At 38.7% G+C, this 72,089-nt stretch overlaps 1 protein-coding gene across 1 annotated transcript; it reads right to left on the bottom strand.

Moving 5' to 3' along the window:
• Positions 1-12,698: 12,698 nt before the first annotated feature.
• On the bottom strand, positions 12,699-57,732 carry LOC149206207 (putative plastid-lipid-associated protein 14, chloroplastic). Its single transcript, XM_089393650.1, has 14 exons — positions 57,448-57,732; positions 57,214-57,257; positions 57,029-57,107; positions 56,830-56,946; positions 56,425-56,607; positions 56,238-56,324; positions 15,496-15,602; positions 15,312-15,399; positions 15,113-15,193; positions 14,595-14,671; positions 14,224-14,359; positions 13,731-13,793; positions 13,560-13,637; positions 12,699-13,465 (listed from the first exon to the last, which is right to left on the bottom strand). Exons 1-14 carry the CDS (start codon positions 57,691-57,693, stop codon positions 12,869-12,871), a joined length of 1,983 nt encoding a protein of 660 aa, XP_089249776.1. The 5' UTR covers positions 57,694-57,732; the 3' UTR covers positions 12,699-12,868.
• Between the last annotated feature and the right edge of the window lie 14,357 nt (positions 57,733-72,089).

The raw sequence follows: 72,089 nt of genomic DNA, 5'->3' as shown, positions 1-72,089 counted from the left end.
TGCAGAGAGGCAATAAGTGCCACAGAGAGACGGCACAGAGCCACGCAGAGGCAGCGCAATGCTTCAAAGGGGATTTTGTATTTTGCTAGGGACAAGCAGTGATTCAGTGTCAGAAGTCGGAGAGAGAGTCTGGAGGCCAAGAGGATCCATTTTCCAGACAATAGTTGATCAGATAGCGAGAGGGAAAGCAGTTCCGAGTTGTGAGGACGCAGTACTGCATAGGTTGACGCAGTGACTGCGCAGAGGCTGCAAAGAGCAGCTCAACTAAAGCCAAGGTCAATGTCGGATCCCCTGTAGGAGTCAGATTTTGCTCACTGGATTTTTTGTCAATCATTTCTCTGTATGGATTGCTAGATTTGAGCATCCATAGTCTTGCACTCACACTTACTACTACATAATATTAACACCCTCAGACACTACACTGGTTTTCCCGAGTTGGGTTTTTCCAGGGACTTGATCCAAAAATAACTGTGTATTTATGTGTGTGTGCATATATTCTTCCAGCATTTTTATTTCTTCTGCAGTATTTATTTTGTGAAGGTTGCAGTGTATTTAATTCGATATTTGTCGTAGCACACAACAAGTAAATTGTTTAATCAAATTAACAATTAGAAGAATTAACATCAGTTGTTGCAATAGGATTTGGGGTTTGCCAAATTTTCACATGGTATCAGAGCACAGATTGAAGCCGGAGAGCTCAATTGCAGGCGAGAAGAAGGAGCTTCGAAGCACTGCGTAAGAAGTTGTTTGAAACCCCAGGGATTGCACAATCCCTTTGGCCAAGAGGGTCAATTTTTTAGGAAAAGTTTATTTCTCTGAGAGAGTCAACGAAGAATAAATTTTCCAAATCAAAGATTACCAGAGGCAGAGGGAGAAGCAGTGTTTTCCTTGCAAATTAGATCTTCAGCTAGGACACAGTTATTTTGCAGTAGTTTGCTGGTGCAGAATTGCGTCAGGAGGAAGGAAGAGCACACACTGAGGGAATTCTTTCCTCAGGGACCTTCTGGTTCAGAAGTTCGATTTTTCACTGTAGAGAAGCAGTGGTTGTGAGAAAATTTTCCCACTCCAATAGGGAGTGTGTAGAGCTAGTCAACAGTTGCACAAAGGAGAAGAGGAGTTCAACTTTTTGTAGAGATGGCATCAGCAGGGCTAAGAGATCAAGATCGATTAGACAGAGCCTCCAACTACATCATCTGGAAGGCAAGAATTTCTTGTCTTCAAGATTAATATGATCTCAAAGCCTACATCGATAGCGTGGTAACTATACCCACAGATGCAGATCAGACGAAGACCTACAAGGAGATGGTGAAAGCAAAGAGGTTGATTCTCGATGGGGTTGGAGATCGCGTGGTGTCTCACATAGCCGGCAAAGATACTGCCAGACAGATGTGGGAATCTCTCATTATGCTATACCAAGGATCTTCCAAGCAACGCAAGATGTACCTTGAGGAGAAGTTGAGATGTACAAGGGTGCAGAAAGGGGAGCGCATAGGCCCCTTCCTCACTAGGCGTTATACCAAGGATCTTTTGAGCAACGCAAGATGTACCTTGAGGAGAAGTTGAGATGTACAAGGGTACAGAAAGGGCAGTGCATAGACCCCTTCCTCACTAGGATTCAAGGTGTCCGAGACTAGTTATCTGCAGTAGGGTCAGCGCCCCAGCTTATGTAATTGGTGCGGTTAGCTCTAAACAGTGTTTTCGAACACTGGCATGTCTTCATCCAAAGTATTCTTGGCAGAGACAAGTTGCTAGAGTGGGATCGAATGTGAGCTGATCTGCATCATGAGGAGATGAGACGAGATTTGGTGAAGAGCACCATAAGTGGCAACAGCAGCAGCAGTAGGAGGAAGCAAGTGAAGGAAGAGGAGAATGTAGCCCTCGCATCAAAGGGGCATCAGGAGCAGCGCAGGAGGAAGAAGGACCTTTCCAAGGTCAAATGATGCAGATGTGGTGAACTTGGTCACTACAGCACTCAATGTCCTCTCATAAACAAGGACAAAGAGGAGAAGTAGGATGAGCAAGCTGCATCTGCGAAGATCGACATGTTGTCCTCTAGATTGGAGGAAGAGTTTGCCATGATCACCGATATACCTCTAGGAGTGAGGTCGGGTGATTTGGTTTTGTAGCCCTAGGGAGCTACAAGATGGGCAGGATTCTTGGGGAGGTCCACCTCATGAATCAACACCTTGCTGCGGGAGCCCATAACATGCAGTAGCAGGACGAATTAGTGGCAGATGGTATAGTCAGATGCCAGAGTGACAGATGTAGTGGCTAGTAGCAACGAAATACTGGGCAGCGCAGTGTAGAGTTGGTAGCGGTGCAGTTAGCATAGAGCAGAGTCAACAACAACACAGAGGCTTCAGTGACAGCATAGAGGCTAGCAGCAGTCAGAGACTCGGGAGATAGATGCATCATATTTATCACAGTTGATTCAGTGTTTTGGATGCATTTCAGTGGCAACAGCAACAGATGGAGAGGGAGTTGCAGTGTTGGCAGCAACAACACATATGCAGCGTATATCAGAGTTGCAGCAGCAACTAGACATCAGCAGCGTGACAAGGGCTGGTGCAGAGACAAAGTGTTGCTTCAGTGGGTTGCAGCGCTAGAACACATTCCTCGCTAGGAGGGAGTGCTAGTTTTTGTAGCATCGGATGTATTCTAACCACGAAATTTGGTGGAGAGGCTAGAATACATGTATTCTCCAAAACCCAAAAATCATTTCTGGAAATTCCACCTATAGACGACTTAATTAAAATAATTAATCAGTTTTTTAATATTTCCTGTCTAAACTTAGGAAATATGATTAATTAAAGGTATTAATTAAGTGATGGTGAGAGTCTTCTAGAAAAAGACTTGGATCGAGTTCTAATTAATCTTAGCCATCGATTAAGTTTTAATCATGGTCGTTGATGTCTCAACGAGAGATTATAAGAAGAAACTCAATGGGGCTTGGAGAACACACACCAATAGTTCGATTTCACTGGCAGATCGATTTCCAGAGTAGTAGTGCTGAGTTGCCGGAGAGAGAGCTAGTGAGCTCGAAGCAGTGAGAGAGGGGCATGGATAGTAAGGTCAGAGGAAGTTTTTCCAGTTCTGGTGAGTGCACTGCAGAGAGGCAGTAAGTGCCACAGAGAGGTAGTGCAAAGCCACGCAGAGGCAACGCAGTGCTTTAGAGGGGATTCCGTATTTTGCTAGGGAGAAGCAGTGATTCAATGCCAAAAGCCAGAGAGAGAGTTTGAAGGCCAAGAGGATCCATCTTCTAGACAACAGTTGATCAGATAACGAGAGGGAAAGCAGTTCCGAATTGTGAGGACGCAGTACTGCGTAGGCTAACGCAGCGACTACGTGGAGGCAGCAAAGAGCAACTCAATTTGAGCCAAGGTCAGTGTCGGATTGCTTGTCAGAGTGAGATTTTTCTCACTAGATTTATTGTCAGTGATTTCTCTATATGGATCGCTAGATTTGAGCATCCACAGTCTTGTACTCAAATTTACTACTGCATAATATTAAAACCCTCCGTTGTTGAAGGAGTGTTCTCGACTTGGGTTTTTCCGTAGACTTAGTCCAAAAATAACTGTGTATTTATGTGTGTGTGCATCTATTCTTACAACATTTTTATTTCTTCCGCAGTGTTTATTTTGTGAAGGTTGCAGTGTATTTAATTCGATATTTGTCGTAGCACACAAGAAGTAAATTGTTTAATCAGATTAACAATTAGAAGAATTAACATCAGTTGTTGCAATAGGATTCGGGTTTGTTGCATTTTCACATGGTATCAGCGCACAGATTGAAGCCAGAGAGCTCAATTGCAGGCTGGAAGGAGCTTCGAAGCACTGCGTAAGCAGTTGTTCAAAACCCGAGGGGTTGTGCAGTCCCTTTGGCGAGAAGGGTCAGTTTTTGAGGAAAAGTTTATTTATCTAAGAGAGTCGACAAAGTATAAATTTTCCAGATCAAAGATTACCAGAGGTAGAGGGAGAAGCAATATTTTCCTTGCAGAGCAAATTCTTTAGCTAGGACGCAGCTACTTTGCAGCAGTTCACTAGTGTAGAATAGTGTTAGGAGGAAGCAAGAGCACACACTGAGGGAATCCTTTCCTCAAGGAACTTCTAGTTTAGAAGTTCGATTTTTCACTGCAGAGTGACAGTAGTTGTGAGCATATTTTCCCACTCCAATAGGGAGTACGTAGAGCCTATCAACAGTTGCGCAAAGGAGAAGAGGAGTTCAACCTTTTGCATAGATGGCATCAGCATGGCAGAGAAATTAGAATCGGTTGGACGGAGCCTCCAACTATGTGATCTGGAAGGCAATAATTTTTTGTCTTCTAGATGAATACAATCTCAAAGCCTACATCGATAAGGTGGTAGCTATACCCACAGATGCAGATCAAATGAAGACCTACAAGAAGGAGATGGTGAAAGAAAAGAGGCTAATTCTCGATGGGGTTCGAGGTCACGTGGTGTCTCACATAGCTAGCAAAGATACTCCCAGGTAGGATGTGGGAAGCTCTCGCTACGCTATACCAGGGATCTTCTAAGCAGCGGAAGATGTACCTTGAGGAGAAGCTGAGATGTACAAGGATGTAGAAAGGGTAGCGCATAGACCCCTTCCTCACTAGGATTCAGGATGTCCAAGACCAGTTGTCTGCAGTAGGGTCAGCGCCCTAGCCTACAGAATTGGTGCGGTTAGCTCTAAACAGTGTTTCCGAAGACTGGCAGGTCTTCGTCCAGAGTATTATGGGCAGAGACAAGTTGCTAGAGTGGGATCGAATGTGGGTTGATCTGCAGTAGGAGGAGATGAGGCAAGATTTGGTGAAGAGCACCATCAGTGGTAGTAGCAGTGGTGGTGAAGAGGAGAATGTAGACCTTGCATCAAAGGGGCAGCAAGAGCAGCGCAGGAGAAAGGACCTTTCTAAGGTCAAATGCTTCAGATCTGGTGAACTTGGTCACTATTGCACTCAATGTCCTCTCAGAAAGAAGGACAGAGGAGAAGCAGGATCAACAAGTTACATCTGCGGAGATTGACAGGTTGTCCTCCAGATTGGAGGAAGAGTTTGCCATGATCACCAATATACCTCCAGGAGTGAGGTGGGGTGATTTGGTTTTGTAGCCCCAGAGAGCTACAAGATGGGCAAGATTCTTGAGGAGGTCCCTCATGAATTAATACCTTGCTGCGGGAGCCCATAGCATACAGTAGCAGGATGGAACAGTGGCATATGGTGCAGTCAGATGCTAGAGTGACAGATGCAGTGGCTAGTAGCAGTCAGATATTGGGCAGCGCAGTGCAGAGTTGGCAACAATGCAGTTGCACAGAGCAGAGTCAGCAGTAGGGTAGAGGCTTCAGTGACAGTGCAGAGACTAGCATCAGTCAAAGACTCAGGAGAAAGATGCATCACACTGATCAAGGTTGATTCAGTATTTTGGATGCTTTTTAGTTGAAGTTATTGCAGTTGCAGCAGCAACAAATGGAGAGGGAGTTGCAGTGCAGATGTAGTGTTGGCAGCAACAACACAGATGTAGTGTATATCATAGTTGCGCAGTAGTTGGTGAGCAGCATCAGCCAAACATCAACATTGTGACAGGAGGTGGTGCAGAGACAGGGTGTTGCTTCAGTGGGTTGCAGCACTAGAACACATTTCTCGCTAAAAGGGAGTGTTAGTTTTTGTAGCATCGGATGTTTTCTAGCCACGAAATTTGGTGGAGAGGCTAGAATACATGTATTCTTCAAAACCCAAAAATCGTTTCTAGAAATTCCACCTAGAGACAAATTGATTAAAATAATTAATCAATTTTATAATATTTCCTAAGTCTAAACTCTGGAAATATGATTAATTAAAGGGTATTAATTAAGTCATGGTGAGAATCTTCTAGAAAAAGACTTGGATCAAGTTCTAGTTAATCTTAGCCATCGATTAAGTTTTAATCGTGGTCGTTGATGTCTCAACGAGATATTATAAGAAGAAACTCGATGGGGCTTGGAGAACACACACCAGCAGTTCAATTTCACTGGCAAATCGATTTCCTAAGTAGCAGCGCTGAGTTGCCGAAGAGAGAGCTAGTGAGCTCGAAGCAGTGAGAGAGGGGCAGGGATAGTAAGGTCGGAGGAAGTTTTCCCAGTTTCGGTGAGTGCATTGCAGAGAGGCAATAAGTGCCACAGAGAGGCAACGTAGAGGCAGTGCAGTGCTTCAGAGGGGATTCTGTATTTTGCTGGGGAGAAGCAGTGATTCAATGCCAGAAGCCGGAGAGAGAGTCTAGAGGCTAAGAGGATCCATCTTCCAGATAGTATTTGATCAGATAGCAAGAGGGAAAGTAGTTCCTGTTGGGTTGTGTTATTTTCTTTCCACGACTAGCTCACGTAGTTAACTGGGGGGGTTAGAGGGGGGGCGGAGGCCCCCCATTCGTTGCACCGATTGCGTAGCGGGAGGGTCACAGTGGGTTTGAGGAGTGCAAGTAACCCCTCTATGGGGTCCGGGGCAACGCCCCGGAATATTTTGTTTTTTGGAACCTATATATTAGGTTGGGTGGACCTACCTATGGTTTTGTGCATGTTTTTCACACATGGTTTTTGGACGCGATGGTTTTCGGTCCTTGGTATTGGATGCTTCGGCATGTATAAATATGTATTGTAACATTGAAAGAAACATAACGAAAAATCAAGCTGGTAGTCCCGGTTTTGGGATCTAGGAGAAAATCTCGATGTATATGTGTTTTATGTGTTATGCTCTTGCATTGTTTATTTTTTGTGTTTTAGAATTCATATGCAAGTAATTTCTGTACGGAGTTAAAACCTACATTTGGTATCAGAGTTGTTTTGGCTTCAAGGGGACAACTTTGTTACTGATGGATTTCGCTTGGGCCTGTGGTAGAACCTGTTCAGTGGAAGATCTGCGAGATCGAATCTGGTGGTGAAAGAAAATGGCAAACAATGGAAAGATAGAAATCGAGAAATTTAATGGTCAGAGTTTTGAGTTGTGGAAACTCAATATGGAAGATCTGTTGGTGGATAAAGATCAGTGGATCGCAGTAGATCTAGGTAATAAACCAACGGGAGTGTCCGATGAAGAATGGAAGAAGTTGGATTAGAAGGCAAAGAGCACAGTACGATTGTGTCTCAGATTCAGTATTGTTGAATGTATCAAGGGAAGTTAAGGCGAAGGCTTTGTGGAACAAGTTAGGGACTTTGTACCAATCTAAGTCTCTAGTGAATAAACTAATCCTGCGGAAAAAGTTGTATAACCTGAGGATGAAAGATGGAGACTCGGTGACAAAGCATCTGAACGCATTTAATACTGTGGTAAGTCAGTTATTATCTGTTGATATTAAAATTTCAAATGAAGATAAATGCATCAGTTTGTTGTGTTCTCTACCAAATTCGTGGGATAATCTGGTTATTGCAATAGGTAGCAATGCAATTGCCTTGCAGTGTGATGAAATAATCTCATCCTTGCTGACGGAAGAGATGAGACGAAAAAATATGGAAAGCCAGAACGGTGATGCCTTGTATGTACGAGGACAGTCCCAGAACAGAAACAAAAATAAGTCATCGAGTGGGAGATCTAAATCTAGAGGAAAATCTAAATCTCCAAGAAAACATGTAAAGGTGGTGTGCTGAAAATGTGAAAAGGAATGGCACTACAAAAGAGACTGTAAATCTAAAGCTCCTGATAAATGAAAGGGATCTGATGATGCTCTTTCTGCAGAAGCGAAAACCACCTCAGATGAAGGTGGGGATGTGTACTTGGTTTCTTCAAGTACACGTGTAGATCATGAGGCATGGTTGATTGACTCAGGTGCATCCTTTCATTTCACTCCCCATAGAAAGTGGTTCTGCAAGTATGAAAAATACAATGGTGGTGATGTCTTCTTGAAGGATGACAGGAAAGCTAGAATCGTTGGTCACGGAAAAGTAAAGTTGAAATTGCAAGGTGGAAAGGTTAGAACACTTTCGGGTGTTCTGCATATTCCTGCATTGGCCAGAAATCCAATTTCTGTAAGCAAGTTGGATGATGTAGGTGTAAAAACAATGTTCGAGAAGGATACCTGCAAAATGGTTCGGGGAGCACTGGTATTGATGCAGGGGGTTCGGATTGGAACTCTGTACAAGCTGCAAGGTAGCACTGTTGTTGATGGGTGCAACAGCTCTATCGTTCCTAAAAGTGGAGCAGAAAATCTAGTGGTCTCTGAAGAGAAGACCATGTTGTGGCATGAAAGGCTTGGACATATTGGAGAGAAGGGCTTTCAAATACTTCATGGTAAAAGTATGGCAGAAGGTATGAGTAATAACTCTTTGGATTTTGATTTCTGTGAAAATTGTATATATGGGAAGTAGAATCGGGTGAGTTTCCCCTCTGGTGGTACGAGGGCGCAATAGATATTAGAACTTGTGCACAGTAACGTGTTTGAACCTGTGAAAGTTCCATCACTGGGTAAGTCTGTGTACTATGTATCATTTATAGATGACTTCTCAAGGAATATATGGATATATTTCCTTAAGAAGAAATCTAAAGTCTTTGACGGGTTTAAAGAATTTAAGGCTCTGGTGGAAAACTAGACAAAGAAGAAAATAAAGGTGTTGAGGATAGATAACGGTGGAGAGTTTTGCAGTAAGGAATTTGAAGAATTTTGTAAAAACTGTGGTATAGCACGACAAAAGACTACTCCATACACACTTGAGCAAAATGGAGTTGCGGAAAGAAGGAACAAGACGTTGATGGAAAAGGCAAGAAGCATGCTCAGTGGTGCCGGGTTAAAACAGGAATTCTGCGCAGAGGCAATGGAGACAGCATGTTACTTGGTGAACATATCACCTTCATCAGCGTTGGAGGTTAAGACTCCACAAGAGGTATGGACTGGTAAGAAACCCTCTCTTTCACATCTGAGCGTATTTGGATGTGATGCATATGTACATGTTCCAAAGGAGAAACGAACCAATTTGGATAGTAAATCTGAAAAATGCATCTTTATTGGGTATAAGGATTGTTTAAAGGGTTATAAGCTTTGGAACAGTAACAAGGAAGGTTGTGTACAGTCGAGATGTGGTGTTCAGAGAGGTAAAAGATGTTATTAAACATAAAGTCCAACCAAAGGAACCTGAGAAGATAGAGTTTGAGCTTAAGGAGGAAGAATCAGACTCTACAACAGAAGAGGAATCAGAAGATGAAGAGCCACAAACTCTGGGTGTGAGAATATCAGTTTAAGAAAGAAGGCAGCCAGAAAGGTATAGTCCATCTGCTTTCGGTTCAAATTTTGTTTTATCTATCACTGACGATGATCCCAGAACTGTGAAGGAAGCAGTAGATTCAGAGAATGGAAAACTCTGGAAAGAGGCCACGATTGATGAAATGGCATCTTTGCACAAAAATTAGGCTTGGGATCTGGTGGAGTTGTCGGCTGGAAGAAAACCCATTGGCAGCAAATGGGTGTTCAAGAAGAAGATAAATGCAGAAGAAAAGGTGGAGAAATACAAAGCTCGGTTGGTAGCAAAAGGTTATTCCCAAGTGCCGGGAATTGATTTTGGTGATATTTTTTCTCCTGTTATCAAGGTAACTTCTATTAGATTACTTTTATCTGTTGTTGTTGCTTTTGATTTTGAGGTAGAACAGATGGATGTGAAGACAACATTTCTTCATGGGGATCTGGAAGAGGAAATCTACATGAAGCAACCTAAAGGCTTTGCAGTGAAGGGTTAAAAAAAACTGGTATGCAAGTTAAAGAAGACTTTGTATAGGTTAAAACAGTCACCAAGAATGTGGTATCAGAAATTTGATACATTTATATGGGGACTTGGCTTCACCAGAAGCAAAGCAGATCACTATGTGTATTTTAAATTAATTGGTGATCGTGTTATTTATCTGGTCTTGTATGTGGATGATATGTTGCTGGTTGGAAATTATAGAAATTATCCAGGATTTGAAGACTCAATTGTCCTCCAAATTCAACATGAAAGATCTTCGTGCTGCAAACTATATTTTGGGCATAGAAATTAAAAGAGACCGAGAAAAGAGGAAGCTCTAGTTAAACCAGAGGAAGTATGTCGAGACAATACTGCAGAAGTTTAATATGCAGGATAGTAAACCAGTGAAGGTTCCTATTCTTGTAGGTGTGAGGTTATCTGCTGAACAGTGTCCCAAGACACAAGAAGAGGAAGAGGACATGTCCCATGTTCCATATGCAAGTGCAATCGGTAGCCTGATGTATGCAATGGTCTCTACTAGACCAGACATTGCACATGCAGTGGGAGTATTGAGCAGGTTTATGTCAAAACCAGGGAATGAGCACTGGACAACAGTGAAGCGGGTTTTCAGGTATTTGCGTGGCACTAGTGATTATGGTTTGTGCTACCAAGGAAGACTAGGATTAGACAGAGTGTTGGATATCCGTGGCTTTGTTGATGCAGACTGGGCTGGAGATCTAGATCAGAAAAGATCTACAAGTGGGTATCTGTTTAACCTATTTGGAGGTGCAGTCAGTTGGATGAGTAAGAAACAATCTGTAGTGGCACTATCAACTACAGAAGCAGAATACATGGCAGCAACTCATGCAAGGAAGAAAGCAGTTTGGTTGCAGAGATTGTGTTCAAGTATGAGGTTAGTACAGGGAGCTATAAGGATAGACTGTGACAGTCAAAGTGCAATTTTCTTGGCAAAGAACCCTGCATATCATTCAAATACAAAGCACATTGATGTTCAGTATCACTTTGTGAGGGATATGATAGAAGACAAAAAGGTGTTGCTGGTAAAGGTGGACACTTTGAAGAATACCGCAGATGCATTGACAAAATCTGTGAGCTCTGAGAAGTTCTCTTGGTGCAGAGAAACAATGGGCGTTGCGGGGTTGGATAAATGACTAAGCTCTCTTGTGGCCCCCTGTGGAAAGAAAACAACAAGTGGGAGAATGTTGGGTTGTGTTTTATTCTTTCCACAACTAGCCCACGTAGTTAACCAGGCAATTAGAGGGGGGGCGGAGCCTCCCCCTTTGTTGCGCTGATTGCGTAGTAGGGGGGTCATAGGGGGTTTGAGGGGTGCAGGTAACCCCCCTCTATGGGGTCCGGGGCAGCGCCCCAGAAAATTTTGTTTTTTGGACCCTATATGTTAAGTTGGAAATTGGGCCGACATATCTATGATTTTGTGCATGTTTTTCGCAGATGGTTTTTGGACACGATGGTTTTTGGTCCATGGTATTGGATGCTTCGGCATGTATAAATATGTATTATAACATTGAAAAGAACATAATGAAAAATCAAGCTGGTAGTCCCGATTTTGGGATCCAGGGGAAAATCTCTATGTATATGTGTTTTATGTGTTATGCTCTCGCATTGTTTATTTTCTATGTTTTAGAATTCGTATGCAGATAATTTCTGTACGGGGTTAAAACCTACAGTTCCGAATTGTGAGGACACAGTGCTCCGTAGACTAATGCAGTGACTGCACAGAGACAACGAAGAGCAACTTAACTTGAGCCAAGGTCATTGTCAGATCGCTTGTAGGAGTGAGATTTTTCTCACTAGATTGATTTCTCTGTATGTATTGCTAGATTTGAGCATCCATAGTCTTGTACTCAGATTTACTACTGCATAATATTAAAACCCTCAGTGGTTGCACCAGTTTTCTTGAGTTGGGTTTTTCCAAAGACTTGGTCCAAAAATCACTGTGTATTTATGTGTGTGTGCATCTATTCTTCCAACATTTTTATTTCTTCCGTAGTATTTATTTTGTGAAGGTCGCCGTGTATTTAATTCGATATTTGTCGTAGCACACGACAAGTAGATTGTTTAATCGAATTAACAATTATACTGCAATAGGATTCGGGGTTTGCCGAATTTTCACAGAGGGTTTCAGCAATTCAAAGTGTTCCAGCGTTCGAGAAGGAGATATCGAGTGAGGATTAAATTTCCTCAGCTCAGACAGCCTTAGCGCAGCCTCCAGTTCACATGTGTGCCCAGGAAGAAAAACATGCACAGCCGTTCTATTCACACAGGGCGCAGATAGCCAGATCTGCGCAGGCCATACGGTAGATAGTGCGTGAGAGGGATATTGATTCATCTCAAAGCTGATCAGTTGTTTTTCCTGAGATAAAGAGGGAAATTTCTCCCTTCTTGTGCTTCTCAGAAGAAAATCCTTTGCTGAAGAAGAATAATAAAAGACACACATTGTTGCAGGTTTTTCCCAAAGTTGGGGTTCCCTCGGTAAATCTTGTGTTCTATGGTTGATGTGTTTGTCTTCTGATTTATTTTCCACTGTGCATGTTAGAAAACTCATTGTATTTGCAATTTATGTTTCCAGTGCAGCAGTTGTTTGTATTTCTGATTTTTAGACTTGGAAAATTGTAAATCAGTTGCTGGGTTTTAAGGAAATCTAACAGAGAATATATAGTTGAGTTCATTACACCTTCAAACCACTTGCCTGCTAGGTTTTTACATGAAAAAGTGTTAAAAGGGTGATATAAATGTTATTATTTGATCTCAGATTTAAAGGGTGATATAATGGACATGATTTCAATTTTAAAGTGCTCCTAGTTTTTGTTCAAACTTGTTTCTGTAAATTTGCAGTCTGATCCTGCTCATATGGTTGTTTTCACCTGATGCTACATTGGGTTGTATGATAAACAATCTGTCATATATGAAATAGAACTTACACAAGTGCACTAGCCTGACCAAGCATAACTTACACCAGATGACTTAAACACCAATTTTAATTTTCAATGGAGTGCAAAACAAGGCATTTATATACAGCATTCTTCCTTTTTAAAGAATGACGAATTTTAAATGTACAGCTCAACAAATGAAAGAATGCTTGACCAACATCAGAATGAGCGAAGAGATGCAGCTTCAAGCACATCTTCCTAACAATGACAGTGGGGTACATTTAAAGTAGTCAACTTTCAAAAGTGCGAGTGAAGAGGAGAGCAGAACCTGCGACACCTCGCAATATTAACATCCTTGAATCAACATATGTCCCACAGACCAACTTTGATAGGTCAAACATTTCCTGGGGAACCTGTAGGCGAACTTCAAGCAGAACCTTACTTGGCAAGGAAGTACCTTTGGTAGCGTAGTCAAGATTCATTGTTACCTCTACATCTGATGGGACCAACTTCACCACAGGAAGACTTGAAGGTGTTTCTTTTGGTAGGAACTGGCTTACTTTTCTCCATTGTCCATTTCTTGAACTTTTCCGTGTCATTGGCACTTGAGAGGTTGTGAGGATGCTCTCATTGCTCTCACTGTCCTTTTCCTGAATGGCTCCTTGGTCTGTAACCTGGGATTCAATTTGGTAAATTCTCTCTCCATTTGTCATCTCAACATTTGAAGTGATGTGTAGATTTCCTTCTTTGCCCCTTTTATCATGGGGCCAATGGGGATCAACCATGACTGTGAAATCAATATCAGCTGCCATAGAAAAGCTTCTTTTGCTGTCTTTGATTGGCAAAAAACTAAGATAAACATTTCCAATAAGAACTCTCGGGGAAGCCTACATGAAAAATGCAATTGCTGGAAGTTAACAGATTCATAAGGTACATGAGACACTAAAGGAAACCAAGAGACGCATCAGAAGTTGAGTTTACCTCACGAATTGTTAGGCCTATTTGCCTCCCTGTATGATACAATAAACGCCATTTTCCAGGCAGTAACGCATGCCAGCTCTGCAAGTTCAGGAATTGGTACAGAAAGTATTTCAGAAGAAGGGTGCAAGAAAAAACCTCAAAGTGTATACGCTATGAAGAAAACAATAGTACCTTCCAATCTGAATTAGGATTCAACCTCTCCATAAGGTCAATGTAGTGTGCCAACCTGTTACGCTACACGAAAGGCAATATACTATCTTTAGATGTGCTAGACAAAATGTTTCAATCCATTGAAAAGCATTGGCATCATAAGGTAAACATAAGAAATGTTCGGCAGAATTTAACCCTTTAAATTGTAAAACTTAATTAGCATAAGGTTTGGGTTCTTCGCAACTAAATTATTCTTAACATGTGAACATTCAGGCTATCCTAATCAGGTAAAGAAAATTCGTTAAATATCTATTAGGCTACATGTTAGCAACTTATACAAATGAGGAATGCTTAGCTCTAGGAACGTATATGTTTCACTTTTCAATGCCTCTACATTCCGAAAAAAAATCAATTTGATCAAAACACATTTTTTGGTACCCATTCACCAGAGAGGAACTGAAATAAGATTGGCGTAAGGCTATGAGCATAAGTATGTTTAAAGAAAACTGCATACCTGATGAGGACCATAAATGTACTCCTCGGCAATGCGTACAGCTGTTGAACCTAAACCCCAACGAATGATCCCAATAGAAGGCTCCACAGGCCATCTTGGTCCGCATAAAAAGGGATGTCTCAAAGCATCCAAGCAACTGTGAACAAGTTAAAGCAAATTCTAACCTAAGTCTAGAATTTAATCCCCCCTTGGTCTATTCTAGCAAAGCATTGGTCCCAAAGATGGTAAGACAGAATAAGAATAAGAAAAATTCAACAAGAAGATTTTGAAAATGATTTAAATGGACTTTTGTATGTAGGTATAATAAATTCAAGCATCAATTCAGGCATGGTTTTATATGTCTAGACAGAAAACTTCAATTTTTCAGCTACCTTATCCGGTCTGAAGGCTTTGTGGCAAGCATCAATGCCAAAAGATTCCAACCTGCACCCCAGTTCCTATCCAGTATCTGTCAACCAAATAAATACAAATTAATCCTAAATGATAAAGCTTGTGTTCATATAGATTATAGAGAAAAGGCTGATTTAAATATTTATATATCATTTTGTAGTTGTTGTTGTTTTCTCAATTACTAATTCTACCTTTTTAATATATGAGAACTATAAAATTTCCACTTTTTACCACTTTGAGTTAACATAAAAATAATTCCAACCCTTATATCCATATTATTATAACCTTACATCGAAAAAAGTTAAAATCACTTGAATACTCATCTCCTAATGAATACACCCTAGCTATATAATTTGGAACAAAAGCATGGTGGAAGAAAGTCCCTGTCTAGCAGAGGCAGGGCAGTTTCATATCAAATTGCAAAAACACTTGACAACCCTGCTAAATTTTCTAATTAATAAAGAAAAAGATCTGAAAGGCTATTAAAATGAACACATACCTGTACACCTATACTTCCAGCTGGAGACTTTTTGTAGAAAATTGGCAACAAAAACTCACGCAAGCATGAAGGATTGTTTTCCTGAATTCATACTTCCAATGTTTCAAAAAGTTCATAACAATGCAGACATGCAATACCAATTTATAAACACAAGAAATTGTCTGAAAGCTATGTTCTTCAAGAACTGATTGATGCACACCGTTGTTAAGAAGGACTTGAACTTCATGAATATGGAGGGATCCATGAGCTCCCGCAACACCATTTTAGCCATCATGAAGCCCACGCACCTGAAGTCCATACAAGAGAAATGTCGAATCCAAGCACATTGGAGAGAAAATACAATTATTTTTATATTTTTAAAAATATGACAAATCCTAGACTACCTGATATCGAATGCAATCATAAGTTGTCGCCTGTCAATATTGCTATCAAGTGCACTAGACTTTAAGCTCCTATCATGGAAATCAGCTGCATGTCCAAGTATCCCCACCTGCAGAAATAAGGAGTATCTTGAAATTTTAATTAAAATCCAAATTTGGTGTTTTTACTGTATATTCATCAAGCTCCTTGCACAGTCCCAACTCCTGTAACTATTGTCATACACGAAATACTATTAATAAATTGCAGGAAGAGAACAGTAGTAGTTGAAAATTCAAAGTTGTCATGAATTTCAGTGTCAAGCAGTTGATAGTTAATATCGAATGAACAGACCAGATGCCCATTCTTGGTCTAATCACAGCAGCATTCGATCACCAAAAACATTCTGAATTGGATCTTTCTAAGGTGGTTATGGAAAATCACCATTAAGCAAGAAGTGAAATAGCCTGATTTCAAATGTCAAGGTTTATGCATTAATTGCAATCTAAAAGACTTGCTAAACTGACAACTAGATTGAAAAAGATTCAGAATAAGAAAAAGGGACTCTTTATCCAATATATCCTTAATGGGGCTCCATAACTTGAAAGTCCAAGCTCACAAGACAAGTACAGATTTGAATCAAGATAATATATAAGAAAGTACAGGCCTTTTAAAGTGGACTAAACATCAAACTAAAACAGAAAATATAGGATGGAATCATTAACTGAAAATGAATGTTTCAAGTACCTTTTGTTTGGAATGAATCAGATGTGCACAAATCGCTTATCAATCTCTGGGACTCTGGATTTTGTGGTCAAAATGAAGTCTGAAGCACCTCTTCTTTGAATGTATCTATGTTAACAAATTCTGGGTATATATATTAGTTTGTTGCCATTTGCTAATCAGAATGAATGTTGTGAACCAACATAATTTACCTGTCTGTTTGAGATGTTTAATGTGGGCATTATGAAATGAATTGGATATAGAATATTAATGGCTTTTAGGGAAAAGGTGGAATGAAGAATATTCTAAGATTGTGCAAAGGAGGCTCACTGACTTTGACCTGGAAGTCATAATTTGCAATGTGTTTTTGCAGGTTTCGTTTCAGCTTCAATTCAGGTACTTTTGTAATACAGGAGATCATCGTTCTATAGTTTGTCATGCACCTGGATCTGTTAAAAGAAACACAGATAATGCTGGAACAAGGGGTAGGTTTGACCCTTATTTTATTCAAGGCAGCAGCAGACAAAGAAGAAGGGAAGCCCATTCCCCTGTGAGAAAGAAATCCTATAATGATCCTGTTGGCTGGACAATGAACTTGTACAAGATCTCCCATGTGGTGATTACGGCTGGCCAATCCAATATATAGTGAATCAGGTTGGGAGATCGCTGAAGAAACAGAAGTATTAACCCTAAGCAAAGATCCAGATTACATCAATCCAACTCACATCAGTGTTGAGATATATATATTAAAGTAGCCTTATATTTTGCTAAAAATATCACATATTTGAAAACTAAATGGGCATTATCAGCTGCAAATTGGGTAGTACCCTGACTGTTTTAATTTTGTGTAAGAACTGATTGAAATGGTTTAGTCTTAGACAGGGAGGATTCAGCCTGTCCTTTGGCTGGTCTTCTCTCACCTTTCAGTTCTGAACTAGCATAAATTCATATTAGCCCTGGATCCATTAAGTGCTGAGAGGGATCAGAAACATCAAAGTGAACTTAACAGAACTGGGGTTAAGATGGATATATGCTAGTTTTTTTTTTTATTTTACTGGGCCAATGCCAATATGTGTGTTTGTGTGTACATGTTAAAGAGTTACATAAAAACATGAAGTAACAGGGATCTCCCCCACCTGGGCCATGAAGCACCTAGCTTCTCTCAGCGCAATTATCTTTAAATATGTTGAATTTTAGTGCCCAAATGTTTTAGGCCGGGATTTCTGGTTCTCTCCCCTTGGCATTTTTCAATCTTCAAGACTCTACTGTATTCCAATCATGCACTTGCACTTCATATGATGGACTGTTTGGTCATCAATCGCCTTACTTTTTGGGACCAGAGAAGCAGCTAATCAGATGATAAAGGATAACCCTAAGCGACAGGTTGAGGAAAACAATACATTTGATTAGTTGTTTATGGCTCTGATATTCTATAGTTCTAGATGATGACACACAGTGATATAATTGTGTAACTCGATCCCATTATGCTCTCTTTTCAGTCTTGGCAGTTATGCGCTCTTTCTTGCTGCTCAATTTCTGATATCAGCCACTATTTCCAGCTAGGAAGTGGCATAGCTTTTACTGTAAGTCTTTTTTCCAGTTGAAAAAAAAAAGAAAATGCAAACACATTTCTGATCAAAATGACATGCCACAGAAATTCATCTATCAACTAGGCCCCAGAAACAATGCCAGAAGACGTAAAATAGATGTATCAAATATCATGAAATGAATTGACTACTAAGGCTGAAACACATGTTAAATATATGCAGCAAATGTGCTTTTGAATGTCATGGCTGACTATGGAAAATTTATTAATTCTTCTATACATACCTCTCTCATTTGACACTCCAATCCCCACAAAATGTCATTATCAGGATTTGCTTGAACTACTGGTTGATCACATTAAGAAACAATTCTGGCTTGAAATTGAGGAGTTGGGTTATTTGCTTTGAAAAATTGTTTCTTGGAGACAGTTCAAAATGTTTGTTATTTGCATAAATAAAAATGGAAAACAAAGGAGAAAGCCCAGAAAGTATCTGATAGTAAGGTCACAAATTAAATGATTTGTGTACACATGTAAATCTCAAGTTACGCATGCAATTTGAGTTTAATCAGAATTCTGGTGTGTTTTATTATTCATACATTCCCTCAACATAGTTGAAACTTGGCCTTAATAGAGAAAAGCTGTTTCATTTTGAAACTGTAGTAATTCCTTGTACATTTTTCTTCCAGTTAAGCTCTTAGGGTTCAGTCTTCAGGTTTTAAGTTTATATCAGCACTTTACATTCTGTATCTTGCTTTGTATAGGAGCCATTGTTGTGCTTCCACAGTGCATCAGCACCATTGTACTCAGCACTCCAATCAACCTAGTTTTGTGGTCACTTGTACATTAATAAAATTATCTTATCTATCTTATCACATGATTTTACTGTTTGGTGTAGCAATGGTTTCAGTGGAGGTCATATTCACTTTCTTTTTGTCATAAAAAAAAAGCTCCAATAACATTACTACATTTGTCTTCCTAAAGACTAGCGATCAATAAACTTACTGATATGAGGCTTGGAAGGTTTCTTTATCCCTGTATCATGATTACATCATCCCTCTATGGCCAGCTGTTTTGGTGGAAACAGTTGCTTCCAAATTCCAAGATAACCTAATGACCATTCGATTCCAGTGGTACGGTATAGTGTCACTGTCCTTTGTTAGATTTACACCAAATGGCACCCACGCAACACTGCTGTGTTCCCATCTCAAAGGATCAACCTAGGTCAATTACTGTATATGCAGAAGAGGCTATCATAGATATCGGAAAGACTTTGCTCTGCAGCCTCCTAGATGGCTTGTTAAATTTGGATGTCCATTCTAAGTTTGAATAGTGGTGAAACTGATTAAAATTTTATTCAACCTCCATAGATCATGCACTCTGGTACCTTCTTCTTAATGGATGTGACACTCGTCACTTTTTGATGAGAGCTCCTAAATTAACTTGCTACTTGTCTAGGGCCTACAAGTAATTTGTGATCTTTCAACTATATAATCTCAACAGAAATTCTCAACAAGGGTCCAAAATCTTTTGTTTATCAAGTCATAAGTGAGATAAGGCTGTAAATAGCATCTCGATGGGTTATCTTGTGAAAATCATGTAGGATGTCATTAAGGATGTTTTGGTTTAAGATGAAACAGCAGGCTTTAGATGCAAGGGAACTAGTGGCAGAATGAATTCTATATAAAGCTTCTCTCTAAATGAAATAATAAGGAAAAGGATTCCAAATGGAGACCTGACACTTTGTTTAGTACCATATGCGATTATTGACAAATGCATTACAGCAAAGTTAAGGAAGATGAGATAAGATACTTTTTGATGTTTGTAGGGCGGGCAGGTATTTCTACGCAGGCCTAAGTGTCTAGGCATGCAAAAGTCATTCACAGATCTCCTTAGGACACTTGCACTAGTGTGAGCAAGTTGCTTTTGTAACTTAGCCTAAGTTTTGACTTAGGAAAGTACATAATTATTATGTTAGCTAATTGAGCTAAAGTAAACTTAGGAAAAGTGAAATAATTACTTTAATGATTATGTTTTAATCTCAGCCCTTGATCTCAAGTGAGACGAGATCTAATCTCGGCCATCAATCACTTTGGAGATTAGGTTTAGGGATTTAGCTCAATGTAAAGTTATAAAGGCAGGGTCATGGAGAGGGAGAAAGCACATCATACAACAGCACAAGAGATGGACATCTCAGTGACAGGGAGGAGAAGGACTTCCACTCAAATGTGTTAGGTCTGAGGAAGGTGCAAGGAGTAGCAAGGGAGACAGATCCACATCAACCGAGGAATATTGAAGGATAGATCTAGGGCTTGATTAGGTGGCCTATACCAAGCTTATAGTTATTTATGTAAACTCCTCAATTGGGCCATTATCCCAAGATGCGAGCCCAAGTAGGTTCAAATTAAGTTATCAATGAAGAATTGTTGATTGGGTAGAATTTGTATGTCACTTGTGATTGAGACTGGTATAAATATTTTGCGTCCTCTGAATATTTATGTTAAGAATCTAGCTATTCATTTATTCAGCAAATCTGTAATCTGCTAGGTCAATAAATTGTTAGGAGGTAGGTTCGCAAGAAAATTAACATGGTAATAGAGCGAGAAACTCTAAGAACCAATCTCTGAATCACACAAAAGCCAGGTTCATACAAGAATTGTTGAGGCCAAGTTCGGTCGTGATTGTACAAGGCACAATTTTTTTAGGTCGTACGTTGTATGGCGACCAAGGAAATTGATACAGTGGCCAAGCAAATTTTATGTTTGCCACTAAGTTAAAGTCGAAAATTTTTGGCTGAGTACTTTAAAGCTTCAAATAAAAAATAAATTTAAAAAAATGAGTTGGCAGCTATGATGGACGACAGGCCAACCGCCAGCCAACTTGAAACCAACCCACAGCCACCAAGAACCCACGCTCGTAGACAAACTATAGACGTGTTGTGGGTGGTCAGTGCATAATCCAGCAGCGCAGATGGGAGCGGCACAAAGGAAGTCCACGACCAGAACAAATGAGCAGCGGTGGCAGGAAATTGTTGGACAGAGGGGGAAGTCACTGTGGCCGAGGGTTGCGTGGACGCAGGATAGTCAGCATTGTTGACATGTGTAGCATCGGGAGGTATTCCCGCATGCCAAATAGGACTACCAAATTGACAAAATAAAATTATGAAAAATAAAATTAAAATTGTGATTGTTGGGGTTCATGTAGGCTCCAAATCATCAAGTTGATCCCACCATGAAAAGGTGTGACCCGTTATCAATCAGAAATTACCCTGTTTGTGGGGAGAAAAACTGAGGAAATATTCAAACCACTTTAGGATTGAAAGCTAGCCCTTCAATCTAGATAGGGATCTCTCTATGCCTCTGCTACTCGAGGTCACTACAGTAGCAAGTCACTAATACGCTCAATCGCTAGATTTAATTTGTAAAAATGATGGGCTTGGTTGGGAAAATGGTAACTTTAACCATTGGGCATAGAGTCATGGGATTGATCTTATGGAAATTCCCAAGAACTACGAGTAAGGCAGACAAGGATCAAAGGCATATACAATGTTTATTTAGATTTCGGGATATTCAGATGGTAAGCTAAAGGAAGAAAAAGCCCATTACACAAAGCAAATAAATGAAATTTGTGTAACTTTAGAGGATAAGATCGAACATTTCAAACTGAAAACAACAGATCATCAAATATGAATTCCACTGTTTTACAAACTGTGTTTCAAACAGGAAGACATAACAATCATGAGATTTACTAAGAAAGAACACATCACAAACAAATTGACTGATAAACACAGCAAAGGAATCTCAGATATGCAAGTCTAAAACTTTTGCCTTGGGAATTTTCATTAATATCGGAATAACAAATACACAATAGAGTCTTTTTTGTGCCAAAAAACAAACCCTTCTCTCTATTTTTCCATCTAATTTATACAAAAATTACATTAGTTTTGAGATCCACAATTTCTGGAAAGTTTAATTACAAAATTTGACAAAATATCAAAAAGAAATCACAGTCCAAAAGAAATGGATCTAAAAACCTCCTCATCCATCTTTAGTTTGTTGTTTGAAACAATAAAGAACATGGTAATATATGATACCCAAGTCAAATTGATGAGGTGGCTCATCAACAGTTGTCTATGAGCTTTTTCTAGCGAATTTCTAAAAAATAGGGTCCAAATATGCCTTCGTATCTCCCAAACCGTGATAGTTGTGTAAAAACTAAAAGAGGTTTTTGTAAATGAGCCCGTTCTTGACAAAAAATTCTTTCAGATTTAGAAAATTCATTTTCAACTTCTCAAAAACCGAGCCCAAAGTTGATGACTAAAACAGGAAATTATTTAATATTTAATCTGGAAAAATGGGCTGCAATGATTCCTTCGAATCTTCCAAACCATTACACCTGTGTAAAAGCCGAGAGACTTTTTTTGTTAATGAGTCTGTTCCCGCCAAAAACCTCTTTTGGTTTTCAAAAATTTATTTCCAACTGTTCAGAAATTGCATTTGAATACAGTAACTAAAACCAGGTTTTAAACTAAATCTGAAATATATTCATAAGAAAACAACTAATGTGTTAACATTGAATGATGATCTATGGCGAACTGTTGTAGCAAAAAGGTGGAGTTGTAGCTGGAAAGTATTGAAACTGTGGATATTCTTTGTTTTTTTTTGACGTGCTCATCATAACAGCTCTTCCTCGGGTCCCTGACTCGATTTAACAAAAAATGATATTTATTGTGTAAAAATGATCTCCAGAGAGCTTTATCCTAACCAATCTCTTTATCGCAGCCTCAAAATATGCATACTATTCAGGCGCTGACAGATCAACTGGGCATATGCTGTGGAGATGAAAACTGCAAAAGCAGTAACAAATAATATGTCCGTGCTTGCCAAAAATAGGGCAGATTCTGGCGCTAACAGATTAACTGGCAGCGTTTTGTCAAAACAGAGCAAAAATGTCGTTGACAAAACATTTGGCAGCGTCGTCTTGAAATATTTATTTTAGTGTTTTTGCTGCCTCTAGCAAGAGGTCCATATTGGTTGTTGGAGCTTGTTTTACCCTCTTGTTATTCTTGGTCTTGGGGCCCTAATTGAACTGTCCACCAAACTTTGAATGTGATAACATCTAGCTCCAATGGGGATGTTGTCACCTTGAGAGGCAGCAAAGGACCCCGTAGACCAGGTGCCTAGTCATTGGGAAGCTCCCAAACTCTGAAAATCAATTCATTTTCCAAATCTGAAACCTGTGACCTGACCTACAACCAACTCATTCTGCAACTGAACCAAACCCAAACTGAAAACTGAACGTTGAAAAACTTACTGAAAGAGATGCTTGCCTAGACAAGCTTATTGCATACCAGTTCCTACTCTAATCTGCTAGATGAATGCTCAATCAAGTGATACGGAATTTCCATTGTAACAATGAAATGAGATGGCTACTCACTGGAATTCTGTTCACACCTTCCTTGAGCAGACAGAAAAAGGTAGAAAGCAGCAACTCAAAACACAAATTGAATCCAATCCCTGTACTGGTGAATAACACAAACTCCCTTGATGATTCCAACTGGCTGGCCAGATGGTCTTCAAAAACATGAAACATAACCCCATCTTGAAGATCAACAAAAAGACAAGCACTCTCTTCATTTATTGCTACCGGTTGTTCTATGTCATCCAACTCAAAATCATTTTCAGAATGCAAGGGGGCATCTGTTCATATTTCACATCATCTATGGTAGGAAAAGGCTTTGTATACTCTTCAGCACATTCAAAAGGGACACCAATCTTATGTGTTTGGGAACAACCTGAAAATGCTCATTCACATATTTCAGCAAGAATGTCATATTGATCTTTAAAATTTTCTGAATATGTCAATTTAAGAGACAGAATTATGAACAGATTTTGCAGCATCCAAAAGATCTAAAACACCTTGCTCTCCTTTACTATTTTCTTTCAACTCAAGGTAGTTATCATCATGGACGGGATTACTGCTTAAGGTTTCCATGGATACAATTTCAAAAATCTGATTTTCACCGGTTTCTTCATGAGGCAAAAATTCAGTAGATGAATGATATGAAGGACAGCTTGAAAGACTGTCTTCATCCCAATCTCAGTCACATGAAAACTGACAAACCTGATCCTGAGTAACATGGAAGCTACTATCTACTAGTTCTTCCTGACGAGAAGACATTTCAAACATGGCTTCTTCAATTTCATCAACCATAAGGTCTTCATCATCAACATCTATTCCCATGTGTTGAAAAAAGATTTTGAAAATTTGAACAGAAATTTTCAACCAGCACTATAGAAGGGTATCTTTCTTTTTAGTTCATACGGAATCCTGAATAGAAATGTTCAAGGAAATATAGACTAGCAGATGGCAATCATTCATATCAAGATCGTGCATTTTCTTCTAAGGTTGCCATAAACATCTTCATCAAACAGTCTTCATGAAATTAAACCCCTAGCCTATGTATGTGCATGTGAAATTTAACCAAATGAAGAGCAGCATCATCCCCATTCTGATCTCTAAATCTTGGCAGATATGTCTGCCAATCTATGTGAGGAATACGATTTGGAAATCTAGGAATATGAGCATGATTCATAGGAGCATACCTTTCAGATTGTGGATTCATCTTGATCCAGTGGAGTCGCCAGTGATACTTTGATTTCTGGATCCTATTGAAAGTGGAGTCGCCAGGTGAATGATGTGCAGACTTTCTGTGTCTATCCTCTGTTCACCATCAGAGAGCAGATATGCTCATCGTTGTTCTTCCGGGATGTTGACTTGAAGCTTCGTGTCCCCGGCAACGGTGCCAAGGTGTTATCATTCAGAAATTACCCTGGCTGTGGGGAGAAAAATTGAGGGAAACCTTCAAACCACTTTAGGATTGAAAATTGGCCCTTCAACCTAGAGAGGGATCTCTCTATGGATCTGCTACTCAAGGTCACTACAATAGCAGGTCACTAATATGCTCAGTGGCCAAATTTAATTTGTAAAAATGATGGGCTTGGTTGGAAAAATGGTAACTTTAACCATTGGGCATGGAGCCATGGGATTGATCTTATGGAAATTTCCAAGAACTAGGAGTAAGGTAGACAGGGATCAAAGGCATATACAATGCTTATTTAGACTTCGGGATATTCAAACAGTAAGTAGAAGGAATAAACAGCCCATTACACAAAGCAAATAAATGAAATATATGTAACTTTAGAGGATAAGATCGAGCATTTGAAACTGAAAACAACAGAGCATCAAATATGAATACCACTGTTTTACAAACTGTGTTTCAAACATGAAGAGATAACAATCATGAGGTTTACTAAGAAAGAACACATCACAAAGAAACTAACTGATAAACACAGCAAAGGAATCTCAGATATGCAAGTCTAAAACTTCTGCCTTGGGAATTTTCATTAATATCAGAATAACAGGTACACAATAGAGCCTTTTTTGTGCCAAAAAACCAACCCTTCTCTCTACTTTTCCATCTAATTTATACAAAAATTACATCAGTTTTGAGATCCACAATTTCTAGAAAGTTTAATTACAAAATTTGACAAAATATCAAAAAGAAATCAAGATCCAAAAGAAATGGATCTAAAAACCATCTTTAGTTTGTTGTTTGAAACAATCAAGGAGATGGTAAGATCTGATCCCCAAGTCGAATTGATGAGGTGGCTCATTAACAGTTGTCTATGAGCTTTTTCAGGCGAATTTCTGAAAAATAGGGTCCAAATATGCCTTCGTATCTCCCAAACTGTGATAGTTGTGTAAAAACTAAAAGAGGTTTTTTGTAAATGAACCCGTTCTCAACAAAAGCCTCTTTCAGATTTGGAAAATTCATTTTCAACTTCTCGAAAATCACGCCCAAAGTTGATGACTAAAACAGGAAATTATTTAATATTTAAATCTAGAAAAATGGGCTGCAATGATTCCTTCGAATCTTCCAAACCATTACACTTGCATAATAACCGAGAGAGGTTTTTGTTAATAGGTTTGTTCCCGCTAAAAACCTCTTTTGGTTTTCAACAATTTATTTCCAACTGTTCTGAAACTGCAGTTGAATACAGTAACTACAACAGGGTTTTAAACTAAATCTGAAAATATATTCATATGAAAACAACTGACGTGTTAACATTGAATGATGATCTATGGCAAACTATTATAGTAAAAAGGTGGAGTTGTAGATGGAAATTTTGCTGAAACTGTGGAAATTCTTTGTTTTTCTTTTGACGTGCTCATCATTACAGCTCTTCCTCGGGTCCTTCATTTGATTTAACCAAAAATGATATTTACTGTGTAAAAATGATCTCTAGAGAGCTTTATCCTAACCAATCTCTTTGTCGCAACCTCAAAATATGCATACTATTCAGGTGTTGACAGATCAACTGGGCATACGCTATAGAGATGAAAACTGAAAAAGCGCTGACAAATAATCTGTCAACGCTTGCCAAAAACAAGGCAGATTTTGGCGATGACAGATTAACTGGCAGTGTTTTGTCAAAACAGAGCAAAAATGTTGTTGACGAAACATTTGGCAGCGCTGTCTTGAAATATTTAGTTTTAGTATTTTTGTTGCCTCTAGCAAGAGGTCCATATTGGTTACTGGAGCTTGTTTTACCTCTTGTTTTTCTTGGTCTTGGGGCCCTAATTGAACTGTCCACCAAACTTTGAATGTTATAACATGGCCCTTGGTCAAAAACCACTCATTTCACCAATATAAATACACAAGTCAATCTCCACATTTGAACCAATTCATCTTTTTTATTTTCTGATCCACACGTGAAGTCAAGAAAGGATAATCTGAAGTTTGATCGATTTGCTAGAGCGGGCATTTGAACGAATTTGACCTGCCCTATTTGACCAGAGATCTCGTTGTGATTGATTAAGAGTTTGACCAAGATTGACCAAAAAGAAAGGCTGACTTTGACCGCAGAATAAGAGGAGACTTTGACCGCAGAAAAATGAGACTTTTACTGCAAAAGAAGGCCGCAGTCAACCTCAGTTGACTGAAATTGACCACAGACTCTAACCATAGGTCCGAGTTAACCTCAGGCCGAATTTCAGTACAATTGAACATCTTTGAACAAGATTGATTTCTCTGATTTTTGGAGGTTTGACCAGCACTGACTAGCTGGCATTTGACCATGTTTCACTACTATCTTGGACTTGGTTTTCGGCACAGATTTCTAGAATATTCTTGGAATTGTAATTTTTGCTGAAAAACAATTTCTCCTTAGACCAAGTTTGTTGGGTTTTTCCCAAGGTTGGGTTTTTCCAAGGTAAATTTGTTGTCTCTTTGTTGCTTGGTTGTCTCTTTATGATCCTACAGTTATCATTGTATTACTGTTGAGATTTTCTATGTATAATTGCTTAATGGTACATGTGACATAAGTTAACTTGATCAAACAATAATTGAAAAGTAATTATCAGATTAGAAGATCAATTTCTCTTATAGAAAATCAACATGGTATCAGAGCCTGGTGAAAGAGCAGCCATTTGACTTCTGAGGTTGATGTTCATCCTCATTCTTATCATCAACTGCTGATGCATGTTGCTTCTTTTTTTCTTGCATAAGAGCTAGGGTTTCTTTATTATATGGATTCAAAGGCTCAACAACAAGCTAGCAATGAGCATCAATGCCAAGTCATCCTTATGCCATCAAATACTCTAGGTCTTGCTCTAGGGTTTCATTTCACAAACCCTAGGACTTTCTCATTTAAAACTTCAATACAAGTTGTAACTTCCAAGTCTTCTAGGGTTTACAAACCCTAAGTCTTCCAACTCTTGTACCACACAACCATAAAGACTTCACAAAAAGGCACATACTTTAATCAAGTACCCCTCAATCCAGTTATACACAATTTTTGTCTAACCATCTATTTGAGGATGATACCTAGTGTTAGGGGTTAATTCAATTCCCACTAGTCTGAAGAGCTCCTACGAAAATGCACCCCTAAACCTGTTGTCACGATCGTTGACTATTTCTTCGGCAATCCATGCAATCTAAAAACCTCTCTGAAAAGCAGTTTTGCTACTTGTTTGGTCGAATAATCAATTGAGATTGCAAAGAAGTGTGCAAATTTCGCTAATTTGTCCATCACGATATAGATACAATCTTTGCCCTGCGCTTTGGGTAGCCCATTGATGTTTTGGAATTGGTAGAGGTTGGAGAAGCCCTACAAGATGTGTGTGCTCGACCTTATTTTGTTGGCATGTCACGCATTCCTTGATGTATTTCATCACATCTTCCTTGAGACCTTTCCATGAAAATCGTTCCCTAATTTATCGGTAGGTTTTGAAGAACCCCTGATGTCTAGTTGAGGGAACATCATGCATAACCTTCAAAATCTTCTCCTTGAGGGCAGATTCGGGAACCAGGTATATGGCATATGCTATCTTTGTAGTAAATAATATCATTGACTATTTTGTACTTGTCATCTTGGATGAGTTTGTTGATTAGCGCACACGCAAATCGGTTCTTGGCATATTTTGCTAAGAGATGAGCCTTCAAATCTTCTGCAAGTTCTATGAGGGAACATGCTGCCGATTTCCTAGAAAGTGCATCAGCCACAACATTCCTTTTACCTTTTACATACTCAATATCAAAATCATAGGCTTGAACTTTACTTACCCACTTTTGTTGTCATTCATTCAGGTCTTCTTACTCCAAAAAAAACTTAAAACTATTGTGGTTTGTCCTAACTACGAACCTATTCCCACCAAATACTGTCTAAATTTAGCCAAAGTGTGCATGATAGTGAGCATCTCTTTATCATATATGGAATAAAGTTTCTTAGTATCCTGGAGCTTCTGACTTTTGAATGCAATGGATGGCCCTTTTACATTAAGGCAGCCCCAATCCCTTCTCTTGATGCATCACATTCTAATACAAAGGGCTGACTAAAGTCAGGAGGGCCAAAACTGGACATGAGCTCATTACTTCCTTGAGCTTGTTGAACCCAATCCCTTCTCTTGATGCATCACATTCTAATACAAAGGGCTGACTAAAGTTGGGGAGGGCCAAAAATGGACATGAGCTCATTACTTCCTTGAGCTTGTTGAACGTATTGTCTGATTCTTCCATCCACCTAAATGCTTGTTGAAGAATGTAACAAGTGTTGGTCTTCATAATTATATTTGAGTCATGAAAAGAAAAATTATTTATAAAAGGAAATTTTATTGACTTATTAAAGCATGGTTTTCATGCTTGGGTCAATGGTCAATAGGTCAAAACACCAATTGAGTGCTCTAGGATTTTTGTTTAAGTCAAAGTCAAATTTCTTATGGAAGAAACCCTTCCTGGGTTCATGGTGTCAAAGAAAGAAATTTATTTTGTCAAACCCTCCATCCATCAAAGTCAGCCTCAAATCGGTTCCAACTTCATCTTCTATAAGTCAGCCTCCACTATTATTCATGTCGGCTCAATATATCACAGAAACAACTATAAATACCCAAGTGAACTCGTCCAAATGGAAGTGAAGTTAAGGAGTTCGGATGGATTACAGAACAGCGAATTTAGGGTAATTCAGATCATCTACAGGACTGAAGTATTGGGTGATTACAGGACTAGGTTACTAATGCAGGTTGAAGATCTCTATTGTAGGCCGAAGTTACTACTACAGGACTACGTTATTACTGCAGGTCGAAGATCTCTATTGCAGGCCAAAATTACTATTACAGGACGATGTCACTATTGCAGGACGAAATTGCTATTGCAGAATAAAGATTGAATTGCAGGAGAGCTGCATTCACATTTGTTCAGCTTGATGGATGGAGGGGTAAAGTCTCTGTCAAAGGTCTTGGTTGCCTTACTTTGATATGAATCTATCAAGGAAGAGTTTGACTGGGTTTTCCCCTCCTTAGGGGTTTTGCCCTGGCTGAGTGCCTACATCTGGTGTCTCTTTGTTTTTATGGTTTTGGTAGTTGTTTGATGAACAAAGAAATAATAAATATAAGGAGAAGAAAAAGAATTTAATTAAAAAATCAAAAGCATCTATCAAAAGTAAAGAGAAATCAATCTTGCCCTAGATTTCTCAACATGGTATCAAAGCGTGGTTAATTTGAAAATAAGGGCAAGGAGGACTAAAAATCTGGGCACATATACTAGCTCTCTCCACAGTGACTATACCGCAAACCTGAGCATAAATAGCATAGGCAGAATATCTCAGTAAAGGAGAGCGAGGATCTAAGTCTAATCAAGGTCCGAAATCTGCATTAGAAAATCTGAATTTGTGGTGTTTTCCCAGAGCTTTAAAATTCCAGAAGTATATGCACTTGTGGAGGAACCAAATTTATATTTTGAATATCACATAAAGAACCAACATCAGTGCGAATTTGTTTAGAGACATTATAAGCTTATCTTGCAAAGTCACCCTGGAAAAGAGCTGAGCCTCCCTCAAAGTTCTGAAGTATAAGTATACATTAGTAAGGCTAAATATTAGTCAACGTCACCTTCAAGAAGAGCCAAAGATTTGAGCACATAATGAACTCAAGGCCAAACAAAATTGAGGCAGTCTTAAGAACATTTGAAAAGGCTGCAACTTAAAAGTTGCAGTTCTATGACAAATAATCCAAAGTCAAAAACTGCAGTCCAGGCATCAATCAAATTAAAAATTGTATAAAAGGTATTGCAAGAGACTGAACCGAATTATTTAAAAGGCATTGTAAGTTACAATCACCACAGATGTCAAGGAATAGAAAAAGGACCAAATCACTAAGGATCTGTTACCTAGCTACAGGCACTATATTTGAAGAAATCGCAATCTCTGACGTACATATTGGAAAGAGCAAGTTACATCAAAGAAAGCCAACTATTAAAGTAAGGATCACAAGAGCTATTTCTGTAAGGACAGTCCATCTCTCTTGGCAAAACATATATCCATTCCCTTGAAAGACAGTAAGATCTAACTCGTAAATCCTAGACTACAACAGTGATGAAGAAATTGATGTCTTGCTTCAGCATGTAAGAAAAGGTCATGAAGATTTCACCAATGGTTAGGTAAGTATTATCTTATTCTTTATGCCTCTAATCTCTAACTATATGTCTTCAGTTAAGCAAGGAGAACAATAAATTCAACAGAAAACTAAGGTATGTAATTCTTGAGATTAAAGTAACATTTGTTAAAAGGGGTTTAGCATAAAATGCTTTAGGTTTTGATGATTGGCTTGAAGATTGTTAATATTTAGAATTATAAACCCTAGATAGATCATATATACTTTTGTTTCTAACTCATGATATCTAGGGCCCGTAAGTAGTGTCCCTAGAGCAAATAAAAGTTTGTACTCAAAACCCCTAGAAATCCATTCAAGGCAATCAAAACCCTAGTTAGACATTATGTTATTGTACATGTATATTTTGTTTGTGCTTGTCAATAAATATTGCAGGGATATATTGAAGAAAAGCAAAGATGGTACAAATTGACTCATATAGATCATGATGATGCTAAGAGGGAGTCCTTCAATAAGAAAACCCTACAAATTTTGTAAAAGGATCAACTCCAGGTATGACTAAAACCATAAGAACTTCGTTAAAAGACATGATCATCTTGAAATCTATTACTAACTTTCTTATGTTTAGGTTTTTGAATCATAGAGATTCTTATTAGGGTGATTAATCATAGATTGAATCTACCCTCGTTGAACTATCATTTGTTAATTTTTTTGAAACCCTAACCTTTAGGGTTCACTGTAAAACCCTAGCCTCTTGATGCTAAGGGTATGTCAATAATGTTGAAACCCTAGTCCTTTTAGGGCTAGTGATAAAGTCTAGAACCTATAATGAAAACTCTATCCTTTTGATGTTTTGGGTTTGGTATTGTTATGACAAAACCCTAGTCTTTTAGGGATTGTTGTTATTGTCCAAGTTATAAACCTAAACCCTAAATCTTTAAGATTTTGATAAGTTAGGGTTTGTTGTTAATAAGTCGAAAGACTAGATTTTATGGTTTGGTGAATTAGGATTTATGAGTGAAACCCTTGTAATAACTAAAATGAGGCCCGAGGAATAAAACCTAAGTTATCAGAAAACGGATACCGGTACGGGGTTTGAAACGAATACGGCAAATTTTCAAAAAATTTGGATACGATACGGCAGGAAACGACACATAATAAATATATAAAAAAAAAAAAAAATATATATATATATATATATATATATATATTAAAAATAAAAAATTCATATTACCATTCATATTTCAGAATCTAGATTATCTGTATCATCTATGATCTATCATGATTCATGATTCATCATCATCAATTCAAGTTTCAACATATGCCATATTGAAGCAACGTTTTCAGTGTTCACTCTCCAAAGAGGCAGAGATTACCTTCTCATATCAAGCCAAGGGTTCCTTTTTTGCTGGCTAAATATATCTTGTTATCTGGGCCGAGTTTACCTCTTATTACTTGCTAGTCGAGTTTGCTGCTTTGTGGGCTGAGTTCTGCCATTTTAAATGGGCTGAGTTTTGTCCTTTTGAGGACCCAGTTCCAGTCTATTTCTGGAGTTCAAGATGCTACTAAAAAGGGGGTTTAGTCCCCTCTTGTTGTGCCATTCAAGCTGCCCAAGACCTCTGTTATTGGTGGCTGAGGATTTGTTTGGAAGAACTGTGGGTAATATTTGATATCAGTCTTGCGTTTTTTGAATCTATCTTGTGCTAGACCAAAACAGTTCCAGTAAAAACTTAAAAGCCAAGGGAGGCAGTCTTGCTTGTGTCTGCCTGTATCATGTCAACTATGTTCCAACTTCCAAGATGAAGATAATGCCAAATGGCAAAACCTCTGATTCTTTGTCCTTTTATGATATAATGGAATGAAGCCATGGAATCCTTTGATTCCAGCATTGTTAATCCAGGTTTGCCTGTGTATTTATTATTAAAACAAAATGAACTATTTCCCTCTTCATGGATGTTTGAGCCATTTCAAAGCATTGCTGCACTGATCTCAAAATTTAAAAATTTGAAATAACCTTTAAGATATCTGGGGTGCTTTCATAGCTCTTCTTCCCATTTCAGTGACCAGTCCATTAAAATCTTCAGAGGGCCATTTCATAAACTACTTTCAGATCATGTTCTTGTACTGTACAGTATCCTATCTTAATAACAGATTTTTAAAACTACAAGCGTTTCCAATTTCTGGGTCTAACAGACCAAAGCTCATTCTCGATAATTCATGTGCCTTTTAAGTTTTTACATAGTACTTTCCAATTTTCACGTCTAAAAGACCAAAGCACATCCTTAACAATTCCTGTCCTTTATTGCATAGCAGTTCACGATTTGCTGAAACGTATTGGTTTTTTTAAAACGGGAGGGTTTTTTCAGGAAAACGCCTGAAAAACGGCTAGAAAAAAAACAAAACGTTTCCAAATCACCCAAAACGTTTTTTGGCCGTTTCTGGGGTGGATACGTATCCAAAACGTAAAACGGCGTTTTGGCCCTTCAGGCAGCCGTTTCTAGTATCCTAGAATAAAACCCTAGACCTGTATTCTTCGGCATAATTAAAACCCTAGCTTGATTTAAATTGTGGTATATCTAACTTTTTTGTATTAGGGTTCACCTCATTAAATATTGATATGAGTTTCTAGTATATTGTGATGAAACCCTAAATATGCCTATGTTAATATGCTAACTTGATGTTTTAGTTGTAAGTATATATGACAAAAATCCTGGAAGAATTTGTCATGAAGTTGTAAATGCACATTGTTGAAACCGTAGATGTATATTGGATCGTTATTTGATTGAATTGTTGATATCTAAGGCTTTGTGTCTCGAAGATGGAGTTTATGGTTTATGACAAAACCCTAGCAAGAAGTTGAAGTCTAGTATGAAAAATATGTGTCTCTTGTCAATTATGAACCTAACTAGGTATTTGATGTCTAAAGTCTAAATGCTTTGATGCTTCCATTATAATGACATGATTTTGGTTAACTACATACTTATGTATATTTCTATTTGGTTGTACTTGTTATTAAGGTTTTGCAGGTACATGATCTTCAAGATGTTGAAGATGTTCATAATGATGAACATGATGAAGGAAGCTATAAGAATGATGATGATCAAGATGACCTTGACGCCATGAAGCATTCTCCAATGTTATAAAAGAATGAAGCTATTGATCTCCCCAAGATAAGAGGGAGCCTGGATAGAAGAAAAGGGTACATCTCCCCAGTTGAGAGGGAGGGCATATTATGACAGATATAGTGAATACCTTGAAGAAAGAATGAAATCAAAGATTGAATGAAAGTACTAGATGATGAATCTGCAAAATATTTAAAGAATTACTGAAACTATTTGGTGCTACTAAAGAAAGAGAAGAAGAAAACTTCTGACAAATTGTATAACTTGATGACGATATAAGTAGCATCAGGATGATTGAGGACCCCAAAGGTTTATGTTTACTTATATATCGTTGAAAGTTTATTATTGATTGGGGTTGTGTTTGTACAGGTAAATCTCCCCTTAAGAAGGTTGAACACTTTGGAAGCATGCTTGGACAAATGGATATAACTGGTTTAATTTATAGGGAGAGATGATGCATCTTGTGGTAACAAGATGCATGGGAAGTTATCTGGTCGGCCTATGTGTTGATGTCTAGATCCCGAAGTAGGGAGGGTGGTGTTGGTCATGGAGTTCCGACCTTGGATACGCACCTAGATCCATGGGTTGGTGGTAGAGCTTAAAAGCTTGATGGTACCTAGAGTGGATAAAGGTTGAGTCCCCTTAGTCCCACTTGATTACAGTACGTTGGTCAAGTATCTAATTTATAGCACTGCGTGTGCTAGAACTCTTCATAGTTCATATCATTTTGAGATCTCCCGTGTACCTCTATATGTATGTTAATATGAATACGTCCCTAGTTAAGAGGGAGTGTTGAAGAATGTAACTAGTGTCGGTCTTCATAATTGTATTTGAGTCATGAAAAGAAAAATTATTTATAAAAGGAAATTTTATTGACTTATTAAAGCATGGGTTTCATGCTTGGGTCAATGGTCAATAGGTCAAAGCACCCATTGAGTGCTCTAGGATTTTTGTTTAAGTCAAAGTCAAATTTATTATGTAAGAAACCCTTCTTGGGTTCATGGTGTCAAAGAAAGAAATTTATTTAGTCAAACCCTCCATCCATCAAAGTCGGCCTCAAATTGGTTCCAACTTCATCTTCTATAAGTCGGCCTCTACTATTATTCATGTCGGCTCAATATACAGGAAGAAACAACTATAAATACCCAAGTGAACTCATCCAAATGGAAGTGAAGTTAAGGAGTTCAGATGGATTACAGAACAACGAAGTTATTGTAATTCAGATCATCTATAAGACCGAAGTATTGGGTGACTACAGGACTACGTTACTATTACAGGTCGAAGATCTATTGCAAGCTGAAGTTACTACTACAAGACTAGGTAACTACTGCAGGTCGAAGATCTCTATTGCAGGCCGAAATTACTATTACAGGACAATGTCACTATTGCAGGACGAAATTGCTATTGCAGAATAAAGATTGAATTGTAGGAAGACTGTATTCATATTTGATCAGCTTGATGGATGGAGGGGTAAAGTTTGTGTCAAAGGTCTTGGTTGTCTTACTTTGATATGAATCTACTAAGGAAGAGTTTGACTGGGTTTTCCCCTCCTTAGGGGTTTTGCCCTGGCTGAGTGCCTACATCTAGTGTCTCTTTGTTTTTATGGTTTTGGTAGTTGTTTGATGAACAAAGAAATAATAAATATAAGAAGAAGAAAAAGAATTTAATGAAGAAATCACAAGCATCTATCAAAAGTAAAGAGAAATCAATCTTGCTCTAGATTTCTCAACAATGCTCCTTTCTTCGTCAAATCTGTTAATGGTGCACTTAATTGAGATAATCCTTTGACAAACCGTCGGTAATAGTTGCAAATCCCAAAGAATCCTCATAACTTAGTTAGGCTCTTGGGTGTTGGCCAGTCCATATTGCATGGATCTTCTCTTGAAGAACCTGTACTCCCCTTGCACTGATTATGTGTCCCAAGTAAAGAATCTCTGTCAATCCAAACTCACACTTTAATGCCTTGGCATAAAGTGACTGTTCCTGCATGATGCTCAAGATTTTATCCAAATGTTCCAAGTGATCATCCCATGTCTTGTTGTAAATGAGAAGGTCATCAAAAAATACTAATAAGAACTTCCTTGGCTGCTCGTGTTGGAAATACTAAGAGGGGGAGTGAATCAGTATTTCTTATTCCGACTATTGTTTTACCCGTTAAAACATATATATTCAGAACACAAAATGAACAACAATAATAAATGCTTTTATTAATATAATCTTTGCAGAAAAATAGATACAATATATAAGTGGTTGCAATCAGTTGCCAAGCACCAACTTGGACTTTTGTGAGGCTTCAACCTCCAGAGCTCCAACTCTATTTCGCCAAGGCACCAATCTTGGACTTAGGAGCACCAACTCCCAAGGACTTCAATCCTTCCAGTTCCTGAGACACCAGTCCCAAGGACACCTATCCTTCTTACTTCTAAGGCAACAATCCAAAGGACTCCAGTCCTTCTTACTTCTGAGGCATCAACCCCAAGGACTCCAATCCTTCTTACTTCTGAGGGATCAACCCCAAGGACTCCAATCCTTCTTACTTCTGAGGCACCAGCCCCAAGGGTTTCAAGTTCGACCCAATCTTGTCAAGGCACATATGATAGTAATATTCTGCTCTGAGAACTCTTCATTACTGAGTTCTGTCTGTTTACAGCTTCACTGTAGTCTCCATGCTACAACATCAATGACAACCAATCTTCTCATGAAGGAGTCTTTACAACTCTTCATACTGTCCACACAGAGTCTCCAATAGCCTTCGTGCTCTCTGATAATGTCTTCACACAACTTTAGTCAGTCTACTGTTAGCTGCACTAAGCTCTGCATAAAGAACAACTTTTTGTTCAAGCATCTGTTCTAATGTCACAATGAATGCTTCAGCATGACTGCTTCTCTGTTGGCTACTTCTCCCCTTCGACTGTCTCCTGTCCTGTTGGTCCTTCGGCCCTTTTTCTGTTCTGCTGGACCCTCTGCTACTGCCTCTGTTTTCTCCAACTGTTTCAACAACACAACAACTACCTTCAACGCACCTTGTTCTCTGTTTTTGTTGTTGTATACGCTCCTGATACCTCCGACTATCGGTTTCCTCTTTTTCGCTGGCTCTTTGGCTTCCTCAACGCTCGCTTCAGCTCCCTTTGCGCTAGCTTACCCTTCGACTTCTTGGCTTCTCGGACGCTATAGCTTCCTCTGTCTCTTCGTGCTCATAGGGCACGTTCATTCATAAGAGAGGACCAAAAGTACTCAAAGCAAAAATTGCTGCCTGTTAAAACTGTAACAGAGCCCCGTTTTTCCAATGATAATAAGCATACACAGAGACAGTTTGTTTAACGGACATGCCACATCCCAATCGCAATCGCAATCGGCTTTAGTTCAGCCTCCTGAACTATCGGCACTGTTGTTCATGCATTTCGGCCTTCAAACCCCGCGCAATCCAATTATTTGAATTACATAGGAAATATATGAAAATGCGACCGAAGCTCTAAAGGGTGGACTTCAAATATGTTTTACCCACAACTATTCCTGTATCAGATCCACCATATAAATCACAATCGGCGATCAAGGCTTCCGGGGCTTTTCCTTTGTATTTCAGTCTTTACACCGAAACCTGCCAATACACTGAAAATCCCTTATGCACGGAACTCAAATCTTATACAGTTGGGTATGTAAAACCCATCGGGTCCAGCTGTGTAGTCGCAATCGGCGATTCGCGGCTTCCGGAGATCCTTTATACATCGGGCCCATGACATCGCCGATGGTCGACGACTGATCCTCTTGCAGATACGATATTGCATTGAACCATGTTACAATCGGACCATCGGGTCCGCGACATACATCACAATCGGCGCTTGGGAGAGTGACAGCGCTTTGTGTAACATTGCGATGGGCGGATGCGATATATCATTAAACCATAGCACAATGTTGCAGCGGGTCCGCATGTATATGTCGTTGTCGAGGGTTTGGGGTGATGGCACATAACCAACCCGCCGATTATCATATCACCAATTTATATACACGTTGCCTATATACTCCGATATATATGTACTTCTCCACTCCGATAGTGTATTCCACTATAACTCAGTCTTCCGCCTACGATAGTGTATTTGCAATATAGCTAAGTTGTCTGCCTTCGATAGTGTATTTGCAATACAACCAAGTCTTCCGCCTCCGATAGTGTGAATGCATATATATATATATATGAGTTTTGGTCTCCGATAGTGTTAATGCATGCATATATGCTCTTCGATAGCTCTGTTTTGCTCTTTGCTCCTTCGATAGCTCCTGATAGCTCTGTTTTGTTTTCCTGTATACCATTTTCTCCTCCGATATATTCTTCTATGGCATATATATATGACATATATATATGGCTCCTCCTGTAGCTCCGATATATATATGTATGACATATATATATATGGCTCCTTTGGCATGTTGACTCCTCTTTTGATAACTTCTTCCTCTTGATTCTTCTTGGGCATGTATTACATCTCCTCCAATATGGCTCCTCTTGCTCCAATGTGGCTCTTCTTGTTCCAATGACCCCCTCTTGATATCTTCAGACCTTGATGGCTTCTGCCTTTTCCGACGTGCCTCTCTTGCTTTGATATTCTGCAATATACTTTGATATACCTCCTTTGTTAACTCCTCCGTTAACAGACTCTTGCTTATGGCTTGGCTATCCTGATGGCCTTGCTCCTGTCTCTTCATGGATCTGCTCTGCTTCCCCTTGGCTTCATATCATCATCTAGAATATCTAGTATCTAGAATATTGCCATATTGACATCAATGACAACCTAGGTCAACAATCTCCCCCTTTGTTATTGATGGCAATATTCTTCTTCTCTCCCCCTTTGACATCAATGGCAAAGGAGTGCTTTGGGACTCCCCCCATCAAACTGCTTCTGTTCTTCATGAATGTTAGATCTCCATGGGTCTGTGACCCCCCTGTCATAGTGCTCTTCTTCTTTTTACTCAAGATAGAAGGATTGATTCTTTATCATCAATTGGCACATTATTCCCTCTTCATGTCTCAGAACTACTTTATCATGGCTTCAACAATGCTTAAAGATGCTCTACTTCAATGCTTTCAATCAGATTGCAAATAGCCATACACCAAGTGTCCAAGTCCAGGTTTTTATGCTTCAATCCATATTGTTGTCTCCACAAGCAGAATTGAGAGACCTTCATAGTCCGAATCAAGAGAAATTGCCACTGAGATTGTCTTTCTTTCTGTCTTTCTTCAGATCTGAGTTCATTTGTGTCTCTGTGCTTCTCCTTAAGTCACTGCCATCCTTTCCTTGTGTTCTTGTACATATCTCAGCAAGTTATTTCCTCTTAGCAGATTTAGATATCCAATCTGTGACTGTCTTTTAAATTCATTTCGCTGATTTGCATCTTCTTGCAATGCTTTAGTTTTGTTATATGCTGCCAGCTGCTCTTACTTCAAACTCCATTCCAGATGTATCTGTCTGTTTGAAGATTGCCTCTATTAGTGTCCATAATTTATCTGTTCTCACATTAAATCCCTGAGTCAAGACATAAACTTCTGTGATAATAGCACCGTAGTTGTTTGCCCTATTTCTTTAGTATTAGATGACATTCTCTGTTGTTCCAAATACTACTTAGAGATTAAGTGGAAAGCATCTTTAACAATAGTCCAAAGAATGGTTACAGGATCATGTTCTTCAGTGGAGTACTCCTGAGAAATGATCTTCATCAAAGAATGATTGTTTATATAGCTCAACAAGGATTTCATCAGGACCCTTTTCACTAATAGCTTCTGCAATAATGATCAAGAATCACAAGCTCCCCCTAACTGTATGCATCATTTCTTTTTGGCAGAGTCTTCCCATCAAATGCTTAGATTGTCAAAATTCAAGCCAATGACATATGCTGTTGGCTGGAGAGCTCAAGGGACTTTCGGATTGTATTTGCTTTCTTCTCCATACTTGTGTAACTTTCTTCTTTTGCATGGTTCTAGCTTGTGTAAGAGCCCAAGTTAAGTTACAGTCACGTGCCATATGACCAATGTTATGACACTTGAAGCATTCTACATTGTTCATGAATAAGAATTCATGATTTCTTCCTGCAAAATTGTTTCTTGGAGATTGTTGGGGACTATAATATCTATCTTTATGATATGCTTTACAGTCTTTTGCCATGTGACCAAAGTTTGTACAAGAATAACAATAACCAAAAAATGAACTTTGGTACCTGGGAGATGGAGATTTCCTTGATGTACTTCTGAAGCCTTTCTGCCTTGAGATCCTTTGATGATAACCATTGCCTCTCGCATCTTTGACATCATCTATATTTCTTCTTGGAGTAGGATTTCTTCTTGAAACAGGATTTCTTCTATTATAGCCTTGATTTTTCTCCTTGCCTTTGCTGGAACTGGGAGCATCACCATTTCTTTCTGGTTTCTTCACATCCCTTTTGTTTAAAGCATTTTCATTCTTGGTTGATGATTCACCTGCATACCGAGACCTGATTTATCAAATGGACATCTGTGATAGCTGAGCATGTCATCCAAGGCTTGAGAGCTCTTCAAGATTTTGTTCATCCCTTCAACCTTCGCTCTAAGGAAGACAATCTCTTCTTCCAATATTTCACACTCATTATTCTTCTTAGCAAGTTGTTTCTCAATTTCTTCCTTGATACGAGTAGCTTCATCTGCTTCTATTTTAAGGGAGATGATATCTGACTTCATTTTGAAGATTTCTTCATTCTTTGCTTGACTGCTCTCCATTTCTTCCTTGATCCTTATAGTTTTACATGTTTCAGCCTTGAGAAGCTTGATGTTAGATTTTAATTTGAAGATTTCTTCATCCTTTGCTTTTAGTTGACAGATCATGGTGTTTCTTTCCTTTCCTACTTGTTATAGCTCTGATACCACTTGTTATAGATCTAGCCCAGAAATATATGAAATGATACCAGTATACCCAATAACTATAAATAACACCAGAAATAATAAGATCTGAATATAGATAAATGCTTCACTTGATTGATAAAACCCTTAAGGTAGGGCAACACCATACATTCACTCCTTAAGGAAGGAGAACACTCCACAAGCCATATTCCTGTTCATACAATATTCCTTGACATCCCTCCATGTGGAGTCTCTAGCCTCTATATAGGCCTTATACATACAATACCATGGGTCATTACCATGGTTCTCTCATACCATCGAACTAATACCATGGGCCCATTACATTATTACTAACTACTTGTGGTCCCTTACATGATATGGGTTAACCACCTTATTTATTACTATGGCCCATTTCATTATTACATTATTACATTGGGTACCTCCCTTTGTACCCCATATTATCCCCCCTAGGTATATAACACTGCTTCATCAGCCTGTCCTTCTATGACTTCCAATGCTTCCTTTGTCTTCTCAACTCCTTGTACTTGTTTCCTGGCTTCTTGTAGTGGAGATTTGAGAGAGGAGACCTCTACCTTGTACTGACCAATCTCTTCTTCAAGTTTGTTCAAGCTCTTGTGCCTTTGTTCAAGTTGACTTGACAAGGTATCTTCCCGTTTCTTTGCTTTATCCAATTGATTTGTCATAGATATGACTTCTTCATGATGCTTTCTTTTGCTTTGATGAAATTCCTTCTTAAGCTTGGCAAGCTCTTCATCCCTTTCTTGTACTTGAAGCTTGACAAGGTCAACTTCCTCCCTTGTTTGATCTTGGTCACCAGCTAGTGTTATCTTCTTAAGTTCTTTATTTTCCTTTTTCAAATTGTTAATCTCTTCCATGGAAGCCATAAGTTGAGCGAGGAGATCTTCTACAAAATATTTTTCATTCTCTTCATCTTCTAGGTCTGCTTCAGCCTTGACGTCATCATTCTCATTTTCAGCTTCTATGATGGGTTCTAGATTTCCTTCTTGATTTCCATCATCTTCTTGACTAATGGTCATGGTCAATGCCCCTTTTGAGTGAAGGTCATGAAGTTTGTCCCTTATACCCTTTGCTGATGAATATTTTCCTAGATTGTTCTTTACAAAATCAGGTAGCCCATTCAAGATTGCCTTCATTTCTTTTGCATTGTACTCCTTGGATTATTCATCCATCTTGCTATCAACAATCACTGATTTCTAGATTTCAATGCCTTGAGTCTGTAGGAAATTCCTCGTTCTTGCTTCTCATATACTAAAGTTCCCACTGAGCCTTGGAGCCTCCTCAAATTGATTGTCTTCTATTTTAGTAGTAGAGGGAGACACATCCTTAGGAGGATTGAAGACTTTCTTCCTTGACTTTGCCATTTGTGTTCTAAAGGTCAACCTTCAAGCCGTTAAGCTTTGAATGAAGGTACTGGCTCTGATACGAATTGTTGGAAATACTGAGGGGGGGTGAATCAGTATTTCTTATTTCGACTATTGTTTTACCCGTTAAAACATATATATTCAAAACACAAGATGAACAACAATAATAAATGCTTTTATTAATATAATCTTTGCAAAAAAATAGATACAATATATAAGTGGTTGCAGTCAGTTGCCAAGCACCAACTTGGACTTTTGTGAGGCTCCAACCTCCAGAGCTCCAACTCTATTTCGCCAAGGCACCAATCTTGGACTTAGGAGCACCAACTCCCAAGGACTTCAATCCTTTCAGTTCCTGAGACACCAGTCCCAAGGACACCTATCCTTCTTACTTCTAAGGCAACAATCCAAAGGACTCCAGTCCTTCTTACTTCTGAGGCATCAACCCCAAGGACTCCAATCCTTCTTACTTCTGAGGCATCAACCCCAAGGACTCCAATCCTTCTTACTTCTGAGGCACCAGCCCCAAGGGTTTCGACCCAATCTTGTCCGGGCACATATGATAGTAATGTTCTGCTCTTAGAACTCTTCATTACTGAGTTTTGTCTGTTTACAGCTTCACTGTAGTCTCCATGCTACAGTATCAATGACAACCAATCTTCTCATGAAGGAGTCTTTACAACTCTTCGTACTATCCACACAGAGTCTCCAATAGCCTTCGTGCTCTCTGATAATGTCTTCACACAGCTTTAGTCAGTCTATTGTTAGCTGCACTAAGCTCTACATAAAGAACAACTTTCTATTCAAGCATCTATTCTAATGTCACAGTGAATGCTTCAGCATAACTGCTTCTCTGCTGGCTACTTCTCCCCTTCGACTATCTCCTGTCCTGTTGGTCCTTCGGCCCTTTTTCTGTTCTGCTGGACCCTTTGCTACGGCCTTTGTTTTCTCCAACCGTTTCAACAACTACCTTCAACGCACCTTGTTCTTTGTTTTTGTTGTTGTATACGCTCCTGATACCTCCGACTATCGACTTCCTCTTTTCTGCTAGCTCTTTGGCTTCCTCAACACTCACTTCAGCTCCCTTTGCGTTGGCTTACCCTTCGGCTTCCTGGCTTCTTGGTCGCTGTAGCTTCCTCTGTCTCTTTGTGCTCACAGGACACGTTCATTCATAAGAGAGGACCAAAAGTACTCATAGCAAAAGCTACTGCCTATTAAAACTGTAACAAAACCCCGTTTTTCCAATGATAATAGGCATACACAGAGACAATTTGTTTAACGAACATGCCAGGTCCCACTCACAATCGCAATCGACTTTAGTTCAGCCTCCTGAATTATCGGGACCGTTGTTCATACATTTCGGCCTTCAAACCCCACGCAATCCAATTATTTGAATTACACAAGAAATATATGAAAATGCGACCGAAGCTCTAAAGGGCAGACTTCAAATATGTTTTACCCGCAACTATTCCTGTATCGGATCCGCTACATAAATCGCAATCGGCGATCAAGGCTTCCAGGGCTTTTCCTTTGTATTTCGGTCTTTACACCGAAACCCGCCAATACACTGAAAATCCCTTATGTGCGGAACTCAAACCTTATACAGTTGGGTATATAAAACCCATCGGGTCCGGCTATGTAGTCGCAATCGGCAATTCGCGGCTTCTGGAGATCCTTTATACGTCGGGCCCATGACATCGCCGATGGCCGACGATCGATCCTCCTGCAGATGCGATATTGCATTGAACCATGTTACAATCGAACCATCGAGTCCGCGACATACATCGCAATCGGCGCTTGGGAGAGTGACAGCCCTTTGTGTAACATTGCGATGGGCGGATGCGATATATCATTAAACCATAGCACAATGTTGCAGCGGGTCCGCATGTAAATGTCGTTGTCAGGGGTTTGGGGTGATGACACATAACCGAACCGCCGATTATCATATCGCCGATTTATATACACGTCGCCTCTATACTCCGATATATATGTACTTCTCCGCTCCGATAGTGTATTCCACTATAACTCAGTCTTCCGCCTCCGATAGTGTATTTGCAATATAGCTAAGTTGTCCGCCTCCGATAGTGTATTTGCAATACAACCAAGTCTTCTGCCTTCGATAGTGTGAATGCATATATATATGAGTTTTGGTCTTCAATAGTGTTAATGCATGCATATATGCTCTCTGATAGCTCTGTTTTTCTCTTTGCTCCTCCTGTAGCTCCGATATATATATGTATGACATATATATATCTATATATATATATATATATATATATATATATATATGGCTCCTCTAGCATGTTGACTCCTCTTTTGATGACTTCTTCCTCTTGATTCTTCTTGGGCATGTATTACATCTCCTCCGATATGGCTCCTCTTGCTCCAATGTGGCTCTTCTTGTTCTAATGACCTCCTCTTGATATCTTCAAACCTTGATGGCTTCTGCCTTTTCCGACATGCCTCTCTTGCTCTGATATTCTGCAATATACTTTGATATACCTCCTTTGTTAACTCCTTCGTTAACAGACTCTTGCTTATGGCTTGGCTATCCTGATGGCCTTGCTCCTGTCTCTTCATGGATCTGCTCTGCTTCCCCTTGGCTTCATATCATCATCTAAAATATCTAGTATCTAGAATATTGCCATATTGACATCAATGACAACCTATGTCAACAGCTTGTTGAAGATGGTATTCATGCAAGATTGAAAGGTGGCGGGAGCCTCAAAGTGTCCATAGTGGCAACGAAATGTTGTTTTTGGCACATCCTTCTCTCGAACTTGAATTTGGTGATAACCCAATCATAAGTCAATCTTTAAAAAATATACTACGCCATGAAGCTTGTCCAATAATTCATTGATTCTGGGAATAGGATACCTGTTTTTGATGGCCTTTTTGTAGAGAGCTCAGTAATCAATACACATCCTCCACACACCATCCTTCTTCTTCACCAAAACCATGGATGAGGCGAATGGACTTGATCTCGATCTGATATGGCCCATTGCTACTAATTCCTGGATAGTCTTCACTATCTCATGCTTGAATTTCTTTGGATGTTGATATGGTGTGGTGATTACAGGCTTGGCCCCTTCTTCCAGTTCTACAGTAAGCTCAAATCCCTTTTTAAGTGGCAATCCTGGGGGAATATCACCAAATACCTGACCATGTGTGTCCAACACTCGTTGAATGTCCGCTTTGTACTATGGTTTGTCACTGTCGGGAGTCTTTTGACTCATAATCCTGCATTTTGCTGCATATGCTACATCTTTGTGCCTAAATATGGCCTCCATCCTTCTGGCGGAAACGACTTGTGGTCCACCATTTGCCATACCCCTCAAAACTACCTTACTACCATTTGGTGCTTTAAATTCCATTTCCAATGCTTAGTAGTCCATAGTGTGCTTTCCCAACGAATACAACCATTGAACCCCCAATACCATATTAATATTTGCCAAATCAATTACGTAAAAGTCACTAGTGAAAGTATAATTACCAAGTGTTACACTCAAACCTGGGATCATCTGTGCGTAATCCAAGTTGTACCCATCCACTACTATTACATCAAGGCCTTCGAATTCTTCTGTGGGAAGCCCTCTCTTTGCTACTAACGTTGCATCAATGAAATTATGTGTAGCTCCCCCATCAATCAATGTTGTGATGTGTTGTCCCTTGACGACTCCCCGACCCTAAAGGTGTAATATCTAAGTGTTCCTAAAAGAGATGTGATCCTAACTTGTGGTCGTGGTTTCTCTTCTTCGCGGGGTCTTTCCTCCTCTTTAGCCTCTTCCTGTGGTTGTTCTTCCTTGGGGTTGTTAGGCTCAGCGGGTTCATCATTACTAGGTGTGGGTTTGTCTCCTTCCTCCTCCCCCTAGGAGAGTCCTTCGATGTAATGAATCTTCCCTTTTCCTAAACTACGATGTCCAAGTTCCCATGGTTCCCTAAAAGTAAATCATAGCCTTTTCCTCCTCTTTAGCTTCTTCCTGTGGTTGTTCTTCCTTGGGATTGCTAGGCTCAGTGGGTTCATCATTACTAGGTGTGGGTTTGTCTCCTTCCTCCTCCCCCTAGGAGAGTACTTTTATGTAATGAATCTTCCCTTTTCCTAAACTGCGATGTCCAGGTTCCCATGGTTCCCTACAAGTAAAACATAGCTTTTTCCTCCTTAGTTCGCTTCAGGTTTCCTCATCTAACCTGTCCCTTTTGGGCCAATCACGTTGAGGGGCCTTCTTCTCCTTATCTTTTGGGGGAATGAAAGGTTTGGGAGGGGCTTTAGATTTGACTATTGCATTTCCCATATCACGAGTCTTCTTGATAGCCTCTTGAAGGGTTGTGGGATTGAATGCTTTTACCCAACCTTGTAATGGTTCAGATAAAGCCTCCTAAAAAGCATGACTAATCTTTCTTCAGATATATTTGTTACCATGACAGTGATACATTCAAATTCTGTAATGAACTCTTCATGCGATCCCGTCTACTTGAGAAGTGCTAATTCTCTAAAGTGGATGTCTGGGTTCTTCCGGTCAAATCTTTCTATCAGCCTTTGCAAAAAATATTCATAAGTAATGTTGGCATGCCCCAATGTTACTAGACCATGATACCACCATTCATGCACTTCCCCTTCTAGATGCAATGTGGCAAATTGGATTGCATCTGCTTCTGCCGTAGGGTTGACCCTGAAGTAGGTGTCCAATTTTTGCACCCAAGCTCTTACTATACATTTAGATGACCCATCAAATGAGGGAAGGGAAAGTTTACTCACCTTGTGTGTTAGATCATAATTATGATTTCCCCGAGGTCTGTTTATGAATCTTAAATTACTATATTCATTGAAGGTCACGGTTGCTCGTGTGTTTTCTTCTGGCACTGCATATTCCCGAAAGTAATCGTCCAGTAGTCTGTTTGGTTCAACAACTTCTTGGTTTATCGCGGCTTGATTATTCGTGAATTGAGGAAGCAATGGTCGGTGACTCCTCCTATTGGTTTCCCTAGTGTTAGGAGGACCAGGGTTATGATTCCCACTCCCTTCCATGTTAGTTTTGTTGTTGCAAGCAACATTTTCATTTCCTATGAGATGAGTCACCAACTGAGCAAGTTGTTGTTAACCCTGGGCCAATGTTTGCATTAATTATTGTCCTTGTTGTTGCCCTTGTAATATCAAATTTGATATTTTTGTTTGTCCATGTATCAGTACATGTAAGAGATCCTTGGTGTCTAGATCTCCTTGTTCCTCCTTACCCTCCACGGTTGTCTTGCAATTAACCTTACTCTTACTGACTATAATGTTACTTGTATCTCCCTGAAACATACACAAAACTCACAGGTTGGCAGGATTTCAGTGCTCTGATACCACTGTAATATAACCATGAGGTTTTTGCCCTAGATTGTTTTTCCCTTCCTGTGACTAGAGTTTCAATAAAGTTACATGTATTAGGTACAGTCAAATAATTGCACTATATAAGTAACAATATTGTAATAATTTCCGCAATGCAATTCAACAATCCATCATCAAATAACCCAAATCCAATCCACAGGCTATGGTTAAATTTGAAGTGCAATAGTGCTCCAATAGAGAGTAATCAGTTCAACAATTCATCACAAATGGAAACCAATACCAATCCAACATACTACAACAATTTATGAGATTTGACAATGTTCCAACAGAGAGTAGTTCTACCTCTAACCTGTTAACCCTATGCCTTCAGACAGTTCAATATTCCTTGCACTCTTCATGAATTCAATACTCAGTAACCTCGTGTCAAGACAAAGGCTAGAACTTATTTTGTAGCTAATGAATTTTATACAATTGTAGGTCGACTTCAACACTAGATATGTCTCGGACCTGGCTATTATGAAAATCGCACTATGGTATATGATTTTCCCTCAAAGATACTTGTCTACCACGGGATCTCCACAGAGAAACCTCAGAAAGACTCTATCTACCATTCTGAACTCATAATCTGTCACAGAATTGTTTTGAGAAGATTTGATCTAAAACAACGACCCCATTCTCACTTCGACCTAGATAGATGCAGAAACCCTAGATCAGAGTTCTGCTTGCCCTTAGAATAGTCAACCTGCTTTAGGAACAGACTTTGCTTATCACAGGAGACATTCACATGCCTTCAACAGCCATGTCTAACTCGGGAAGAAATCGTCACTTCGACTTCTGTCGAGAATTACAACGAACCTCCACACATAATTTCGTTGCCTCTTCTATGACATTTCTATGCCCAGAACCAGAGATCAAACTAGTAGAAAATCTCGTTGCCCTTCCAAGAAGTATTCATGTGCCAAAACAAGAACAAATCCACGAGTTTCATTGCCTTTTAGATGACCTTCCTGTGCCAGAAAACCCTAGCCGAATTTCACAGGCCTTCTTCAAGAGTTGCCTAGAACAAGAATTCGCTTCTCCTTCAAATACAGGATACAAAAACCTTGTTGCTTCCAAGAGCCTCTTGTTCATTAACCAAATCCAAACCTATAGAATTCGCTGCCCAACCAAAAACCCTTGTGCCAAAACAGAGAGAAGAAATAGGTATGTCAACTAGGGTGGAATTGTTCACCACCGAAATTGACAAGATAGAAGGGGTCTTAAAGCACTCAAAGCTAATGCTTAAAAACAGAATGAGATGATCCACATTTGACGATCCAAACTGAATTCATCCCTCTCATATTTTTAGATTTCCCAGAGGGGTCTCTTCTTCTAAAATGATTGAGTAAACTTTACTCCAAGCCCCAACTTTGGGCTTTTTCGCCCAGCTGCACCAAAGCTTGCCCAACAGTGGGAATTTTGGGGGTTTTCCCCTTATAGAGGACCATAGCCTACGAGGATGGATGGGTTATTTCGTCCCATTCCTCCTCAATAGGTAGAGGATGTTACGAGAGCAAAATAGAGCGAGTAGATGCCACGTTGTACAGGAAGCTCATTAGGTCATTGATGTACTTAGTCAACACATGGCCTGACATATGTTTTGCAGTGAACCAGTTGAGCCAGTTTATGATAGATGCTACTAGAGATCACTGGGTTGCTACCAAGCATGTCTTGAGGTATCCCAAAGGCATGACAGATTATAGGTTGTGGTACAGATAGGTTGATGGAGTGAAGCTTGAGGGCTTCACAACTGAAGATTGGGCGCGGAGCTCTATGGATCGAAAGAGCACTTCAAGTTGCGTCTTTGACACTGGGTCAGCAGTTGTTTCCTAGTTCAGCAAGGAAGCAGAGATCAGTTGCACTCAGCTTAGCAAAGGCCGAGTATATGGCTGCCAGCTTGGCAGCATGCGAAGCCATCTAGATGAGGAAGTTGCTTGTGGGTCTTTTCAGGAAGGAGTTGGAGCCCATAGTGAATCTTTCAGGAAGGAGTTGGAGCCCACAGTGATTCACTATGACAATCAAAATTGCATTAAGCTCTCTGAGAATCCAATGTTTCATGATCGCTCCAAGCACTTCAAGATCAGGTACCAGCATCTTAGGGACTGTGTGCAAAAAGGGATATTAAAGCTACCGTACATTCTCACATATGAGCAGGTTTCACATATCATAAAGAAGGCCTTAGTCAAAGGCAAGTTCGTGTCTTTTAGAGATAAGTTGGGAGTTGTACAAAATCCCTTCCTCGATAAGAGGGAGTGTTCAAAATGTAGCGAAGTAAGGTCTTCTAGCTTGTGCCTTAGCTAGTGAAGAATTTGATCTGTCTTTCTCTAGCATACATGAGAGATCATGAGATAGACTTCAGTTGTGATGAGTTGATTTTCAGTTCACTAGAATGGTCATCAGTAGACTGCATGTGTAGTGTTGGAGCTTCAGTGCGTTAGAGTCTTCTTCAATTAAACTACAAGGTGAGTGAAACGAGACAAGTTCAGTTACGACAAGTGAAGATGGGACAAGCTAAGTCCTCAATTAACTCTGTTCACAACTAGAAAAAATCAAGGAGCAACTCAAGCCAATCTAGGTGTAATTAGGACTTGTTCCAATTAACTAGTAGAGCAACTCATTGCACTAGTGTGAACAACCATTCGAACTTTGCCTCTTGCATGCATCGAAAGTTTATTGAGGCAGAAAAGGACAAAGGCACAAAGACTAGATGATTCTTTGTTGATGGTGTAGTGCATTGATTGAGGAGCAAAGATCAAGAATTCGAAGAGCAAGCTAAGACTAGGTTCAACAGGAAACGATGTGTGAAGACCAAGATCAAGAGGTAGGGCCGAGGGCAGTGATAGAATGACAACAATTTGTGGAGCTGAGATTAGTGAGAAGAAAGTCGAGATCTTTCTTAGAGGCTATTTGTTGGTTGCAGTAGCAACGCACTGAATTGTAAAAGATTTATTTGCTCAAAGAACAATCAATAAGAAGAACACAACAACGAAAGCAGTTTTTCCCATTTGGGTTTCCTGATTAAAACACAGGTGTCAAACTTATGTGTGCATGTGTTTTTATTTCAAGTATTTCCCGCTACATGTTGATGTTAAGAAACTTTGTATCTTGGTGAAAGTTAAACTTGGTTTCAGTTTTTAGTTGTCGTGATTTTTCAGTAAATTCATCTAAGTAGTTGCAGAGTTTCAAGAAAATTAACAAGCAGGAGGAATCCACAAATCCCTCCAAGTCTATCAGGAAGGTCTCTTGGTATGAGATGACCTTACAGAATGTTCATGAGCAAGAGGCTTCTAGGAACACCAATCCAAAGGGAGCGGGACTTCAAGCATGTTCTCAGACTAGGTGGCAGGGAAGGATTCTAGTTCAAAGGGAGCAACCAAGGCAGCGAATGCAGTTCCAGGATAGAAGCTAGTTCCAAGGGGCATAAGTACCACCTTCGCTAAGAGGGAGTGTTGATGTTTGTAGCTTGGGTAGGTACTTCTGCATAGGCCTAAGCGTCTAGGGCCTAAGCATGCAAAAGTCACCCACAGATCTCCTTTGGATACTTGTGCTAGTGTAAGCAGGCTTCTTTTGTAACTTAGCCTGAGTTTTGACTTAGGAAAACACATAATTGTTATATTGGTTAATTGCACTAAAGTAAACTTAGGAAAAGTGAAATAATTACTTTAATAATTATGTTTTAATCTCATGCCTTTATCTCAAGAGAGGCAAGATCAAATCTCAGTCATTGATCACTTTGGAAATTAGGGTTAGAGATTTAGTTCAATGTAAAGCTATAAAAGCAAGGCTAAGGAGACGGAGAAGACACCATACAATAGCACAAGACTAAGAGAGGGACATCTCAATGACATGGTGGAGGACTTCCACTCAAGTGTGTCAGGTCCGATGAAGGTGCAAGGCGAAGCAAGGGAGACAAATCCACATTGGCTAAGGAAGATCAAAGGACAGATCTAGGGCTTGATCAGGTGGATAGTTTCAGGTTTATTGTTGTATATGTGAACTCCTCAGTTGGGCTATTATCCTAGGACAAAAGACCAAGTAGGTTTAAATTAAGTTATTAATGGAGAACTATTGATTGGGCAGAATTTGTATGTGCCACTTGTGATTGAGATTGGTGTAAATATTTTTCCTCCGTTGAATGTTTATGTTAAGAATCTAGTGGTGCATTTATTCAGTAGATCTGTTAATCTACTAGATCGATAAACTGTCATGCATTAGGTTCACAGGAAAATTAAAAATACTCTCATTAATGTCTGGAAAATGATCAAAATAATTATAATAATAGTAATCTAATTTTAAGGCCACAGCCAACCCAGACATTAAATTAATGTATGATGCCCCTTTGTGGAACAAGGGACCCCCTAGATGTAGTAATTTGACTGCTAAAGTCTACGAAAGTGTACATACTGTACCCCCCACAGTATTTGAAACAAGTTTTTAACCATTAGCCCCACTCAAACTATATAGGTCAGTGGGACTAGGAAGTACAATTGGTGATATCAATCTGTAGGGGTTCCCTACGCAACACTGAAAGAAAAAAAACAAAATACTTTAAGATCAAACAAGAAAACATGAACTACATATTACATCAAAAAAGGAGAAAAAGGAGAGAGTGCAATAGATCAACTATAAGTCCATAAGAGAAAATGTGGAGTTTGAAGACAAGGAGGAAGAGGCATCCTCTGCAGAATCAAGCACTGAGAAGGATCCAATGCATTTTCTAACAAGGTTGTCTGGGGAGTGCCCATGGCTGAGAGGATCTAGCTGGATGATCCTGGGAAGCATCCAGGAAGGAACAAACTGTTTTTGTGAAAGGAAATTTCATGCTAGAAAATCTAATTACAATGTTAGAGAGAAAACCTTTCCTCAAAATAGACTCCTATAAGACCTATGAATGATAGGATTGAACTTCCTTTGTTTTGTAAGGATCAATTCAATAGGGTTGTTAAACCGTGTACATCTTTATGGAGTTGCTGCAGATGCTCAGGGATATATGCTAAACAGTACCTTTAGAATTTAATGCATACTCTTGAAATGCCAGCCTAGTCTGAAATTTGTAATATAGAAATTTTACACCAATACATAATTCGACTTCTCAACAATTTGACAACCTACTGAAACTAGTTGGCTTAATCAGAATCATTATTAGCTTTCAACTAGAATATTTCCCTTAAGCAAATAATAAACATACCATTCATGTCAGGTAAACCCCACAAGTGATCACACACGCTACCCTTTCTATAATAAGGTGCTACTTCTGGTTACCCTAAAAACCAGAGGTAAGTCACATAAACACCACATGATCATCCAATATATCTAATAGAAACATTACTACTCAGCCCATAGATCGTATAATATAGATTCATAATAGAAAATGCAGCAACAAACATTGATTTCTAGAATCACGGGCAAATTCCTATTGCTAGCTATATTTGAGGGGGATTTCACTATTTCTATTTTCTACTAAAATAAAGAGATCTAGAATCTAGATGCATATGAAAAAATGGACAAGAACGTTTGAAAGTTGCCATAGCATGAAAAGTGCTAATGTTTTACAAGCAAACTTGCCACATGGAAATCAGCTTTAGAGATCTACAACATTTAACTAACTGACTAAGAGCAAGAGGATGGAAATAAGAACGGGCTTCTTCTATTATAAGCATCCTCTTCCAAGTCTCAGAATTTTTTATAGCTTGCATATTTCGATTTTCTAAAGATGATAGAATGTGTGGGTGGAAAATAAAAGAGAGGCTAAAAACTGTTTGGAGTGTAAAGATCACGTCCAGGGATCGAATACTCACAAAAAAACAATATCAGGAATAAAATCTGACAGATCAAGAAGAGTTTTCAGAGCCCTTTATCTACTACAATCACTATTTTGCACTGTATCTACTAAAAAATCTTTCATTTGGTTTACAGCACTGTATAACTTCTATTGGCCCAAATAAAATTTATCCATTATTCTTTGGGAGCCAATCCTCTTTCTACATTCGATCCAACTCTGGAGAATGCCTTTGGTATATAGAAATCTCACAGTGGTCAACATGAAAATGTCTCACTTATCGATATTTGATTTTGATCATACAGCTAACCCTTGGAAACATTTTATCCTTGTGGTATCCACACTAGTACTACTATGGGTGCATCCCATCCCCAAGAACCTCTCGTCCTTTCTTAAGTAACAATTATATTGATCAAAAATAAATGTGGCTTTACCCATACAGCCTCGGGAGTCAGTACAACCTAAAAACATCTTCTAGAAAAGAGAGGAAGGAATATGATAGAGATCTCCCACATCTCCCAAGCATTCAAAGTTGCAAAAATAAAAGAGTCTGCCTACTCCAAAACTTGCAAGTGGAAACTCATATATTATCCTAGCAAAAGGAGATACCAACAAAAAATAAATTGACTAGAGTTAAAAAGACAAACACATAGAATTGGCCACCAAGTCCAACTGAATTGCTGCCAGAATCTCTCTCTGTGATTCTTCATCATCCCACGACACTCAGGTAACAGCTCCTGCAGAGGCAGATTAACATGGCTAGCAATGCAAACAGGGGGGTCCCAAGTGGTAGAAAAGGTCACATCCAGCTCAATGAACTTCATTCTGAGAATGGAAAGTTCCCTCCAAGATTCAAGTTCCCAATCTCTCACAGCCAGAATTTGTTGCCTTCATGCCACATAGAAACGATCTTGGGCCTTATTGACTGCCAGAAGCTTGGATTCAACCTGAACCCGCTAAGACTCTAACTGTTCAAAAGCCATGGACAGATTAGCCTGCATACCTGCAATTATTGCAATTTCTCACACTTCTCTAGACCTCGTGCACATTCCCTTCTATGGCAAAGGAATAGTCACAACAGTACATTGTTAGGACAAAGAGGCAGGACCAAAAATACTATCCCCTGAAAGCCGTGAACTTTACAACACTCCCCACAAGCCAAAAGAGAAGAGACAACACCAAGGTCCAAGAGAATTTCAAATCAAATGCTCAGCATGTGCATGTCTGAAGAACATAAATGAATGCTTTTGCTGTGGAATTAAACTTGATCCTTTTTGGGGAAAATGCCAGGAGTGCACACCTGCCTTGCCATGATTCCCACACATCAAACAGAGTGAAAATTGTATAGGGAATGGAATTCATTATGTTTGAAAAAACAGTAAGACGGTTCAAGAAGATATGTCATTATCAAGTGAGGTAAACACCAATCAAAGATAACTTTTATGGAGGGGCATTAAGACTTAATTGGGTTAGAGCCCCTTTCTTCCAAACAACAACCAACCGTCACGGGACAGAATACTAGTTTTTCACTCCCTTTCCTCCATCCGAACCCACAACTGGCCTTATGATCCAACGCATCTTTGTTTTCCATATCTTCTGCCTTAGTGTTAAGCGCCTCTCGACCTGAAAGAAAAGATGTCTTGAAAACTAGCTATGACTGGAGAAAAGCGGTTTTTTGTGAATCCAGGTTGAATGATAATGGCCAAGTCTCCTACAATAACAATGGGTTCTTGTAATCACTCCTTGAGAAGCTTGCTTCCTTAGTTTGTTGCCAATGCCTCAGCCTCATTAGTTTTCACTAGATTGATACCCCGGGCATAAGTTTTTCACTCCTTTCCTCCATCCGAACCCACAATTGGCCCTTATGCTCCAACGCATCGTCGTTTTCCATTTCTTCTGCCTTAGTGTTAAGTGCCTCTTGACCTGAAATAAAAGATGTCTTGAAAACTAACTTTGACTGGAGAAAGGCATTTTTTTGTGAATCCAGGTTGAATGATAATGGCCAAGTCTCCTATAGTAACAATTAGTCCTTTTAATCTCTCTTTGAGAAGCTTGATTCTTTAGTTTGTTGCCAACGCCTCAGCTTCATTATTTTTCACTAGATTGATACCTCAGGCATAAGCTAGCTCTTGGAGTCCTTTAGGATTCCTGATGATCTCTCCTGCACCTACAACCCCTGTCTAGAGAATCTCACGATTGTCACTTACAAACAGAGGCATTCCCTCTCACAGTACCATTACTTAATGTTGGACTTGTTGGTTTATATGCCTTGAATTCCTTTTTCCCGAATGGTATACAAATAGTTAAAATCAATTTCAACAATACTCAGCATGGCTAACGCTGCCTTATCCTCTATGGGTTTCGCGTATATCCATGGAGATTAAATGTTCACATGATCTGAACTTGTTTGACAGACTTTGCTATTGGGTTTACCTTGCTCTCTTTTTTGGTTAGGCTTTAAATAGTTAAGAGTTGCTGGCCTACTTGCAGGCCAATGCAAATAGTAAACTGCAGACAGTCTGAATGGATAAGATTTGCCATCTATTAATGATAGTCAATGAAAACATCATCGGTTTTTCTCATGTATTAACAATCAATAAAAACATCATCAATGTATATATTCGTGCAATAGAGTTAGACCGTCTAATGCTAAGATGTGTGCACCCCATATACAGGCCAGCAAGCAAAGACAAAAAAAAAAAAAAATTAAACCTTTCATGTCACTAAAAATATATTTTCAATTGCCATTGAAAACTTCCCAAATAATCCACCGAAAGGACTAAATAATGATAGATAAATTATAATGCGCAAAGAATGTTGTATGTCCCAAAATAAATGGTCTGTTTCTGCTTGATTTGGAAAAGAAAAGCACAAAGGTAGCCATAATGACTAAAACCAAACAATCAAATAGAGTCCCAATTGTCATAGGTCAAAACTTAGCATTTCCGCAAACTAATAATCAAGATGAAAAGACTGTATCATCAATTTCAGTTATTTGGAAAAAATAAACTTTTTAAACTAGAAATTACCTTGACATGTCTATCTACACAACTTATATGAACATTCTCCAGGCGTAACTCGGTATGTGCAAGTCCATGGCTATGCAAATAGTTCACCTGGGCATAATGGTGATATCAGCAGTCAAAGATCTCAGTTAAGTAAACTCTAGAGCAATCTACGGGCTAAACACCAAAATAGTTATGAAATTAGTTTTACCCCAATTAAAAGGTCTCTCATCAACATTCGGATAAGCCTTGATTGCCGAGATACAGCAGGTCCACCAGTTGTGTCATCTCCCACTCTTCTTGCACAGTCTTCATCTAAAGCAAGTTTAGCTTCCAGCGCTGGAAGCCAGTCTGTGAGTAGCAGCCAATGGTGCAGCGAGTAGCTCCCATAGTACTGTCACAATATAATAAGTAAGTATCATGGAAGGCCTTAGTAGACCAACTGTTCTGGAAGAAGCCACTTTCTTAATATATAGTCTTGGAAATAAATTATGTTACCAAATATCCAACAACTCAATTAACCAGTTCCATAATCACCATTCTTTGTTGCACCCAGGTCCCAACCTACTGCTTTCCTTGCTACTACTAGATTTGAAGGGCACTGCAGTTGACTTACTCCATGCACTAAGGTGAATGAGCACTGATCCATAGCACCAGATGGAAGTATATATCCGTGGACTCTTGTTGCATATGAACGATACATAAACTGGCGACGAGCAAGTTTTCGCAGAACCTGGATAACAAAACAAGCCAGGCATAATAAGCAATTGACTAAATACAATACTAAGAAAAAAACAAATAATAGCAATGCTCACCTCTAAAGCACGTCTGCCCCTGCGCTGCGCATGAGACCCTGTAAGTTGCCGTAATACCACTCTAGAATTTTTCAGAGGGCTTCACATCCATTAAGATCTTTCGAGTCAGGGGTTATATAAATGTGTGGCTAGTTTGGAGTATATTTCAGATAAGATATGAGATAAAGTCACTAAAAGCAACTTACCTCTCAGAATTTCTGACAATAGCTTCGAACACCACTTCATCTTTCTGCATGGCAACCCAAACCAGACACCCATTTCAGGAAAATCTACAAGACTTGCATCTTAAGTATCAAATACCTTCAAGAAAAGTAAACCCAATAAAATTATGCGGACTCCATGTCTTTCTAGGTCAGTTCAAGAATATTTTTTATTCAGAATTGTAAGGGAGCTATTTCGATACCAGCAAAGCTACTTACCCGGCCTGAAAGTCCTATGCTAACATGGTTGCACAACTCAAAGTCAAACATCTTGAATTGTGCCACAAAGTCTTCCTTCTCCATAGAATCAAACCAAACATTTGTCAGGTTTTCCTCTGATTCTGATGGAATTGTAATGCTTTTGCCAGCACATTGAATTCGGCTGCCTCCTTCCTTTGAAAAAATTTGCTTTGTGCTTAAAGAATGAAAAGAGGGTTTGAACGACCTCTTGCCTGATAGCACCATCCATCTTTCCCTTGTTAAGGTGGATGACAAACTATCGACAGATTGAGATTTCCGTTGTGGGTTATTTCCAAGAAAAAACAACAAATCACAGGTCTGTACAGTTGGAATGTAGTTGGTTCCATTTACTGTTGCCATGGAATGAGTATCCTGCCAAGACATTGATGTGTTAGTAGGCAATGAAAAATGCAATAAGCATATGGAATGAACCTCATCTACAGACAAAAAGATTGGAAATATGGCAGAAAAAGTTTATGGTCATGCTGAAAAAGCAAGCATTCATAAACATTCTCAGAAAATGCATTTTAACCACATTCCCTTTTGCTTGTTTCTTGCATCTTCTTTGTTATCTAAACTAAAACAGAAATATGTTTCATGGCCATGAAAGATTTCTAAAATAGACAAAGGAATGAGGAAATTGTTTCCAGTAGAAGAATCTGTCCACCAAGGAAATCCTTCGCTAACAATGAAAAATTCCCAATTAGTTAGTTGTTTCAATGAAAATTTTGAGGAAACACCCAAATTATGAGAGGTATATTTGATGGAAGAATAAAAAACATAGCTATAATGTTGAATGATCAACTAGATTGCTACCTCACCATTCATTGAAAGAGAACAACTTTTGACAAGCTAACGAATGTTTTCAAAATATACTGCTAAAACATAAGTTTTAATAAAATTGCTATAATAATAAAGGTAGTCTCCGAAATTGAAAAAATTGCTATGTTCAATGGTAGCCTCTGAAAATTTTCCTGATAAACCAAATGTTATGTTAAATGGAATCTCAGTTCAGCAGACGGTTTTTTGGGTAAGTTTTACCGAGATTTATTTTATCAGATTGTTAAATAACATTGAGACCCAATTCAAGTTTGGGACTATGGACCAGCAACTGAAATACACATTTATTTAGTTTAGTTTAAAAAATTCATACAAAACCAGCTCTATGAACTTGGGCTCTGATAATTTATTGCCGCTGTTTGAATCAAATACAAAACCAGCTCTATGAACTTGGGCTCTGATAATTTATTGCCGCTTTGAATCAAATACAAAACCAGCTCTATGAACTTGGCTATGAGAATTTATTGCAGCTGTTTGAATCAAATTAAACACAACCAGTTCCCGGACTCCCTTGTTAGATAAAAATCGAGACACTTACTAAAATCGGACTTTTCTATGATGGATTGAAAAAAAATCGGACTTTTCTATGATGGATTGAAAATTAAACAGACGAAGATAACAAAAGAGAGAATTCAACAGTTAGTAATTTAAAATTATTATAAATTTGAAATTGGGAAATGAAAAAGCTTACCAGTAGCAGGCAGGGATGCTGAGAGCGTGGGAATGATTGGAGGGTATGGAGGGAAGCAGGAAGTATAAGTTGGGTAATAGGGGTATGTCCAGCGTGTGGGGAAGGAAGGAGAATGCGTGTCGTGTTGGTTACATGGAAGATTGTGAGTGGTGGGATATTTGTGACGGGAGGTCACTGCATTCCACTGTAATGCCCACTCATTACTGCCACGTGCTTAACCTCACATGGCATTTTAATGGGAACATCTCTTTCAGTCTTGGAAATTACTAATCCACATCAATGCTATGGATAAAAGTTTTAATTTGTTTTTTGGCTTTTCCTGAAAGGAGGGAAGAGTTCACAAGTTTCGTCTTAGACGGTTATGGTTGAGTAGTATTTTAGAGTTAGCATCATTGTGCCAGAGAAATTTGGTAATTTATAAGTAGTATTTTAGAGTTAGCATCATTGTGCCAAAGAAATTTGGTAATTTATAATAATTTGTTGATGATTTTTAAAAGTAAAGATTTTCATTTTTATAAAATGTTTTTAATTTTTGTAAATAGAATTAAGCGTGGCCCAAACATACTTTGCCTTGAGTTTTTGGATTAGGGAGATTTTATAATTCAAATATGTGTTTCTAAGAAATTTGTTTTGGCTTTTAAACTAAGTAAATTATTATTAGAAAATTATTCAAAAATATAGAACAAATAAATTATACCGTATCTTACATCTTACTTCTAAACTAAACTAAATGGATGATTTTAGTGCTTATTTATATTTGTAAGTAAACAAATGTTTATGTATCATCATCATTGAAGTAATAATATTGATTTAATGTCTTACTAAAAATATACCTTATTGATCTCAGTGAAGGTTTAGATTTTATTTAAATTATTAAATGTATTTTATGTTTCTATAAATGCAAAACAGGGCAGTACGCTGACAGTAAAGAAAAAACAGAGAATTCGATAATAGGGAGGAAAACAACAAGATCAGCATGGATGAAAAGGGGTGAAGGCTCAAATTTGAGTCTTATGTGCCATACTCCGTAGCAATCAAATCCTACCTAGGTCTACGTAAGTTTAGTTTGTTGGAATTGTAGAGGTTACCCTTGGAGGAGGGGACCTAGGTTAGGGCCTATTGTGGAAGGTAGAGACATAATTTGTCTCACGAAAACTCATGAACATGATGGTTGCAAAACTCATGTGTTTGACGATTATTTGAAGTTAGCAGTTTGGAACAATGTAGCAGAAAATGGCAAAGGGTATGGGGGATACTAGTTTTAGTGAAAGAAAAAGAAGGTCGACACATTCAGTTAATTAAAGAAGATGCAAATAAACAATATTTATGGTTCAAAATATCAGAGAATGAGAATGATATAAGAATTGCAGCATGTTATTTTTCCTCGCAAGTCTCAAAAACCTACAAAAATAAGAGGCTAGACAGCAAAGATCCATATGCAGCTTTAAAGCAAGATATTGTTGCGTACTCTCAGCAGGGAGAAGTTCTTTTAGTGGGAGATTTCAATGCTAGAACATCAAATCATCAATCTAGTATTCTTTGTTGCAAAGAGGATCACAACCCTATTTGGCTCACTGAAGAGGAGAATCCCCAATCGGTGAGGAGTCAAAAAGATGACAAAGTTAGCAATCATTTTGGAGAGGAGTTGCTTACATTGTGTGGGGCTTTCAACTTAATTATTTGCAATGGTCTAGATAGATGGAAAAGGTCTGGGAACTTCACTTGCAACACATATAATGGAGCAAGTGTCGTTGACTATGCAATGTGTTCACAAAGCTTGATAGAAAAGATAAACAAAGATAAGATTGGAGAGCATATTTGGGACTTAAAATCAGACCATAACCCAATCTATATAAAGTTGTCATGGTTAGAAGAAAGGCAGCATAGGAGGAAAACCCAATGCTCTCAACAATCACTATCAAGGGGCAAAATTCTTCTAACACAACAAAATTGTACTATCTTCGGGACAATGTTAGAGAGATTAATTCAGAAGGAGAAATTGGTTTCAAAAGCTTCCACGGTCATGACTTAAAAAATATAATTCAAAGTGCACTTGAGAAGTGCAAAAGAGCAAAAAATAGGAAACCATAATCAAATTGTTTTCCTGTAAATGCTTAGTTTGATGAGGAATGCAAAATTGCAAGGAGAACCTTGAAAAAGGCAAGCAAGGAGAAGATGAATGTAAAATTATATAAGCAGATACTAAAAAGGAAAAAAGATGAGTTCATGCAAACAAGGCAAGAAGAGTTAATATATCTAAGCAAGAATAACCCAAAGCTTTTCTGGCAGGAACTTCAACCAAGTAAGAAGCAAAGCGAAAATAATAGTACAGCCAATCAATGGTTTGAATATGCAAGACAACTCTATGAAAAATAATCAGAGGCGGAGCCTCCCCCAAGGATCAACACAACTACAAAGCTCTTCACGTTACAGGAGGTGGAGATTGGAATTAAGAGGCTAAAAGCAGGAAAGGCAAAGGACTTGGTTGAACTTCAAGAAGAGTATCTAAAATGGGGAATGAACACTCTTGCACTGCACACCATGGAAATATTCAACAGCATCATTCAACAAGGATTCCCAAGAGACTGGACAACTAGCCTAACAATACCCATTTTTAAAAGTGGAGACATTAATAATCCCTCCAACTATAAAACCATTATGATCAATCCTTCGCTTGCAAAGCTTTTCGGCAACATGGTAGAAAATAGAATCAGTAAGTGGGCAGAAGTAAAAGAAAAGAGGGCAAGAGGACAAGCGAGTTTTAAGTCAAAGCATTCTACAATGGATCATGGTATCACGTTGAGACACATTGTTGAAAAGGTTTGGGAGGACGAAGAAGAAGTCTTATGTTTCTTTATTGACTTCAAAAAGGCATTTGACACAGTCCCTAGAGATAAGTTGTGGCATAGAATGGAAGAACTTGAAATTCCTTTGCATTATAGAGTCACAATCCATAGACTTTATGAAGAGGTGAAAGTCAAAATTAGAACCTTGGCAGGTATTCCATAAATCTTTAGAAGTGACATTGGAGTCAAGCAAGGTTTCCCTCTATCCCCTACTCTTTTTGGTTTATATATTGATAAATTGGAAGAGTGTCTAAATCTGCAAGGTGGAGATGGTGTTCGATTGGGGGAGTTTGTGATAAAGCTTCTTCTATATGTTGATGATCTTGTATTGATTCCTAAATCGGCCCATGGATTGCAAATGCACCTATATTGCCTTGAGCATTTTTGTGGAGCACTGGGGATGCAAGTCAATACTAGCAAGACCAAAATAATGATTTTCTCTAATAGAAGGAAGCAGAGCCATCATACGTTCTTCTTTGAAGGCAACATTCTTGAAGAAGTAAATGAGTACAAGTACCTTGGGATTGATTTCAACAACAAACTTAATTGGGAGGATTGCAGAAAGAAGAGAATCTTAGGTTGGTGGAAAGTATTATATGCTCTTCAAAATAGATGTAGAGAGGCAGATTATGGGATTAGAAAACAATTAAAGTGATTTTTGGACTCCTAGTTTGTCCAATGATGATATATGGGTGTGAATTGTGGGCTAGCAGCACCCTCGTCTCAAAATGGAAGCAAATTTAAAAAATCCAAAAACGCTTGATCATGACCAAGTTCAAAATAAAAAGTTTGGTACCTTATGAGATAATGTTGAGTGAAATAGGAGCAACTCCCATCGAAGCAATTGCTATGTTGCAGCTCATAAGATATCTAAAAAGAATTGAGCAAATGGGAGGAGGTGGATGGCTTAATGTTATCTTCAATGAAGGCATGAGTGAAAGAAAGAAAACATGGATGAAACAAAACTACACATGGATGCAAAAATGGAATATCTACCTCAATGCATGTCCCACAAATAACAAGGAGCTAAATAATTTTGTTATGGAGAAGTTTTGTAAATGGGTATGGGGAAAAGAGTTGGGTAGAAAGAAGAAGTACTACATTGTGGAATTCAACCCAACATTTGATCTACAGCAAAAAGAGTTCATTGGAGCTAACATTCTGTGGAGGGCAAAGGTTCTTATTACTAAATTAAGAACCAACTCCCATCAACTTTGGTGTGAAACGGGACGATGGAAAAGGCCTAAAGAAGCTTGGGAAGAACAGGTGTGTACATTTTGTACGTCTGGGGTAGTGGATTCGGAAAAACATTTCATTTTGGAATGTGATGCATTCAAAGACATCATAGAAAGTTATGGGAATATGTTAGCACCAGTTTCTTGGCATTGTCTTTTCAGCGAGGGGATTGTTGGAAGGTTGGGCTAGCTCATCATCAATTCAAATAAGAAAAGGATTGAATTGCAAAAGGTGAAAAGCAGGGAACTAATGGCCCCATAGACTATTTTTAGTCTCGTGGATGTTAAAATATCATTTCATTTTATTTGAAAAAATTTAAGAAACATATTTAAAAATTTTAATTTAGCTATTTATTATTGGAATCCTAAAATTTATTCATGTGAGCACAAATTTACAATTTGAGTATTCCTTTAGATATTCAACGTATTTATTCCTGTATTATGGTGAAGGTTAGATATTTAATATTCAACTCTTTGTTCAAATTTAGAAGATTAATTACTCAATGTTAAATGTTGATTTTGCTACTTTAAGAATTATATATATATATATATGTGTGTGTGTGTGTGTGTGTGTTTTTTCAAACTCATTGCTAAGGATTGAGGAAACTTTTAAGGATGTAAGTGTAAATTTAAGTGAATCTCATTGCACCTAAAGACCCTCTAGAGTCTAGTATAGGAGAGATTTGTAGATGTAATGTAAGTATATAAACATTTTTAAATGTTAGCTATTACAAATATAGAAAAATATAATATATATATATATATATATATATATATATATATATATAAAGAAAAAATATAACCAAACACAATTACACTCACTTGCTAATTGAAATTGTCAGTTCGCTGAATTTGTCCATTAATAGAGTAGATGGGAACACAACTAGATGATACAGATTTGTTCTAATTATTTTATTTTATTTATTTTATTTTAAGGTTTATCTTGTGAGGCCTTTAGGTATCTCTGTAAAATCTTAGGATTACCAATTCATATTATTTTTTTTATACTTATAAATATGTTTAGGATAAATCGAGTTTAGTTAACTCTCTGCTTTTAAATCTCTTATAAGCAATAACGATTACCAGTTCATATTATTTTTTTATGGTTATAAATCTCTTCAAGATAATTCGAGGTTAACTCTTTGCTTTTAAACCTTTGATAAGCAACAACGACATGGCCAAATTGTTTGTATTTTCCATTATTTATGTGCAGTTGCAGCAAACATTTCTTAAACCATTACAAATATAGAGCTACTATCTCCATAAATATAAAAAGAAACATATGCATGACTCTCATATTCAATCAAACAATAAGAGAAATGATGTTAACGGTGAGCCGAGTATTATTATCACATGGCTGTCTCTTACCATTCTGGTTGGTAGAATGGTAGCTGTTAGAAAATGTAATGAGGTCCAGCCTTCATAATTATCTTTGTACTTATGCCATTGTATTATTTATGTAAAAAGCAAAAAGAAGCAAAAAAAATAAATTCAAGCATAGGTTTCATGCTCAAAAAATTAGTATTTCATTAGTTAAACATGTTCTTCATGCTTCTAGGATTTGATGAGTCAGAGAGTCAAAGTCCTACTTGGACCTATTGTAAAGAAAAAGGAAAAATAATTTTTAAATATATATTTTGGGTCAAAAACCCCTCTAGATGTCAAGTCAGCCTTGCTTGTCAAGTTAACCTTGCCTCAAAGGACATGTCCATTCACACCCCTCTGGATAGTATAAATAGAAGATGATTTGAGCACATTTGGACACACAATTTCACTGGATTGGTTTTTAATTTTCGCAAAAGGAGGAGGATCAAAGTCTAAAATGGATGAAGGTTTGTAGAAGTTTTGCTATATATTATCTCTTCTTGAAAGTTTATTGTTGGTCTCTTGTTGTTGATGGATTTGCTATGAAAAATAAGGGTTTGACTTGGCATTTAGAAGGATTGATCATGGGATTTGGATATCTCATTTTGATTTGATTCTATAAGAAGAGAATCTTTCTCGGTTTTACCCTTGGAAGGTTTTTTCCTTGGCTTGGAGCCTATATCTTGTGTTTCTTGTGTACTATGTGTTGACAAAGTTAATCCTCTTTGCAGACAAAGAAGATCCCTCTAGCCCACTAAGTGAGTCTAGCAACTGAAGTGACAATCAACTAGACACCTTCCTAGATTATAATTGAAAAGTAGAACAAGAGAGATGGCCTACCTTGCTCTGATGCTAATCCGATTTCCTTTGTTGAGATCCTCAAACTGCTTGTGTCACGGGCTTGTTCCTACTTCTTTTAGCACTTATGTACCTGCACAAGTGACCAAGAGACAACAAAGCATGCCAAAACCAATAGCAAATCCAATAATAACCTACTTAGCTGATCAAGGAATGCCAAGACAATACATACATGAACATATATATTTTGGGAAGATGAACCAGAAGTTATATTATTATTTAAAGAATAAATGGAAGCTTACAACCATAGCCTTGATGTTGAAAGGCTCTCCTTGAGTGGTAATCCAAGTCCAAGCCAAGAAACTCCCTCTAAGCACAAGCTCAGCATAGGGGTGCAAATGGACATAGATCAACCCAGCCTCTAACCTGACCAACCATTTGGGAATGGGAGAGGATGAATTTATAGACTGGGGAAGGGAGTTAGGACTTCTCCAAAGATAGGATTAGGCCCTCATCTCAAGGAGGTGGCTCATAAGGATAAGACAAAGAGGTCAAGTTGGGAGGATTCGACCTCATCTATATGAAACCACCTCCATCTCGTCGATCTAAAAGCTTCTAGATCACGAAGCTTCCCATCCTCTTTGGGAAAATTGCCTTTTTGGGATCATCATGGGTATATGAGCAACCAGAGTGATGCCATTGTGGGTTGGGTATAGTGAAACATGTGACCATTGCGGCTTTTAGCCTCATGAGAGTGATGATGCTCAAATTATGGTTAAAGAGTTATTTCCTTCAGGGGGAGTTCAAGGAATTTTCCAATCAATGTCTTAGGAAGGCTCTGAATTGCATATATGAATGAGTACATTGCATTATGGTCATATTTCGGGCACTTCGGGGTATTTCACAAGGAAGTGCAGGAGGCGTGACAAAATATTTGTGTAACAGATGCCCCCTAAAGCATGAAGGCAGAACGAGGAGTGATGGCAGAGATGCTTTACGATCTTTTGGCAAGGATGAGGACACACACTGTCAGGATACCTGCAAATCAAGGATGCATATACATATACATATCTGAGATCAAGATATGAATCTACGACATGGGCATAGCCATCCAGATGATGAAGACTATATGAAAAGATCCATGGCATGGGCGCAACCATCCAATACAAAAGGATCATCTGTAATCTAAGATCCAAGGCATGGACGCAGCCATCCGATATATAAGGATCATCATCATAAATATAAAGTCCCACGGTATGGTCACAGCCATCCATATAGCAGAAACATGTGTACAATCATGAACAATATACGCAACCTGAATCATATTAGAAAAGATTCAAGGTCTTGCGCTCCATCTCGACTCGATCAAAGTATGAATTCTAACATGTGAATGAATGTGCCGCAGTCGAACATGCTAGAAAACCACCTGATTATTGGCCATTGATGTAGACCGTTAACAAGAACGAGAGGAACCACCCATAATGACAATGGCTCTCAAGGTACGACAATACAATCCGTGAATGTGATAACGAAGCTGAAGTCGAACACTCGTGGAATCATCCGATCAAAGGCCAATGACGAAAACCTATCGTCGGATGTGAAGAACTTGCCATTAAGGCAAGCAAACTCTAAGGTACTGAAAGGGATTTTCTAAGTCATTTTCTTGGATAATGAGCTGAAGTTGACAGGAAGTGACCTGTAGAAGGAGGCTCATAATGATTCCCTCATCATCGACACGAAAAAAGGAATAAAGTGGAATAAGTTTCAAGACTGTAACAATGACTCAAACAATGTATAGGTAGATAACTATAGATTGGACTTCTCTTGAACATATTGGTGACACGACTCTGGAATGTGGCAACATTAGACTCAACATAGGACCAAGGGTCATAATGACTATGTGGAATAGTCAAATGAGAGGAAAAGTGGATCACTCAAACCTGGAAGGACAAGTGACTAGGTGAGGATATCCTAAACCCGACACGAGAAACAGATGAGTGCCATGTTCAAGAGCGACATGTTGCCTATACAAAGGATGTTTCATCTTCACTTTTCCCTGCTATTTCTAGCGAGTACCTCTTTATTTTTACACAAGCTTGAAGATGATACCATATGCTTGTCATATAAGTTCACCCTTCGGATGAATCCATCCTAGTAAGTTTTACGAGCCCTAGGAAGGAGAAGCTCGGGCTCGTCATGGTGACAAGTCTTTTGTAGTTTAAGTTTTACGAGTCTGATGGAAGAATAACTCGGTGTCTTTTTCATGTTTTGAGAGTTTGAAAAAGAGACGAAAAAGAAAACTCCATGTGGTCCCTTTTCATAATTTGTCTCTCAAATCCAAAAAGGTAGAAAACAATATTCGAGAGAACCTCCTAGCCATGTTCGACTAAGGTGTTCCTTTTTCATACAATAGTCTATCTCAGTCCGGAAAAGGGTTAAACTTATACTGAGTATGCGTCAATTCATTTACTTTATCGAGTTTGAAATGACAAGTACTCGACAATCTTTTCATATTTTTGGAGTCTGAAAAGAGTTGAAAGGGGACTCCACCTAAAGGAACAAGTGGTATAAAAGGATAGAAACTGGTTCCGGTGATGATGGAACTGCTCAAAACATGTAATGGTCAAGTGGCTGGCTAATAAAACCACTCATCGTAAATGTTCCTTAAGTAAAGCTAAAACAACCAAGTGAAAGCATATAATCAGCCAAAGATATGGTGACGATGGAATGAAAAAACCAAGGCTCATATAGCAAATAGGCTAATAGAAACGACAATCACAAGATGTAAAGCAAGAATGGTTTCATGTTTACACAAGCTTGAAACATTAGAAACTATTCTTGAGTATACTGGAAGATGGTTTCATTTTTCACAAGCTTGAAACCTGCGAAAAATTATGCTTGGATTTGGTTTCATTTTTACACAAGCTTGAAACAAAGATAAACTATGCTTGGGTTTGGTTTTACACAAGCTTGAAACAAAGATAAACTATGCTTGGGATAAGTTTTCATGCCCCCAACAAAATCACTCAATTCGAGGTACATGCCCCCCAAGCTTCATTTCATTCACCTAAGTAGACTACTGGTTACTAACAGGTGGATGGGATGAAGGTTTACTTACGAAATCAAGTGAAAGACTCGACTTGGATTTTACGAGATCTAATCAAAGACTCGAATTGAAAGGGGATTTGTTTCATTTTTTAATGAGGTTTACATAGTAAAAGAGTTATCCTCATAATCCTTTGTTTCATTTTTTAAGGAGCTTGACACAAGACAAGGAACTTTGCTCCATGATCCTTCTTTAATTCTTTAACGAGCTTGACATAAGACAAGGAACTATGCTCCATATCCTTTGTTTCATTTTTTAAGGATCTTTACACAAGACAAGGAACTCTGCTCCATGATCCTTGTTTCATTTTTAACGAGCTTGACACAAGATAACGAACTATGCTCCATGATCCTTATTTCATTTTTTAACGAGCTTGACACAAGACAAGGAACTCTGCTCCATGGTCCTTTGATCATAGAACAAAAGAGGCCATGGCTTCCAAGAGGTTCTCATCACATGGGAGAACAATACTCTAGAAGGAATACATGTCTAGGAATCCAATTGAAAAATCGGGTTCCAATGCCCCCAGTACATAGCATACTACATCACCTACTAGATCATCAGTACATGTGGGCATGGAACAGGTGGCCACGTAATTAACCTATGGTGGGGGTGATACCGCTTGTACATAAGAACCATTTAGGGATGATGGTTGAGTGGAAGTTGATTCAAGACCAATGAATGTAAGATGATTGATGATCACAATGCTTCCTTCATGCGGGAAACACATCACTCGAAAGAGGGAAGAAACAAGAGCTCCCATGACGTAAACATAGTCACGTCCAAGGAGTAGATTAAAATCCAATGAGCCCTGGACAAATATCACGTCTATATAGACAATATTTCCTCCCAAAGTAATAGGCAACTTAGGAAGGATCCCTAATGGTTGATTGGTTCCTCGGTTAAAAGCTAAGAGATTCTAGGTTCGGTCCCCAGTGGAGTTGCCATTTTGTTGACAAGATTAATCCTCTCTGCGGACAGAGATGATCCCTCTAGCCCAATGAGTGGGTCTAGCAATTGAAGTGACAATCAACTAGACACCTTCCTAGATTATAATTGAAAAGTAGAACAAGAGAGATGGCCTACCTTGCTCTGATGTTAATCTGATTTCCTTTGTTGAGATCCTTGAACCACTTGTGTCACGGGCTTGTTCCTGCTTCTTTCAATGCTTATGTACCTACACAAGTGACCAAGAGACAACAAAGCATGCCAAAACCAATAGAAAATCCAATAATAACCTGCTTAGCTAATCAAGGAATGCCAAGCCAATACGTACATGAACATACATATTTTGGGAAGATGAACCAGTAGTTGTATTATTATTTAAAGAATAAAGGGAAGCGTACAACCATAACCTTGATGTTGAAAGGCTCTCCTTTAGTGGTAATCCAAGTCCAAGCCAAGAAACTCTCCAACAGTCATCCAAGTCTAATGAATAGCTTCTAAGCACAAGCTCAGGATAGGGGTGCAAATGGACATAGATCAACCCAGCCTCTAACCTAACCAACCATTTGGGAATGGGAGAGGATGAATTTATAGACTGGGGAAGGGAGCTAGGACTTCTCCAAAGATAGGATTAGGTCCTCATCTCAAGGAGGTAGCTCATAGGGATAAGACAAAAAGGTCAAGTTGGGAGGATTCGACCTCATCCATACGAAACCACCTCCAGCTCGCCGCTCTAGAAGCTTCTAGATCACGAAGCTTCCCATCCTTTTTTGGAAATTGTCTTTTTGGGATCATCACGGGTATATGAGCAAACATAGTGATGCCATCATGGGTCGGGTGTAGTGCAACATGCGACCATCACGGTTTTTAGCCTCATAAGAGCAATGATGCTCAAATTAGGGTTAAAGAGTTATTTCCTTCAGGGGAAGCTCAAGGAATTTTCCAATCAATGTCTTAGGAAGGCTCTGAACTACATATATGAATGAGTACACTGCATTATGGTCATATTTCGGGCACTTCAGGGTATGTCACAGGGAAGTGCAGGAGGCGTGACAAATTACTGTGTAACACTATGACCTTCATGTTTTTACATTTGATATTTGTTTGATGAAAAATAACATAATTAAATTAATAGGAAGCCAACAAATTTCACAAGCAGTTATCAAAGAAAGAGAAATCTAATTTAACTTAAAAGTCTTTTAATTTCTCAACATGGTATCAGAGCTAAGGTGGTTTGAAGTTAGAGGCGAATATCACATTTGATTGGTTTTTGGATCAAGCCCTTCAATGATCTCTCTGGTTTTACAAGTTGAATTTATGTGGCTAATATTGATGAATTACTATGGATTGGGTGAAGATTCAGGGCATATAAATCGAACTACCTTTGTGATATAAACCTTGATCTCAGTTTTGATGTGAAGCACTATTTCTGTGGTTTGATTGTTCTCTTGTAATGGCTTGGCTCGTACATAGTTCGAGTTTTCCTATGTGACTAGCAAATTTGACTCGCAGTATATAATGGCTTAGAACGATGGTTCATACCCCTCTTCTCAATAACAAAAACTCACATATATTATGACTTAACTAACTGTTATCATGTCCAGAAGTCGTTTGGTGATTAAAAAAATAGTGGTTCGCTTAATTGTGGCTCACATCTACACAAGGACTTGCACAATATTGATATCACACAGTGGTGACATAACACGACAAACCTTATCTCCGTGAAAGGCTCGCAATCTTTTTTGTGGTGGCAAACATTATGTTGAGGCTTGTATACATTCTTATTCCTTGCAATTGATGTATGGACAAAGACACTAATATGACGCCGCCTTGGATTACTTTTACAATGGCCATTACATTAGATCTCATTTTTGCAGCTCGATCTATAATCTACAGTGGCATCGTATCTAATAACCATTGGCATTGTGATTGTATTGTAGCTCGCTTTATGGTTTACATCCGGAACTTGCATTCTGTAATTGGCTTCATATATACAATGACATCGCACAATGGTTCACACAAGGAATCATAACTTTGTATCATCATGATTTTGGCATGGTCTACTAAGAAGCATTGAGATTCTATGATGTCATAATTCTGCTAAAATTCGTCTATACATGGCTCACTATTCTTAACTGAAGCTCATGGAAGTCCACAATGGCTTGATAACAATTATAGTGGATCATATTTTTATGACTTGTATTCAGAGCTTGCATACTTTGTGGATCTCACACCTATATGTCCTCCATGATCTCGCATTTGGATCTCGCACACTTTGAAAAATGATCACACATTATTCCTGTGATTCGATGACATAATTGATCTCTCATACAATACGACTGAAACTCACATTCTGTGGGCTAGTATTTATATCCTATGGTGGCATCACTCAAACCCTTGTGGCATGAAATCTCAATGGCACACATAATATCTCACACCTTCTTGTAGCTTTTTATGGCTCATCATACTCTTAGGAATACTCTAGGTACATAAATAATCTTTGAGGCTTACAGTTAAATTACAATGGCACACAATCACTCTTTGTGGCAATGATAATAATCTACAGTAAACATCGTCTAGTTATGTGACTCTCATTGTGGCCTCATTATAGTGACTCTCATGCTTGTGTTAATAGGGCATCCATATCTTGATTGTTGATTTGCCAAATATTTGGTAATCAGACGGACATGGGCGTGGCCATTTATTTGACCACGCCCATGTTTGTTTGATTGTCGAATATTCGGTGAATCAACAATCGAGATAAGCTCAGGGGCGTTAATATACGTGGATCGTAT

The sequence above is a fragment of the Pinus tabuliformis genome, chromosome 1_2 (assembly GCF_031772625.1).
Source record: "Pinus tabuliformis cultivar Carrire ecotype Pingquan chromosome 1_2, CPIR1, whole genome shotgun sequence".
Classification (NCBI taxonomy): Eukaryota; Viridiplantae; Streptophyta; class Pinopsida; order Pinales; family Pinaceae; genus Pinus; species Pinus tabuliformis.
This window is presented reverse-complemented; position numbering and strand designations above follow the sequence as displayed.

Bases quoted from the DNA above. Each gene is read 5' to 3' on its own strand.
- LOC149206207 (XM_089393650.1), bottom strand. From the start codon at position 57,693: ATGGTGCTATCAGGCAAGAGGTCGTTCAAACCCTCTTTTCATTCTTTA. The intron at 57,108-57,213 runs GTAAGTTGCTTT...ATGGATGTGAAG, and splicing joins ATTGTCAGAAATTCTGAGAG to CCCTCTGAAAAATTCTAGAG. The intron at 14,360-14,594 runs GTAGCTGAAAAA...ACTTGTTCACAG, and splicing joins AAGCCTTCAGACCGGATAAG to TTGCTTGGATGCTTTGAGAC.